Source organism: Tetrao urogallus (assembly GCF_951394365.1).
Source record: "Tetrao urogallus genome assembly, chromosome: 2".
In the NCBI taxonomy this organism is placed as follows: Eukaryota; Metazoa; Chordata; class Aves; order Galliformes; family Phasianidae; genus Tetrao; species Tetrao urogallus.
In genome coordinates, this window is record NC_136814.1 from 33,018,884 (window position 1) to 33,090,972 (window position 72,089).

General features: G+C 39.8%; 3 protein-coding genes across 5 annotated transcripts; 2 read left to right on the forward strand and 1 right to left on the reverse strand.

Annotated features, from left to right (window-relative positions):
- Positions 1 to 1,219: 1,219 nt before the first annotated feature.
- Positions 1,220 to 30,810, reverse strand: SPAST (spastin; the record flags this gene model as incomplete). The annotated part of the gene is made up of 17 exons (XM_079550700.1): positions 30,341 to 30,810; positions 26,342 to 26,428; positions 25,046 to 25,129; positions 19,916 to 20,011; positions 13,828 to 14,015; positions 12,859 to 12,992; positions 12,476 to 12,569; positions 10,942 to 11,016; positions 9,252 to 9,323; positions 8,671 to 8,746; positions 8,015 to 8,106; positions 6,666 to 6,745; positions 5,830 to 5,872; positions 5,124 to 5,203; positions 3,493 to 3,563; positions 2,653 to 2,693; positions 1,220 to 1,342 (listed from the first exon to the last, which is right to left on the reverse strand). Exons 1-17 carry the CDS (start codon positions 30,744 to 30,746, stop codon positions 1,220 to 1,222), a joined length of 1,842 nt encoding a protein of 613 aa, XP_079406826.1. The 5' UTR covers positions 30,747 to 30,810.
- Positions 30,811 to 33,495: 2,685 nt separating this feature from the next.
- On the forward strand, positions 33,496 to 37,211 carry DPY30 (dpy-30 histone methyltransferase complex regulatory subunit; the record flags this gene model as incomplete). Its single annotated transcript, XM_079550532.1, has 4 exons — positions 33,496 to 33,531; positions 33,618 to 33,665; positions 34,754 to 34,896; positions 37,139 to 37,211. The coding sequence occupies 4 exons, from the start codon at positions 33,496 to 33,498 to the stop codon at positions 37,209 to 37,211; spliced, it is 300 nt and encodes a 99-aa protein (XP_079406658.1).
- Positions 37,212 to 43,292: 6,081 nt separating this feature from the next.
- Positions 43,293 to 66,745, forward strand: MEMO1 (mediator of cell motility 1; the record flags this gene model as incomplete). 3 transcript variants are annotated; one of them, XM_079532612.1, is made up of 9 exons in its annotated part: positions 43,293 to 43,353; positions 52,931 to 53,012; positions 54,595 to 54,663; positions 56,645 to 56,757; positions 58,106 to 58,217; positions 58,698 to 58,840; positions 60,016 to 60,092; positions 65,297 to 65,401; positions 66,614 to 66,745. In XM_079532612.1, 9 exons carry the CDS (start codon positions 43,293 to 43,295, stop codon positions 66,743 to 66,745), a joined length of 894 nt encoding a protein of 297 aa, XP_079388738.1. The 3 variants fall into 3 exon arrangements, with proteins under 3 accessions (XP_079388738.1, XP_079388739.1, XP_079388740.1); XM_079532613.1 differs by lacking the exon at positions 54,595 to 54,663; XM_079532614.1 differs by lacking the exons at positions 54,595 to 54,663; positions 56,645 to 56,757; positions 58,106 to 58,217.
- Between the last annotated feature and the right edge of the window lie 5,344 nt (positions 66,746 to 72,089).

Consider the following 72,089-nt stretch of genomic DNA (forward strand, 5'->3'; position numbering starts at 1 on the left):
TTCTGCCTTACAAACATCTCAGTGTTTGATGCAGAATTTGTAAACAAGATGTCAGGCCTTTAGAAGTAAAGGCAGAGATGTTTTATTACAGTATTTAAAGGCTCACATTTTTTTAATAGCTTGTCATTTATATAATAAAAATCCAAGTATTTATACAAAGATGCAGTTTCTTTCAAAAAAAGCAGATCAGTTGAGTGTTTCATACTTTAATATATAAACCAAAACATATGAAAGCTATAAAAACATTAATGTTCGCAATGTATTAAACATGTAGCCTTATGTTTAAAGGTTAAATGTGTCGATTAAAAAAATTACACAATGGAAATTTCACTTTCAATGGCTGGAGCCAGACCAAAATACAAAGTAGAAACACATTTCTGAAACTTGACAATTAGCATCACTTACTCTCTCAAACAGCTGGCCTTCAAGTTGCACACCATAAGCATAAGCTAACATTCTACCAATGGAAGCATTACAAATTGCATTAAGAGAAAATACTGCCAGTAAGTGAACGTCTTAGTCTACTTTTTATTTAGTCATTTCCTTAAAAAAAAAAAAAAAAAAAAAAAACCAGTTTGAACTGCTTTTGTAGTTTTTCTTTTTTGCTGTTCTGCTATCAAAGGTCTTTTCTAGAACTGTTCCATGAACAATGCACTCACATACAACTAAACAAAGACAAATAATAACAGACCAGCTGCATTTTACATTTTAATAGTTGTAATCCCCCAATGCTGTTCTTCATCTTTACACAGGGAATTTGTTTTATTTGGCACATTAAAGGTAAAATAAAAAAAAAGACAAAAGCAGAACCAAAGGTTACAAAAAAATCCAACTATTAGTAGTTATCAGGAAGCCAGACATTAATGTCATGGCAGAATTAAAAACGAAAATAACACACAACATAGGGAAAAGGTCTTCCAATGATCAATATCATCAGAGCCTTCCAACTGAAACAAAATATGCATATTGTTCAAACTACGATCAGATTGGTAGGAATCTTATCCAAAGTCCTATTGTGCTCTTACTTACAGTGTGTAAATCCTCACTAAACGGCAAGGAGGCTTTGATGAATTTATTTCACATTGTATAATTTTTTTCATATTCTCAAGTTTTAACGCAGATACTCAAAGATCTGCCAAGTCCTGTAAACTTTGGCTGCTTTCCAGTAGTCTGTACTCCTGCTCCTTAGGCAGCATTCCGTTCCACTTAAAGTAGTGTTTCACACCGTGGTATCTCCAAAGTCCTTGTTCCAACGAATGTATGCTTCCAGTGTCTGAGGGCTCAAACTACGCTTTATCTTCTTCAAAGACTCAGTGAAATCTGATAATTTAATATTTCTCATCTAAAAGAAAAGCAAAAGACATTAGGATCACAAGCAGTTAAAACGCTTCCGTTTATTCAAAAAGTACTTTGGTATTTAATTCTAACACGCTTCATATAATGATGCAATAGTCTCGTGTCATTTAAGATTATCAGTATTTTCTTTGTTATAATATGTTTGATAATTACGTTAGCTTTGTTACTTGATAGCCTATGAGTGTGTGTTACTGTTCCCTATTCCACTAGGTGGTGCAAGTCAGTGCACATCAGGACACAAGACTGATTAAAGTGTACAATGTGAGATTTTTAAAACATTCAAAGTGCACCTTTGTGCCCCAGGAGAACAAGGCACCAAAGGTCCTCCACGCCCAAAAAAAAGATGAACAACTAATGTATTCAAGATCACAGCAGGCTGTCAGCCAAGGAAATCTTATCTCCTTTCTCTGATTCAAACACATGCCTTCCAGTTTGTTGAGAACATGATTATAAGTGGGCCTTTCCTCATTAGAGATATGTCCAGACACAGTGGTAGGTAGGCAAAGAGTGTGTAAGAGCAGTCACATCATCAAATACGTATTAACACTACAAATGGTGCTGATCCTCCAGGTTTCATTGGGACAAGAGTTTATAGGCTATTGGAAGTAAACTTGCACTTACAGTAAAGTCACACTGATGTTTTCTAGTTCCCAGAAAAAAAAACATTTTCAGCTGACTGTAGCTCTGATATCTAAGGCCGAAATAGCAAGCAATGGGCGTTTCATAGTTTTCCCTACATAACACTGATTTCCAAGTACTTTTGAGTAGACTTTTCAAAGAGCCAATTTCTTCCTTTTCATTTAGGTTTAGAGATTTAAAATTGCTCAGAGGTTCTTCTTAAAATGACTTGTTTTATGTAAAGACAAAAAAAAAAAAAAAAGCATTTTGTACAATACTTCTGGGAAGTTTTGGAGAGAGCAACACTGAAAAAAAATAACAAAAGCCAGGTCTCTAATGTCATCTGAGAGGTATCATGAAGTTCCAGCTCAATATAAGGGAAAAGACAGGATAATCTGCTGAAAATAACAATATTGGAGATCAACTAGGAGAAAAAGAGGCACTCAAACTTGACAACCAAGCCACACAAAGAACCTTTGATATCTCAGGGTAGATGTTTCTTCCCAATCACAGTCTTAAAGAGCCTTCTTAAGTAAGGAAGTAATCACAAAGATGTAACAGCCAAGAAAAAAAACACTTGTTTTTTGTATGATACTAGGCATAAGTAAAGAGACATAAAAAGTTTCTGCTGAGCATGTATTCCATTGAAAAGGGAAAACAATTGCTGGAACAGCATACCTCACTGGCAGACATGTTCTTCACTTGCTCTGGTTTTAATTCTGTGAAAATAAAGAAAGATCACTGAGTTCTGTACAAAAGCCTACTTCTTCTGACAATTAAAACATACTAACATGTACTTTTAATTGGAACACCACAAACAAGATGCGTGCCTATCTGCCACAACATAATCTTCCTTAAGGAAAAGTACATGGTGGTGTTTTTCTCTTCCTTCCCTTTCTTCCCATTGAACATCCATGCTGCTCCCAAAGTGACTCATTACAGATACAGTACAAGACATTAGCAGAACTACATCCTTCCTCGAAAAGGGAAGCATCCAAGTATAACAGCTGCCTTCCACCATTTTATTCTTAGGACCTACAACCTTCTGTACCAGCAGAACATGCACAGCTCTCAGCAAAGAAAAGTACTATCAGCCAAGAATACAGAAATAAATCAGGTAGACACCTAACACTGCATCTCACTGCATACAGTTCTAGTGGGAACTCATCAATTCAGTAGCCCATCTCATTTTACAGTTCTCTTCTCAAAGTACTATTATGGTAGCAACACAGTACAGCAAACTTTTTGCTCTGAAAATCTCTGTACAAAGAATGTAGGTGAGATCAGCAAGGCTGACAATTTTTTTTTTAATGTTTTATTTGGAAGCCAGGATCAGGTGGAAGAAATAATTTCTGTGATCTCTTCTCAACATGGACTCGCATGTGAAGCGATCTGCCAAAGTAAAATTTGTATATATAAATGCATGCACTAATTTAACCACTCTAGATAAACATCTTCAACTTCTTCAAGGGTAGCGCAGTTTTTACAAGTCTAAACATAAAAGCTGTGCAAGCTTACCTCGGATAGGACCCAATGCTGCATCCTTTGCTAATGCAGTTAAATCACTTCCAGAGTATCCATCTGTCATTCTTTAAAAAAAAAAAAAAAAAAAAAAAAAAAGGGAAGAGGAGAGGAAGGGAAGAGGAGGAAAAAGTGCTTCAAAACATCTTGTTTAATTACACATGGTTAAGACATTATTTGATCAGAAGAAATACTATTTTAATGTTGTCCTCCAAATTTAATAAACTAGTAGCGCATTCAGTGTAACTGATTATATGCAATCTCTTCCAGATAAATTTTAGGCACAGATATTCAAATTCTGCCTAAAACGCAAGGAAAAGCAAGATGACAGCAAGCACTTATACCTGTTGATGAAAACAGAAGTCAAGCTTCTATTACGAGAACATCTTACTGCTAGTTTGTCATCATTTAATTCAACTGTCTCATGACCCAGTAAAATGAGAATCCAATACCACACAAAATCTATGATTTGATAATCAATCTTCTGAGTAAAACAATATGCATTTTTAGTTAATATTGGTGCCAAAGGGCAAAAGCAAATATCTCTAAAAGCCCAGTAACAGTATTTGGTTTTGAAAGTGACAGTTTCAGAGTATGCTCCTTATGAAAAGCCTCAGGAACAACTGACCAGTGGATACCAAGGAGTAAATCGATCTACCAATTCAGTAGAGTAACTCCAAGTCTTTAAAGCAGTACATCTTCGTTTAGCAAGTTACAGTGCAGAGTTATTTCTGGTGGAGTGCCTTTCTCCCATATTTGAGACTATACTCTAAAAGTAATTGGCAAGTAACTCGGAATTTGCAGTCTTTTCTTTTCATGCGAGGTAACAGTTTAATATTTTGAAGAATAAACCTCCCCATTGAACTGGGAAGCTGCAGATACTGCTAACATAAGTAAGAAGTTACCTAAAAATGATTTCAATATGAAAACTCACCCAACTGTAGACTTGAAGCTGGCTATAACAAGCAGCCAAAACCAACACAGGTTCATGGACAGAAAGTCGTATCTCACTAACTTAATATCCTTTTATGACAGTTTTGTCCACCTTTATGAATGGAGGGAAAGCCGCAAACAGGATTTTTTTTATCAGAAGTAATAGTTTTTGATACTGGGTCTCACAGTATCCTTCTGGACAAAATGTCTAGCTGTATACCATACAAGTACACAATGCAAGGAATGAATAATAGGCCAACAGGATGTGCTCAAAGGGTTGTGGTAAATAAGGTACCATCAGGCTAGCCAGTCACTAGTGGTGTTCCTTGAGTTTGGTTTTATGGCTTATACTTCTTAATGGTTTGGGGTTTTTTTGCCTGCTTACTTTTTAAATCAATAACCTGGACTACTCAATTTCTGGACACTGGAGTTGAGTGCAGACAATACTAAAATAGGAAGAGCCACTGATTCCTTTCAGAGTAGAGAGACCTTAGAGCCATTTTAATTTAAGGGATACATGAAACTCAACAAGAGCAAATCCTGGATTCAGCACCTGGGACAGCACAATCCTGAATACCTTGAAGGCCAAGGGACTGAAGGACAGACCTGCAGAAATTCTCAGGTTGTTAGTAAACTCAGCATGAATGAGTTTAGTAGATGAGTATATTTACTCAGTATAGTTACAAAATACTTACCTTGCTAGCTGTGCCAACTCTTTTTGGGTCAACGGACTTCCTTGTTTGCTTAGAAGATTCTTTAGCAAAACCAATCTCGTCTGAAAAGATGATACATTTATCATATGTAAAACTGGCTTTTTTCATGGTACACTTAAATTTTATTACAATAACAAAACTGTGTGTTCATTGGGCTAGCTTTTGTGCTTCACTGACTTAAATTTGCCTGTAGTGCTTTTGTGATTAGAGTGTACAAAATAATCTCTTCAGAGAAAGAGACAGGGATTTGCTAATAGTAAGAACAAGGATCACACTGGCTCTAAAGATGCACACAGTACCATGTTAGAATCCTCATCAAAAGTCCTAATCTGCTGCTCAACTGAAAATAACACATTAAGAAAGTTACCTTTATCTTCTGCAATAAACATTCTCTCCTGCCAACCAAACCTGCTCCTGCAAGCCCTAAATCAGACTTGTCCATGCCTGCCAGTATGTAAGCAACATCTCACTAATACTGAGTAACTACTACTAAATTTGCTGGTAGCAAGCATAAAAATGCAACAGCTTAAGGTAGTTGCCAGAATTAAAGCACAGTGTATGGGGCCAGGCTGGGCCAGAAATTAAATCACCAAACTGCAATCATCCAGGGCAAGTTAATTTTTTGAGGCTTCTGTTTTTGATTCAAAGAAAATATACCTCAAAGAAAATCATGGAAACCAGTACTTACTTCCTCATTTGGTAAAGATACATATACCCGTTTGGTGAACCGTCTAGAAAAAAAAAAACACACGTATAAATACACATGCTTTTCTGGTTTTCTATTGCATATGGATCTAACAGCTTGATAGATATCAAGATTTCACTTCCATCATCTAATTCTAGGAAGCAGAACTCTAGGTTTAAAAGAAAAACAACAAAATCAACATGCATGAGCTGCTGGTGTCACCTTACTCCTGCTGAGGTCATGAAACTCCTCCCAAAGAGGAAACACTCAAGAAGTAAAAACATCACTGACTCTCACTAACAACAATGCATTTCTTCACTGTACACAAAAGGTCTTTGGAATTTTTAAAAATGCAATTTATTTGTTCAGACAGTGCTGACACACTTATTTTCCTCAGTCAAGAGTGAATAGACAAGCAAACATGAAAGCTTTTAGCTAAAAAAAAAAAAAAAAAAAAAAGCCTATGGCAAATCTACAGCAAAATCTTCAACTACAGGGAACATCAGAAGTCAAATTTTCACAGAGAGTAAGTACTAGATTTCATTCATCAAATTTCTTCTTCAAGCTCCAAATAAAAAAAGCAGGGTGAGAGATGCAAAAGAGTTACAAAATACTGACTTGATTTTAAGAGGCACTGCTGCTTTAGACAACTCTAACTGTTGTCATGCTTGTGCAGATGTATCCCAAAAGAGAAGAGGCACCTCTGAGAAGCTAAATTTATTCCTGTCAAACAGCTTTGTCTAATTAGTAAAAATTTACAATCAAGAAACTAAGCAGCAAAACCAGCTGTTCATAACAAGCATCCCATGATCACACTCATAAAAGAGACATTCTGATACCTGAGAACAGCATCATCAAGCTCCTGTGGCCTGTTTGTTGCTCCCATCACAAGTATTCTGTCCTCTCCAGAAGACTGTACCTATATAACGTAGACATGCAAGACAGTTTTCAGTATACACATTTCAGTTATAAAAACTTGCCACTGATTCAGTGCACCAACAGGATTTTGCTGTACGTCTTTTTTTTAATGCAGTTAGCTTTCATATTTATCTAAAGAATGCTTTAAATTCAAGGGAAAAAAAAGTTAGCACAAGACAAAGTGTTCAAGTTCATTGCTAAGTGAGCCCAAAACAATCCACCAAAGTATTGTGTAATAAAGCTCCACCTTGATCTCAAGTCTCCCTAACTTGAAAATGACATTTGATTTTCTCCTCCTTATTTTAAAAGAAAACCCTGTTTGAATACACCTGGACAGTAATTTCTGTATCTTATTGCCACATCGTACTATTTGTCCTGATTCATCCCACTCTGGACAAATTTTTCCTAATCTTGTTATGCCTCTCTATACAATTATCTTCTCCTCCTGTACTTCATTATCATTGCTACACAGCTGCAACAGTATTCCACTGCATTATGAGAAAATGAAGTAAGATTTTTCCATACAAATATCAGTGCTGTGTGACAAAAGCATTCTGACGTTCATTTGTGGGCTCCCCTACAACAATGAAATATCCATTTTGTTTTCCTGGATATTACACACACGAGGCTAAATATATTTAACTGCATCTTGTCATCTCTAGGTTATGATACAAACAAAAACCAAACAATAAAAAGCACGCTAACACAAAAATTATTTCTGATTTGTATTTCTATATTTGAGTATTTCTGATTTGTCAGAGCTGTGTATACCAATGATCCAGAATAGACTCTTTGAAATTATCATCCCTCAAATCTCACCTTACACTTTAACAAAGTACACACTTTGGCGAGACAGAATTCTTAAAGAAAAGCAAGAAAACCAACAACAAAAAAACAACCAATGCAACAACTCTACTTAAAACCCACTGAATCCTCTTACTTTGCCAGAAACGCATTTCGCCAAAACATGCAGTTGCAAACAAAGATTGAATGCTGCCTGACCCTGAAATATCACTCTTTCCTGGTAACAATATTTTTCGTTCTCACAGCTCCTTTATTAGTGCCAGACTCAATTTCCTAAAGGACAAGAGTATGTAGGTAAAAAATAAAATAGAATTAACAGCAAGAAAAAAAGAAATAAAACACACACTGTCTGTCAAGGTAAGTCCTAGCAGCCAAATCCTATTCGTGTTTCATCTGCAGCTTGCACTGGCACCATGACATTAGCCAACTCACCTAAAATCATGCAATACTTAGACTAGATACTTACACCATCAAATTCTATTAAGAATTCTGTTTTTAGACGCCTGCTAGCATCATGTTCACCTTCTCGTCTTTCACACAAAAGGCTATCAACTTCATCTAAAAAAGAAATAAAAAAAGGAAATATGCCTTAGTTTAACATACATTAAAGTCTTCATGTTTGCTTAAATTCTTTTACTAACATAGGACTCCAGCAAGGAAGATCAAATATTTTTTCTTCCTTAAGAGACAGACAGATCTTTTATCTTTAACGTGTAAGCTCAAAAGCTTGTTTATTTTTCTAACTAGGTTTACCATGCTGCGTGTTGCTATTTAAACATTTCATACTACACACAAATGAGAAAAAAAATCCTGCTGGATAATAAACTGTACTTCAGAACAAGCAAAACCTGTTTTCATGCTTGAAGTTAAATACCAAAAAGGACTCTCTCTGTAAAGATGTACAGCCTGTTATGGTTTTGATGGCACCAATTCCCACTACTAGCACCTCAGTAACAACAATTAACATGTGCTTGGAATTACTGGTTAGCCAGCAGGTCATAATCAAGACATATGCTCTACACTATAGAATTACCCAAAGTATTCTGACTGGTAATTGAAAATTAAAAAAGTCAATACGTTTAAAAAGAGTAAAAAAAAGGTCAATAACATTTAAGGTCTTACCAATAAAAATTATAGAAGGCTGCAGTTCTCTGGCTACTGCAAATAGAGCACGCACCAATTTCTCACCTTCACCCACCTGAAACAATAACAAACTGTTTTTGGAAGGAATTTAGAAAGCATTTATTACAAGACCCCTAAGATAAAGGCTTACAGGAAAAAATGCTGATGAAGTCACACAATCCACTGGTATGTACTCTATTATTATTACTAGTTCAGTATTACATACAGTCATGTTCTTTCTGTTTTAAAAGAAAGGTTCAAACTTATGATCACAATTAAGACATCAGAGATTTTGGTGTTTAAGTTATAAAAGCTTCCTTTACTTTTTCTAAAGGAGGAGAAAACAAATACCACTCATCTCTGTCAGTCAGTGCCATTCTAAACAGGAAAAATCCAGTGAAATTGTCTTATCACAGGCACAATTTTTTTTTTCCCTTTAACTTGTCAAGTTAAGTCTCTGAAGACTTTATATTCACTATAGGGAACCAGTTCACTAAAGAGTTATCAGAAGTTCTGGTCTTTATAAGCCCCAGTCACAGGCATGTGTTTTCTCATTAATGCAGTTTACAGCTAATACTTACGTATTTTGAAGTTAGGCTTGCAGCACTGATGTTGAAGAAAGTAGCATTTGATTCTGCAGCAACTGCTTTGGCCTAGGGCAGAAAAAAATACATTTTTTAAAATGTCACACTGAAGATGCCTCTTTACTTCTGCAGCTATTACTGATGTTCTCCATAGTGATTTGAAAATCCTTACTCCTTCAGAGGGAATACCATGCAAGTGCTAAAGACAACTTACGCACAAATCAGAACAGAGAAGCAACAGAACCACTACAGAAGTTTCCAGACTTCCTTATACTTCTCTAATCACAATATCTCCACAGCCATCTACAATTTGCTCACCAAAGAGCAGCAGTCCCCTGCTCCTTTTAGCGTATCATAAGTAAGCACTGGACAACAATTTTAACTCATTTAGAGAAGCAATTTAGAGTAGCATGAGTCAAGTCGCATTAAAATTACATTTTTACCATACTCAGAGTACCTTCTTCATTAACAGTATAACCATATTCAAGAAGTTACTATTACTTGGTTTTACAAGCTTTTTGTGTGCGAGTGGGGTGAGAGTGGTATTGCTTTATTCTGTTTGTTTCTTTTAAATTGATTAGCAGTTATGTTCAAATAAGTAGAACAGAAGAGCCCAAGAAAAGTGCCCAGTATTTCCACTAAGGGCTTCAGAGCAGATCCAGCTTCATAATCAGCAAAGGCAGCGTGCATCTGCAGCACGCCACGTGATTAGGGAGGACGTGCCAAGCTCAGCTGCACTGTCACAATGTTCCCTGGCTGATGCACAGCCATCTCTCCAGCTCCCTGAACCCAGCACATCATAAAACAAGAAGGTGCCAGGCAGCTCTCAAGCTATTGTTTCTTACATAGCATGGAAGGCAAAAAACTTGCTACTGGGCTTCCTCCCAGTGCAAAAAACTGTCTGCATTTCTTGTATATTTTGATAGAGAACAGAGTGTTTTAATTGCTGCTGCATACAAACGATTAACCATGTTACTTTTCCTCTCTCAGAAAACAAAACTTGGATTTGCTAGTTTAAGATATTACTTGTGATACTGAAGAGAATTCAGTTGAGAACAGTTCGGCCTTCCCCACAAAATGCATCATTTTGCATTTCCATATTAAGGCAATACTGCAAGGACTTATCCAGGACATTGTATTGTTTGTTACTACAAAACTCATGTTTATTATTAAAACCCCTTTGCTACTATGGATCTGGAAGTACCCACTTAAGGGATATTATTCTACTACCCACTGAGCACAACCATTTCAACCTCACCAACATTCCTCTCCAGTCAGGAACACCCTGGTGTAAGCCACAGTGATCTTAATCCAAGCCCTTCAATGTCAACAAAACTCCCCAGTGTTGCAGTGAGTTTTAAATCTTTGAGAAAGTAAAATATACCAAAGAAGTCCAGGAAATTTAATGCATGTACACACACTGCATTTCTACTGCACATACAGCTGGAGAAGTTCTGGTTCGAGTTCCAACTGCACTGATAGCATAACAGTGACATTACACCCATTAGCTTCCCAGTAAAGCAGAATTTAATTAACTTACACAAAAGATACTGCTTTAAGAATAGTACAAAATAATGCAACATAGAAGGCCACACAGAACCAAGGAAGTTCAGAAAACCTGAATGCCAGCCACCCCAATGGCTACATTTGAAGCCCACCAACCCACGTATGCAGAATTTTTCCTCACCAACATTGTCTTCCCATTTCCTGGTGGGCCAAAGAGCAACAATCCACGTGCAGGAGCTCTAAGTCCTGTAAATAACTTGAAAAATACATAATAATAAGTTTACTTCAAAAAGAAGTTAAGTGTTACAAACAGTAAATATACACTTAGTTAGATCATTACATGGACTCAAGACAGTAATTTCTTTAAACTCTGAATGAAAATTGTTTGTTACACTCCCCCCCCCTTAATTTTATTAAACACCAAAAGATGTTTCATTGTCTCGCCGGCATTAACAGCCATTTAGCTCCTAGAGTAACACACTGCTTTTAACTAACTGTGATGACAAAGAAAAAGCAAGCCATTCAATCTTGGCAGGGTGAAGGGGAAAGACAGGAAAAAAGATGTGATGATGATTTACCTCTGCAAGAAAATGGTTAAAAATTTAGGAATGGCTCACTGGATAGGTCTGGCAGCAACAGTAACAGTGCTACAACTGTACAGATTTTCAGAGAAGTTACATTTCATTACTACCTTGCCCTAATGCACCTCACTACTTGCTCACACAACAGTCAAACTTCACCACAATCATTCCATGTATAGACATACCATGAAATGAACATAAGAGAAACATTCTTTGAGACAGAGCAGCTTATCAAGTCTAAAGCATTAATTTCCATTTAAAATGTGGGTGGGTGCACAAACACATGCACTGTAGGAGAATTAAAGCAGTGTTCCTATTAACTACATATGAAATAACAATTTTTTTTTTTTTTTTTTTTAAAGGAAAACCTAGAGATTTTAGTTTTAACCTGAAAACTATTTAAAATATTACCTACCTGCCACCTACCCTCTCAACACACCATTGATAATCTCCTCCATCTCACTCAGCATTGGATTTTCTTTCCTACACTACAAAACTACTTCAGTTATCATGACAGCAAGCAAATCTACACTTTCCCACAGCAAACGTCTGTTGTTGTTGTCATATTTTAGCAGGTTCAAAAGTTTCAGATCTAGTTCTCTGACTCACTCCTTAATTCTACCTTATAATAATTCCAATAAACAAACAAAATGGATGGTTACAGAGTCACTTGTATGTGCACCATGTCTGAAGACCAGTGTCAATAGACATTCTTTTCCATAATATCCATCATTAGAAATGGCTGCCAGTTTCTGTAGGATGGCCAACCAACATGCATTTCCTCTATTTCATTACAAGAAGCATTTTGTTTGTGTTTAACTCTTTCAGTTCTGGGCTTTGTCCTCTACATCTCCACACATAGCTATAACTATTTGCAACAGTCAGTTTCACTAATTTTCAGGCTCCCACCTCAATCCCTTTATCTTACCTATGTTGACTAACCAAAAGGTGAAAATTCATCACAATATTCTAACACATATGAACATGCAGACATTTCTCCCAGGAAGGCTGTCATCAAATAGCTACGGATAACTATCTTACTCAACACTGACAGGGTATCAGAATCCCCACTTCAAGTGTGAAGCACAATTCATTTCTTTGACTCTGCCACAGTGATAACACCAAATTGCTTACCTCAGGTCTAAGAGAAGGAAGGATAACAATTTCTTGCAAAGCTTGTTTAGCCAGTTCCTGCCCTGCGATATCATCAAATTTGACAGCTGGCCCACTAACAAAGAAACAGAATACTAATTAGTCTAACAATGAGAGATTCTTTTTCAGCTGCAGCTGACTAATTAAATGTATTCGACCATGAAGAACTACTTTGAGGAAATCTACAACTTATACTGCTACACATTTCAAGAAATAGGCATTTTTTTAAATTGTATTCCTTGTTTTGCTAAGGTAACAAGGAAACAACAAACATGTATTACTAGTTCTCATTCTGAGAGCACAAAGATTTTTTGAATGAAAAACTGGCTTTCTGCAGCAAAAAGCCTACTTTTGTTCAAACTTACCTATCAACAATTTCATTCAGGATAAGATTAGCAAGATTACTGTCCACATTCCTAAATATTTTCATGTCTTTCTTCTTTCGAGCAGCAGGGGTAGGCGTAGAAGGCTTATTTGTTCTGCTATTTTTGGGAGCAGCCTAGAGAGGAAGAAGAATATAAAATGCCTTGATACATTTTACACTGTTATAGGTACTAAATATCTACAAACAGTAGTGCTGTCATGCTTAAACATATATGTCATAATATGTTCTACTCTATTATATGGGAGTAGCATGACAAAGTGAGAAAATAAGGAGGGAAAGGCAGGATATATTGCAAAAGAAACACAGCATTTTTCTGCCTTAATAGTACAGAACTTACTTTTGTATTCCAATCACAATTTAGAAATAATTTGCTTTTCAGTCTGGTTGCAATATGGAACCAGAATCTTTAAGGTTCCTTCCAATCCAAGCCATTCTACGATTTAATACAATCAAGTATATATGTTTAGGAGAAGGAAAATGTAGGGATAAAATGTAAGGATAAAATGTAGGAGCTCCCCCCCAGTCTTTTACATACTGCCAGTATAGTTTGTTTTTATGCCAGCTCAGTTTTCCTCAGCATCCCATGCAATTTCATAACAAAGTATTATCATTTGTTATTACAATTTGTTACAACAAAAATCCCCTTGCTCTCCAAGACTCTGGAGACTCTCGCTTTCAAAAATTCACTCTGCAGTCCAGCTTAAGAGGCTTAGCCAAAAGTTTGATGTTTATGATTTAGTTTAGGTGTTGCGTTGTTTTGTTTGTTTTTTGCTTAGTTTTGTTGTGGGTTTTTTTGTTGTTCTTGGTGGGTTTTTTTTCTAATTTGTTTTCCTCAAAACCCTGTTGTAATCATACCACAACACTGCAATAAAAGCAGCAAATGCAGAGTTCATTCTGGATTTTACATTGATCTCCACAGCAAACACCACTATACCTGTTGTCACCATACCTTGTGAGTTGAAGTTGTAGGGTTTGTTGCTGGTCTAGACACAGAAGCACTCGATATCCCACTGTAGCTAGGTGTTCTATGGTGGCCTGAAAGGCCTGTGGATCCAGTTTTTGCAACTGTTTTTGAACGTGGAAGGGAATTACTTGTGTGTGTTAAGGGATCCTTCTTTTTTGGAACTGCTCCACTTTCTATAAAGAAAACCAAACATTTTTAGCAACTGTAACTTCAATAAGAACCCTAATTTAAAGATAGTATTGTTGACATATAATACAGTATTGTATTAGATTAACAGGAGTTTATAAAGAGGTTTAACGCTTTTAAGGAGATATTAGCTGTAGCTTTCTTCTAAAATTAAGTTTCAAATTTTTAGGAGCTCTCAGTATCAACACTACCTTGCCATACTGTAAAAGCTGAAGACATCTAAGTCTTATGTCTCCTATGCAAGGGAAAAGCACCATCAATTTCTTAAGTCAACAGAATATCAGCCAGAATACTTTCCTTCCCTGAAACTTCTATAAACAATCGTTATAAGAAAACATGGAATTTCAAGCCATTAGATTCAGAGCACTCATTCTTTAAGTGATGTTATCAGGCACTGTCTAGCACTTTCCACACACAGAAGCTTTACCAAAACACTTTAAATTGGGAAAACTAAAATACTTATATAAATATAATATATTTAATATAATATATTTATAATATTTTATAAATACTTATAGCTGGAATAAACTCTTAAAACCTTTTGCTTACAACTTTGTTCCACTTCAGGAATCTCAAGGGGTAAATAAATTCTGTGTGGACAGCACTGAAACATTTTCCCATAGTTCAAATTGAATCTTAAAATATTTCAATTCAGTGGTGTAATACCATTTCATCTACACTTGCTCCAATTCACCTCCATGATGGAGCAGAAAGGTCTTGCACCTGGTGACAGATTTAACTTATCTTAACATCTTGGCCACAAGTGATTAAACTCTAAAAAGACATTTCCAGTCTAGAGTAAGCAAATAGCTCTTGATTTCTACATTCTCTCTGTGGGATACAGGATGAAAGAGGGTTCATTGGCTCAGAACTGGCAGGTGTAGAACATCAGACACAGATGTAGACAGACTAAGAGGTGAGAAGCAGGCACAAAGACTGGTCAGGCTAACTGCTGAAAATCCAGGCACAGCATCTGTCTTCTTGTGTGGGGGGAATACAGTACTGGAAGATGCACATGCAAAATACGAGGGAACTTGAAGAATACAGTCAACTGTATCTGTAAGATGCTTCCTGACTAAATCACACAAAGATCCAGATCTGAACTAAGTGAGTTTTCACTTAGTCATTCCTGCACGATAACTTCTGAGTCAAAAGCTGTTCGAGGCATACTTCAAAGCTCAAGTTCAAAAAGCAGCTTATCAATCTGTTAAAAATGCTACTCATTTTAACTTTTCCAATTTAATCAGTAGATGACACAAATTTTATTTTCTGAGCTTCATTTGCACAGCTGGTTTTGAAGTCAATATGGGGCAGTTTCAAGAAGCTACAGTAATTTTTCTCCAGCTCCTTCACTCTAACATGCTGCTCAATCCTCATGTTTTTCCAAAACTTTCCCTATCTATGAAGAGCAATACATACACACTGCAATTTTTAGCATCATACAAATTGCACGGGTAACGATTATTTCAGGAATCTGGAAACACAGGGAGAACAAAACATGGAAAAGAGAAACATTTAGAACAAATCACAATTTGTTACTTCAAACAAGAAAAGGTTTAAGAACACAAATTATTATTTACACTGCTTGTACCTTCAGAAATCAAAACCACTAAACTTACAGACATTCTGTGGTCAGTCCTACTGGGTAACACAAAGTGCTGCAGAAACAGTTCTGAATATAGATCTTCAGTTTCACCTCCACAAGGAGGCTTTGCTTATATATTATCAAGAATTTATTTATAAATTAACTACGAAAACACACTGTATGTAGCCTCTGGACTCAAATTCAAAATAATAGTAAATATTGTAAAAAATCCACTGGCCTAGAAATGTTACATAGTGTTACACAAGCAAAAGTCTTTAAGATGCATAGCTATATGTTTTCTGCAAACACTGCACAGCAAAATATACACAGCAATTGTAAGGAAAAAGTATTCAGATTTGACAATCACAGTGGTCCCCCTAATAATAATTTCTTCAAAGATAATACTCAATTTTTTCAACTACGTACAATCAAGTAATAAAAGACAATCAACAGAAAACTTCAGTGGCTAACAAGAACCTCCATACCCATGCTCCATATCCTGGATGCCAGCACAACTATGCCAATGCAGGATGCTTTCCCAGTAGAGCCACGTTAGTCAAACAGCTGCTAGGCCAAATTATGGTGACAGAAAATCTTATTGCTATTTGTTCTTCTATTTGGGGATCCTCCCTAATAATAATAAAGGTTTTTTTTAAGAATGTAATTTTTGCAACTCAGAGAATATTGCCAATCCATGCTTACGATTAAAGACATGTAAGCAAAGCTTACGAAGTGAAAACAAAATACAAGCTATTTATACAGTACTAATATTATGTTAAGAACCAGAAATATATTGCCTTTGAGAAGGCGTATCTCACTGACTAATAACAGATCAAATGTAAAAATGGTATATTAGAGTTACTCTAATAACAACAATATTGTGCTGTCTTTTGCAAGATCAGTAATCTTCCCCATCTAGCTTGATGTCATGGTTTTACAATTTCTGTTACTAGTATTCCACACTGTAACATCATGCAGAGCAGTGGGAATTGAAGAGTTCATCCTGCAGTTCCATGGATGGTTGACAGTTCTTCTGGGACAGGTAAACAGAAACATACTATAGCTCCCAGAAGACACCACTGCCCCATTTCCATTTTCTGGTCAGTGGGAAAGATAAAACTGACTGCAAGTCACAGGACTCTTTCTGCTCCCTGGCAGATCAGAGGAAGAATTTCGGTTTTCAGAAAACTCTTTTATTTATTTGATTTGTTAGTTTCAATTCCAATTAACTTGTGTTTTCGCTATTATAATTAGTAAACAAAATTTGTTTTTCTCCTCAGACCATTGCTGCTGTTTTTTTCCCTTTCTGTTCCCTTTCCTCCCTTTTTGGGCCAGTGGGGCTCCTGCCCCCCATCACAGACACAGATCTAGAGATAAGACAGTGACCTCTGAGAAACTGAAAAACAACCCTACCACCCAGAATACAAAGAGGAATACACATCTGAACAACAAAAAAAGAGATCCAGCTAAATCTTCTTAAATGTAATTAAAGACCACTATGAGAACAAGAGGGATGGACAAAAAGTTTTGCATGAAGGCTGACACTCTTAAAGACAGGCAACTGCGCAGTCTCCTGCAAGTGGAGGGCTATACACTTCTACAATGAGGTTTTACAAAACTCTCACCATGCACATTTTCCAGAAGAATCTCTAGCTGCTCAGGTAAGTTAGAAAACAAGTGTAACAAATTCACAGACACCTGTGGTAGAATCAAGTTATGTCCATCTAGAATCCATACATACTTAGAAAGAAGCTAGAATCTCAAATCAGTACCAGTTTGGAAATATAAGAAGTGTGCACTATAAACATAAGAAGATAATATCAAGCAGAATTAAGATACAAATGAAGTCTTTAAACACCTTAGGAGTTAAATAGAAAAGAACGTCTTACATCTCAACTCCTTTGCTAAACTGCCCTTTCTTGACATCAAATATGTGATTGACCATGCATCACACCTAATGAAATCCTGCACTCAGAAGAAGCACAGCCTAATTAAGGAAGAGCACAGGTAATGCTTTATGCAGGTACAAAAAACAAAGCTTACATCCAAACCCTGTAGGCTCTGTACCTCTGCTTGTTCAATAATAGCAGCCCTCCTATCTCCAAGTAGCTGGCTGTTTTGCTTTATTCACGTAGTTTAATTCTTTCCAGTACTGCTGTCACTGAAAATACTAACTTCATTCCAATGTGCTAAGAAAGCCCAGAGGCAAGATGATCAACAGACTGACGCAAAATTGATAAGGTAGTTCAAAATGAGTTGCAGTAGCAACACATTCTCTTGAACAAGACTAAGGAGACAGAGCACATACAGTCTACTAGGGAATGGCCACAACAGCTACTAACAGGCTGACTTCTGAGGCTCTTCCAGGGATCTAGAATGGCAGAAGAGGTTCAGTACTTTGGGTAAATCCCTGACTTGTACGTATTCTGAATATGAAATGTATCTTTTACAAGGTAAATGGAGATGGAGCAAGCCTTTAGAAGCCTTGCTCAATATAATCAGTCAGATATTTGGTACCTAACTATTTCAATGGCCTGTTCTTTCCTCCTTCTGTCTCATCTCAGTTGTCACAGAGTTGAGTAAACGCAAGTTTCCCTGTGAGTGAAGTTCTGTCAGAAGGCCTCCACTGCACCCAATCTGACACAGCCTGCAGCTTCTCCAACTCCAGCAGCAGCCTTGGAGGAATGGGAATCTTTTCAAACAGTGGAAGAGACACACAAAACAAAAACAGAAAATGCCCTTCACAGGGCCATTCACAGCTGCTTCTCTGCTCCTTGTAGAACAGTTCCGAACAAGTGTTTCACTCATCCAACTTCCATAAATCACCGTAAGTATGACTCCACATGAGTAAATTCACTGTTATCACTTTCCATATGTTTACCAGCAATGACTGCTGCAGAACAACAATTCTGTTACAGAAATTTCTGTAAATAAAGACACCTGTCACAGACCAGGCAAAATGTTTCTTTCTCTCCAGGAGGCACCAATGCTGTTGTACTAACATTTAATTGACAGAAATAACAGTCTTAACAGGAAAGAAAGCTCAGGCTAACCTTCTTCTCCCGCAACATACAATTTTGAGATGTTGACAAAAAAGGTACAAAAACAAAGGAATGGGTTTTAAGAAAAAAAACTGTTAATACTAAATCAGATGGAACTTGCTATCTACTCTCATGTGGATGCATTCATTCATTCAATCTTCTGCCAGTCAGCTAAAAAATCCAGACGTACTGGATCATTTAAGATAACGTGTTCTCAAATCCTATTGAAGTAAGAAATTATACCTGAGAGCCATTTTTGCTAAATCTTTCTTGACAAATGCCATTTTAACAAAAACACCACATGCTCTAGTCTAGAGGTGCTGAACAAAACAGTTTTACTAATTCAACTCCTCATACATAAGAACGTACAAAGACAAGCTGGAAAAAGACTTCAAAGCCAGAAATGGAATAAAAAAAACAAAACTTATTGTAAACCACATGATTAAGCTTAATTACTCTAAAAACCTGAATACTGTTCCTTAGTAGGCAAGCCTTGTGATTTCTATTGCTTCTCAGCTCACTATTTTACTCAACCTCATCACGGTCTACTGTATAAATTTTAATTTGAGATCATGATTATGACAATCATGATTATGACTGCTGTTTTAACACATTCCTTGAAGACAATTCACAAACCTCATAGCAACTCTATTCTACACGTTTGCTTCCAAGAGCTCAGTATTCCTAGTGCAGTCTTCTGGCAAAGGATAAAACCATCCTTCTATGACAAAAAACACAGCCGTCCCCTCATCTCTCCCCCTTCCTATCTTAACTGCATTTTGCTTTTGCAGATTATAAATCCCTATATTTTAGTTCCTTATAAAAGGAACTTAATGCAAATGTACATTAATTTGTACTATATCCTAACCAAAGAGCTGCTTATATAGGCACAATATATAATCTACATTTATTTTTTATCACTTTCTAAAACAGGTTTAATGCTATTAGGTATATAACATCAAAATTTATTTTCTGAAATGCAGCGTTCGTAAGTAGTCTCAGATTCTAATACTTGATTTAATGAAGAGGATGCAAGGACAGTCATTTTAAAGACAGAACTGCATACTACAAAATAAAACGAATTTGTCACAGACACCGATAGAATGAGATGTATTTACATAGTCTTTAGACAGAAATATGGAATGGGTTTTTAAAAGGGTTGAGGGGCCAGAACATAGCATAGCATATTATTTTCCTTGTAACACACCAAAAACTGGAAAATATCCCCTGAATAGTTAGGTGCTGGTAAAGCCAAACCCACCTGACTGGAGATGTCCATTGCGGCATGCCAGGTTAGTACTGTCATTATAGACCTCCATTTGCGGCTTGGAAATTTGCAAATCTGCCTGCAGCTTCTCTACACAGTAGAAAGAGGGAGAGGGAGAAAAAAGGACAAAACAAACAAACAAAAAAAAAAAAAACACAACAAAAATGAACCAAGAAAACTCATGTATGTTGAACACACAAATGTCAACTTTGGCTTTGTTATATTCAATATCGGGTTAAAAATAAAAGGAGTATTTCTATCTATTCTACACAGTTAGCAAGCTAGTAAGAAAATGCTGTCAGTGCACACGTGACTGAGAACTGCTTAAAAACTAGCCGCTTCTGGCTGAGTTCATTACAGCAATCTTTCCAGTTTAGTGATTGCAGTTACTTGCCAAAAGCGGTGGTCAGGATTAATTTAATTCCATCTACTAAGATTTGTGCTGATAACCCATTTCCGCAAGTCCTCCCCAAGGCCTTACTTTTGACCAACTGCAAGGAGTCTTCAATTTTCTGCATATTAAATGTTTTGCTTAATCAGTAATATCCACCATTTTACAAAATCTTCACTGATTCAAGGAAAACACCACACAGATATCATTAAAACGTCTTCAAGATTTATAATTATGGTTGCCCTGAAAGTCAATAAAATTGTCATGCAAGCTGAGTTCCCTAAGAGTATTAACTTCAGAAATATCCAAATACAAGATTTATAAGATTAAAGATTAAGGAGAAAGAAAAGAACTCCCAGTCACAGTAAAGTATCCAAAGCACAAAGCAAAGAGGTGCAAGGCTACAGCCTGCACTAATCAAGAATCATGTCTCAGGATCATTAATTCAGTGCAGCTCACGAACACTGCTTTTACCACTGCTCTCACTTTACAGCCCCGTTACAAGCCCTCCCACCTCTATCTTGCACTCAACTCTGCCCCTTTTCAAAAAAACAAACAACCATCAGTGAGACTGCAAGGCACACATCACAAAGAAGCTGCAGGAAAACAGGCAGCTAAGCAGAGGATAGAGGTCTTCTGGCAACATATAGGAACTTAATACAAAAGAAGCTGAATTCTACTGAAAACACTCATGCTGGATAGGGGGAGAATCACCATTCAGAGCTTGCAGATCATATAATCAATAAGCAAAATCATTTCCTAAATTTCACTTCATCTATTACAGTTCTTTTCCCACTTTTTTCTTCTTTTACCTGCTCACAGTCACTTACACCCTAGCTTCCCCAAGAAGTATCTTTAATACTATTGAGTGCAAAGATGTGAAGTGTTAACATCCGTAGAATAACATCCAAACTGAATGAGATGCAGTATAGAGTGAAAAGTCAGTAATCGTAGGAAAGTGTGAAAATATAAAGTTCAGATTAGCACATGCACCCAGAGTGTATTATGTTGCAAGCTGAAAGCATTCAGAATTTGGGTAGAGTAAAACCAAGAATGCTGGCTGCGCAAGAACAGCTGCCAACCAGCACATGCATTGAAACTTCATTTCTCAGAAAAGCTCCCTGAGCATGACTGACTGTAAACACAGGAGGCACAGCACAACTGAAGGAGAAGGCAAAATAGTCTATTCCCTTCCCAACGACGCACTCTAAGTGGGAAGCACGTACAAAGTTTTGGGAAACAAAATTAGTATTTAAAGACATGGCAAGATACTAGATAAGCAGTTAAGTTTTGGATAACATTTCTCAGCTTCACAAAACACACACACAAAAAAGCCTCTAGTAAGTATAAAACCAACTGGCTTGGGCAGGAATTCAGGAAGTCCTATTTGCTTCAATACTACAGTTTCAGACTGGGGTTTTACCATACTTATCAATTGCTACACTTCCAGAACAGTTTCATGCCTTCAGGAACTCCAGAATTGCAACAACCACCAAGCAACCCAACTGCTGTCCACCTTCAATTCACACAATTCCTCCCAGCGTGCTACATATTAACATGCCATTTGAATATGGCACATAAAATTATATAATGCAAACACATCACTTTTCTTCAAAGGCAGAATAGCTGCAGAAACCTCCAGAATAAAGAAAAAAAAAATAAACCGAGCTATTAAATGTTATCTCAGGGAATTCAGAGGTCTCTATCACTGTTCATTTTAATGTTTTCTTCCTAGAAATTGGAAAGGCTGACAACAGTTCATAGAATCTCATTATTTCTCCCTAATGGTACAACATTGGCATAAACCTACCAAATAAACACCGCAGCAGCTGTCCTTTTATCTGTGTAGCATTCCAAGTAATGTTTTCTTTTACTGGAAATCACTTATCACATAACACAACCCCAAAGCAAAAGCACCATCATCTCCAAAAAAGCGGGGTTGTCACAAAACGTGTCTGTTAAAGTTCATGTCCATACCTGGCCAGAATTATTACCAGATAGGAGTCTGATGAAAAGTATCTAAATTATGTGCCATATACACCTTCTTTCAACCAAAATAAATTATTCTACACATAGTATCCAGAAATACACTTGTGCAGACAACCTGTCCCCAAACAGAAAATCTCCCCAAAATGGGGGAATACATATTCTTACTAAGCACTTTCAGCATTAGAACTGACTTGCATTGTGCAGACATTGCAGTTACCCATTTTTTGGGACAGAAAAATGACATGTTTTATGTATTGACTGTAGAAAACAAATAACCTCCTGTGACTCTTAAATGTATCAAACATAATGATCCTAACTTGAGTGATCAGCCATCCTGGAGAGACCTGGTCTGTGAAGATTTATCCACTCACCTTAGCAGCCGCACAGCTAACATTCCCTAAACCACAGTGCACCAAATCCCTATCAAAAAAGGGGACATCCACCAACACCAAGTGGTCAAATTTGATAGCCACCTGATGGGCAGACCAATGGCAATACCCAATTCTGCTGGCTAAAAAGACTGAGTCATCTTGAGGTTCTCCAAAGCATACCTGGCACAACTTCAGCTTCCAAACTGTGTCACAATAAAACTTTAAACAGAATTCAATACAGTAATTTACACTCCAGATGCAACAGGGATCAAAACATGTAAGTAGCTACATCCTCTTGTTCAAATGTTAAAAGACCAATGCCATCATCTTCACCTTTCACTGATGACCCAACACTTTGAAAGACAAACACTGAGTACTTCTAAGTGACAGTTAAAACCCAAGTATAGAAAGCAAAAATCGAGTTATATTACTGGCATCACTTTGACTGAATAAAATTTCTGTTTAGCAATCTGCATTTGCGTCTTTGTCTGTCAAACAGAACAAAATATTTGATATTTTTGTCTACTTTAAGCCTGTTTTATCTTGCTAGCTAATGCAATAAAGTACCATTAAGAAATAGAGAAAACTCCTAAGGGCAAGAAAAAAAAAAAGAGTTTACTCCTTGCCCTTCAGAGCTCAATTCATGGACAAATAACCTCACTGAATCCTAACAGCTCCAACAGCCCCAGGTTCAGTTCAGTTGCAAAAGCATCAAAAAGCCATCAGAAAACTTCCAGATATCTGTTACTAAAAGTAACAAGCTACATTTAGAAATAACACATATAATTCAACTCTATATTACCTTAAATTACCACCAAGTCCAAGTATAATGACGTGTAATTTAAAAGAAGTTTTAAAATACTTGAAAGTAGGCTAAATGTTATAACAAATATTCCTTAAATAGATCCATAATGATGAAGCTTGTAGGATGTAATGCAGCTGGAAAACCTCTCAAAACAACATTTTTTCCTTCACAGAGGGCAAATGACTTCACTTGCTCCTTCCCAAGCTTTGCTCTCACACATATTGTTGGAAGCCTGAGCCTGTTTTAGACTGAGACTCATGTTCAGTTTGCACTAAGTTGAAGTACTAAGCTTGGGATAATTTCAAAAATACATATTTGACACCAACTTAGGCAGTAAACACTATTCTACCCATTTACCTCTCAACCTGCACTCTCAATGAAGAATCCAAATATCACGTGATCACACATTATGGTAGAAAAGATGAAGATACCAGCTTGACCTCATCTGAGTATAAGAAAAACACAAAAAAATAACAGCCACTTTCTTGGACATACGAAGGTTCTACAGATAAAAGCCTACAGCAAAGCAAAGAAGCTGGAACCTTGACTACATATTCCCTCCACATTTTGAGGAAAAGGGTTAGAGGACACCTGGAATACGAGGGGAACAAAAAGAATTCACTTCCTCGTGGCTGCCGTAACACCCCCACCAGTCACCATTTACAATGACAGAATCAGAAAGCACAAGCAGAAGAAGGAACATCAGTTTTCCAGCTGCTCTACATGCTCCTAGGAGAGCGAGTTAATGGAACTGGAAACACCACAGTGCAAGATGAAAGCTACAGACATGCAAGTTAAGCCCAAGTTTGGGCTCATTTGTTAGTTCTCCCTAAAAGAACACTAAATATCCTTATTTCTACTTTATTGACTGAACACATTACCAAAATTCTCAGGTTGGAGGATACACCACAGAAATCTGTGCACTTGTAGGCTTTTGACTTTATATCATGCACAGTAAGATGCCATTTCCAACCCTCCCTGTTTACTCTGACCATTAACAGCTTATACAAAAAACTCAATTCTAATAAAGCCAGAATTGTGCTATATCATCCTTCCAAAAAGAAGTGATCTTACCTACTAGACTTAAAATAGAACACTAACAGATAAAGATTACAAGAATAAGTATTTCACAAGCTTATGATCTTCATAATACTCAGGAATTATTACTATAGTACGTACCAATAATCAGAATTTTTTGTGACAGCAAAATTTCAGGAAAAAGTCGCACTTACAGGTGCACTATTAGTGCTGATTGTGATCAGCAACACATCACAAGTTTTACTACAGTTCTTATACAGAAACCCTAAACCAACTCCAACACTGACAACATTTCCCCAGTTTACAAGTTTGGAATGCTAAGCTATAAAGACTTCTCAATAACTTTTTCACCTAGTTTAAGGGCAGGAAATTTCGAACTCAACAGCATTGAAAAACATTACTTAGTTTGGAGATCCTACAGACAATGACTCCTTCACCATAAATATCACAAAGACATTTTGGAAATATGGAATCCATCAAGTTGTGCAAATAACGAGAAACTTTCCAAAGTCATGAATTTTAACTGGTACCTAAAAGCTGCAAGCGATCCTTGGCCATTGCCAAATTTGTCATCATTTTAGACTGCAGACGTCGAGCCCGATCACACTGATCACCTTACAAAGAAAAATCAATGTTAAAACTTGGCAAATTAACTTTTTAAACTGCTAAAATACTGACATCCAGCCATCCTCTTCTTCCTCCCACTCCTTAGCTGCCCCCTCCACTAAGAAATAACTGATGAAGTTTCCTATTCAATCAATATTTTCAAGCTTGTTGCTGCAATATTTCACAATACTGCTCATAGAGAGGTGGATATCTATTCTCTTACATCTCACACTGACCTAATATACACTCCTTTCCACCACATTTTTCTTTAAAAAAAGAGTCAAATAAAATAGGTTTTTAAGAAGCTTGAGAAGTGACTGAGAGGCAAATACAATTTAGAATCACTATTATGATAATATGAAGAGATTTAAATTCAGTTGACTGTGTCCCTTTACATTTCAAAGTACTCAGAGTTACAGATATTTATATTACTACTTATTTTAAATAAGATCTGTTCAAGCTGAACTTTTTTTTAACTACACAATTTAGACTGTATCAAATGCCAATGGTGATGCTGCACAGGTAAAACATCAGCATACACTGTTCACAAACATTTCGGAACACATCTGAGGAACAAACCAGCAGTCTGCTAAAGCAGCCCTGGAGGTTTTTTTGTTTGTTTTTAAATTATTTTGAGGACAGAGATCTTTAGTTAACCTTTCCCTACAACTATTTCTCTGTGTTACATATAGGCTCCTATGCTACAGCTCAAGATGCTTCTATATACACAGATAGCTTACTTCCTTCGTTGGAAGTGCTCAGCTATTTTGACATAAGCTATCTAGAAAGACAATTTTAGACTAATCCAAGTCAGTGAGGCTTTTACTGTTTCTTCCTTGTTTATACTGCAGAGATTACAAAATTCTGAAGAAGTGAGAAAACGAACTAATTCAAGATTGCCAGCTTTGGCAAACCAAATCAAAACACACAAAGGAAATGCCAAAATATTAAGAAATTGAGCATTTGACTCATAACTTTTTTTTTCTTAGATGAACTGATTATTTTGTAATACCTGAAGCAAGAGTTCCATTACAGACAGAACATTAAGGCAGAACAGAGAAATGGACCAGTGCTCACTCACAGCTTAAACAAGAATGAGAAACAGCAAACCATTCCTAGCACCTACCACATTTAGCAATTATATCTCATTTTTGAGGAAGCCATAAAGCAGTACTGATCAATAAAGCAAATCTTTTTCACAAGACTCAAAACTGGCTTACCTTGACCAACAACTAAGACAGCTATTCCTCTTTCCAGTTCTTCAATTCCTTTCTTATACCATTCAACAGCTTGTTCCTTTTGTCCTGCTTAAAAAGGAAGTGAACCCATTATTTTATGTAACGGATTAAAGTTCAGGAATGCTTCCATATAATGCCACAAAACAAGCAAAGTGAAGGAAGATTTATTTGGACAAAATTCTAGGAAACACTTAAAGGGACACTGTCAACTTCATACCTACTTCTAGTTCCAAATGAGCTTCTCTATTAACAACAGGTATCACACCAGCCTCAAATCACTTTTGCCCGTTTTAGAAAATACCTCGACTAGCTTAACGAGATTGCTCTCCCTGTGGGAAGGAAGAGAAAGAAAAAGCCAACACAGAAATAGAACCACAACAGAAATGGTGAAGTGTGGATTTCTTTCCCTTCTGAAACATCAAAACAAGACATGCATGTTAATCTTCCAGGGACACCTAATACCAAAGTAACACTAGAAGTATTGAAATTCAAGAAGAAAAGTAATGAGCCTGAGGTACTACCTACATGATATCAGATACTTCTGGTTCAGTTTTGCCCAGAGCAGTTCATTTGCCATGGGTATATTTGTTTTTTTTTCCACTCTATCATGGAATTGCTGTACTGCGGGTGTACGTCAACGTGTACATGAAGTAAAACACACAGTCTTGAAAAGAACAAGTCCATCCGCATGCCTACACCTTGCCCGTTTTATCCAGCACCATGAAAACAAATGATCTATTGAAAGTAACTCAGATCTGCGTAATCCCTCCCTTCCTATAGATATCCTGTGGTCAAAAGCTATCTTGCTGCATACTGACAGATGCTTTTTTCAAGTTAGCAGTGCCATAACTAAACATACCTTTCCAGCAAGGAATACAGACTTACGTTCTTAGTGCTGATGAGCACTAAGAAGCCCCTAGTGCTAGAAGAACAAGAAATACCTAGAATGAAGTCTTCAGATATTATGACCTTGGTTTCAGAAGAGATAACAAAAGTATTCATAAGTGCCAGCTAGCAGTGAATGTGTTGCCTCTTTATTCAGACCTTTCTATAACTTCAGTCCCAGGTGTATTTTCTACAAAATTTCAGTGCCAGGAAAATATTTCAATACATTTCAAGAGAAAAACCTTAAGATGATTCCTCCTCCCTGTCCAGATTATTATCTTTTATTAACTTTTGGCAGCTTTTCTTGTGCAGCTAACCACATACTTCACCCTCCTTACCAACACAGAAAGCAGGAGCAGCACCTTTCTACAGCTGCATGCATTGCACACCTTGGGAATCATTTCTGCTTGTTTTCCACCAGTCTCACACACCCTGACTGTTAAGAAAAGCTATGAAAGTGAAATAACAAAAGCTGTGTGGCTACCATCTCTCCTGCAGCCTCCTTTCTTTACATTTTTCCTTCTCACCTACAGAAATAGTGTCAACTGCAGTGCAAGCTTAAAGCTGCTTAAAACCATTAGAAAAGAAACATGAAGCGATTCCAGCCACCCTTACTACTGCTTGAGTCACTTTGCTCCTTTGAGGAGCAGTCCCAGGCGTGCCAAGCACATCATTAAATCTCACCTCCACCTTCCAACAGAAGGAAGCTCTGAAAGCAGAGCACCAACCCAGCTGCTTGCAAGGGCAGCACTGCACCCACGCAGAACCACTTACACATTCCCAGGGGCTAAGGCATGAAAAAAGCCACATTCATCAGAAGTCACTGATTCACTGTAATGAGATAGTCTTCTTCACAGTAGCCTGCACTGCTGCGTTTTGATCTGTGACTGAAGTCTTGACAAGACACCCGTTCATTTTGACTGTCACTGAGCAACACTTGCACAGCCTCAAAGATTTCTCCTGCTCACTCCACTCCCCCAGAGATAAAGCTGGAGTGAGAACAGGACAATTAACTCAAACTGGCCAAAGAAATACCGCATACTGTGTAACAACACGCCCAGAAACAAAAACTTAGAGGAAGAATAGGGCAGGTGTATGTGCGTGGGGGGGCTGGCTTGCATCACTCAGAACCTGGCTGGGTATAAGTCTGCCTGTGAGGAGTTACTAAGGGAGTGCCTTTCTGCCATGTGTTCCCCTCCCCCTCACTCCTTGTATTCTCTGCCCACAAGTTCTCACTTCTACCCCTCTTGCTCCCTACCCACCCTTTTCCACTGGCTGGCAGCCACCACACCATTCTTTCTGGGGAGGGGGGAATTGCCCAGAGAAATACAGGGCACTGAGCTGGAGTTTGAAAATGCCAAAACATTAACACTGATTTCCCAAAAAATATACAAGCACAAAAACTATCTGAAGTGATATCATAATTACTGAGCTTCCAGAACAGCAAAAACTCCACATAACTGACACAACATTAACTAATCCAGAAATTCCAACCATTTCATGTACTACACCTAACACAGTTTTTACTGAAAGTTACAAAAAGCTATTTAAATAACAAACAAATTAGAAGGTACAACATACAACAGTGGTATGAGCAAAACAGATGAGCAGTCAATCTGTGCATTAAAGCAATCCGAGCTCCTTCTCAATGATACAGCTAATGCAATTGTGACTGCTGTATTGGCTGTAAAGTATACACCTTGTGCAGCTAACTCAAATATGATAACTCTAAGAATACCTATAAAACAAGTCAATGACAAATGAAGATCTGCAGGTTCCCCCTCCCAGTCAGCAAGCCACCTGTTCCATAGCTGTGTCTTATATCAGCAATTCAGCCTTGGCCACTGCACAGAGCTGCCATCAGCACCACTGAGCTCCTTGCATCTGTTCTGAGCTGACCTCAATGCGCTCACAGTGCTTTCCTTTCCCCAGAGCTTAATGCTGCCACTCCCAAACCCTCAGTGTAACGGAGCTCAGACGGTGTGCTCAGCAGGCCACTTCCAGCAGAGGCCTACTACAAGGGTTTCAGTGTTACTGCTTCTTTAGCATGCTGCACTGACAACCCAGTCAAAAGGGTAGAGTGAGGTCTGTTGACACTCCCCAAGGATTTTAGAACATGCACAACCAGCAGGGCTGCCTCTGGGTGCTGACAGTTGTGCTGCTGCAGTTAAGCCAAACATTCAGGCCGGAGAAGTGAAGGCTCAGCGGATGGAAGTGAAGGCTCACCTGATGGAAGGTGACCTTCTGGTACTAAAAGGAGCTTATAAAGCAGGAGGGGAAATCAACCATTTACGTGGGTAGAAAGGGGTAGAATAAGGGAGAATGGCTTTAAATGAAAACAGGGGAGATTTAGGTTAGATGTCAAAGGGAAAAATCTTTGCTCAGAGGGCAGTGAGGCCCTGGCCAGCTGCCTGGAGAAGCTGCGGGCGCCCCATCCCTGGAGGCACACAGGGCAAGATTAGATGGACCCTGGGCAGCCTGAGCTGGTGGAGGGCAGCTCTGCCATGGCAGATGGCTGGGACTGGTGGGCTTCGAGATCCCTCCCAACCCAAACCATTCTGTGATTCTGTTACTCATGTAGCTAAAATCAAAAACACAAGCAGAACCGTGATTTGGTTGGGTTGTTTTACCCTTCCAGACAAAAACAAGCACAAAAGACAGGTGCAGCACCCTCATATCTGCATTCATCTTCCTGAAGCCCACCTATCAGTTACACTGTGAGAAGTGTTGTTTTGTTTTTGTTTTTCTTTTCAAACCAGAGAAAGCCTGTCAAATGCAGAAATAAAAGCAGACCAGCAGTTGCCCAAGCACGAGCCTTTTCCCAGTGACTCCGAATGGGCCGCTTACGGCGCCTGTTTGTCGGAACGAGTCTTCAACGCGCCCACCGCTCCTCAGCAGTACTTGGAGGGCTGCACCCACCTCGCCGGCCCAGGCGGCCGGGTTAAACCGGGAGCCAGCTCCACCCGCACCCCCACAGCTACGAACCGAAGGCCGTAATTAAGGTTACGGGGCCGCCCTTCCTCAGGGCCACTCCCGACCCGCAGCCCCGCATCGGTCGGGACGCACAGCGGCCGTGGGCACCGTCGCCGCCCCTACCTGTCTCGTCCTCGTCGATGCGCAGCGCCATGGAGATGCACTCGAAGGCCCGTTTGTGGCACGCCCGCACCCGCTCGGCCGCCCCGCCGGGCTCGGGCGCGTCGCCGGCCCTGCTGCTCTTGGCGGCCATGAGTGCGCCGCGGGAGAGACGCTCGCAGAGCCAGGCGACCAGCAGCCCGAGCTGGAAGGCGACGAAGCGGAGCAGGGCGAAGGCAGCGAACAACGGGTACGAGAAGTAGTACAGGTTCCGCTTGTGCGGGGACGCCGCTGCCGCCGCTGCCGCCCCCGCCGGCGGCGCGGGGGGAGCCGGCCCGGACGGCGCGGAGGGGAAGGCCCCGGCGGCGGGAGGCGCGGAGCTGGAGCCGGCTGAGCCCTTCTTCTTCCCTCTGCCTCCCGGAGAATTCATTCACCGCCGTCGCCATAACCCGCTGCCAGCGACTGACAACAACCAGCCATGGCGGCGGCGAGCGACGCCCCTTTCACTCGACCCCGGGGGAGGAGCGCTGACAGCGGTCAGGCGCAGCGCTCCCAGCGCCGCTATTGTTGAGGCGCAGCAGCCGCAGCGACAATAGGAGGCGGGGTCGGCGCCGCGGGGCTCCTGCAGCTCGCGGAGGGTGGCGCGGGGTGGGAGCGGGGCGGGCACAACGCGCTCGGCGCGACGCGGCGCTGCGTGCGGTCCCGCGGGAGACGTAGGCCGGCCGCGATGCACGCTGGGAAATGTAGTCCCGGGGAGGAGTAATGGAGCTGAGCGCGGACATCAAGCACAGATACGTCACTCTGGGAATAAACCTCAACGCCTTGTACTCTCGTTGCGAGGATGAATGCCCCGCTGGTCCAGTCAGCCTTATCAATTATTTATCAACGGCAATATTTATTGCCTGATGGGTCTTTCCCACTGAGACATAACCCCCAGCTGCTTAGTGCCTTTGTTACCTCAAGTCCTCCAAGTGCTTTGGCACAACGAGTCTGGCATCCAGGGCAGACAGCCATAATCGCCACCTTCTGCTTGCGCATCTGCATCTGGCACATGCAATGCCATCGCACATCCTTTCTTCTGCTCCAATCCCAACCCCACCACACCTTACACACATACAGCAGGGAGAGGCAGTGATTCTGCAGCACGACTGACCATCTGTCTACTACACAACAGCACTGTACACAGTAATCTGCACTGTCCCCACAGTATAGAAATACATGAAAAATGAATGAAGTTATTTATTCATTGCTTGTTTATGCCACATACAGGTATTTTTAGTAACGAAATTTGCCCTGGTAATGCATATTTTTTTTTTAATAAATAAATGACTTATTGTATTTTAATAAAGAGTATTAGTTTTTATCAATGTCTAAACTACAGAATGAATTATATAATAATATACAACAAAATACATATTTGTGGCCTAGAATGCTTATTAGATGGAGCTAGTAACCTATCAGCACCCAAAAAATGCAGTAATGTTCATTTTTTTTCTTTGTTAAGAAAAATGATGTGCTTAACAACCTAAAAAAACCCCACTTCTTATTTTGTTAAACTGAAATTATGAGTTGAACTATACATTAACAAGCTGAATTACCTAAAAATTTGACAGAGGTTTTGGAATACCAACAAGCTTCTAGAAACTTCAAGCAGCGTTAATATTACGTAGTACACAAAGAAGTCATGTATAATAAGCCATGTGACAGACTACCCATGTACCATCTCTACTGCCCATCTGTTATGTACACCATCATCCTATTCCTATGCAAAATAATAGGAGAGTCTGTCAGTGAATAAATTATTAACAAACCGAAACAGCTTGAATGGCAAGGGGAAGAGTGTGTGGACAGTGAGTCTCCAACAATCCTGATGACTCAGTCTCTTCAGCTACTGTTATTAAAAACATTGAGAATGTAAACTCTGTAAGGCATCTGACTTTGTCATGGTATGTAGAACTACACACTGCTAAATAGTGCACCTGCTAAGGGAATCATTTTTTAAGCCAAAGCACAGTTCAAGAAGTAGACATGTCAGAAATTGTGATAATGCTTCTAGTGAGAACCTAAAAAACTCAGTTCATTATTATGACTAATATTTCAGTCATCTGTGAGTCCGTTTCATTGCCTTCCTATTTAAAGCTGGCTGTAATATTCATTGGACCTATCCATGAACTACTTTAATTGATAATCTGCCATAATAGTTTTTGTGTGTGTTTTGTAAATAAAAGCTGTAAACAAACAAAGGAAGCCAAGCCAAATGAGAGCAACAGATGGCTTTCTGCTGTTGGCTGAGACAATCCATCTCAGCAAAAGCCCCGAGGAGCACCAGTGAAGACATGAGACCTGCATTGAGGAGTGGGCAATGGCTCCATCAGCTCGTCTGCCTGACGGGACTTTTCTGTGAAAAACCAGAGCTCAGCCTGCAGATCAGGGACTCAAAATACAGGAGTTAGAACACGGCACTTCAGCAGAAGGTTCAGGAACTGGGGCAGGCAAGTCACTGCAGTCGTAGGAATTAGAATGGTGCAACTACCTCAAAACCAAATGCCACTGCATAGAAGGTACCGTCAGGAAACCTTTTCTAGCTGATATAACATTATAGCAAAACTTAATGCTACCCTCAGAGCTGCTCGCCCTGAGGCGGAGCACCTCCCGGCAACCAGGCTGCCCGACCCACCTCCCCTCGTAGCGGGCGCTCAAAGCAACCCGCAGCCCAACGGACCGCCAACAGCAGGGCTGCGGCGGGATAGGCTCCGCCCAAGTGACGTCACTGCTGTGGGCGCTGCCGCCGTTCTCCCGCTTCCCCTCGCACGGACGGCCGAGGTGGGCGGAGCTTCACTCTGCGCAAGCGCAGATTGTCGGAGCGCGGCGGCTGCAGAGCGACTGTTTCACTTACGTCCGAACAATTTACGACACCTGCGCCGGTGGCTGTGGTTGCTACGGGCAAGCTCTGCCGTCCCGTCGCGAAGTAGCGTGCAGCGGAATCTACGCGGGTGAGAGCGGTGCGGTGTAGCAGGAGGGGGTCCCGGGCTACTGGTACTGTAAAGCGGACACGCGAGCGGAAGAGGGAAGGGAAAGAAAACGCTACGCTTGTCTCGTCTCGATCTCAGCCTACTGACCGGTTCGTGTTGTTGCTTTCCAGGATTCCTGTATATCCAGCAAATCCCACGTTGGAAACCATGGAGGCAGAACAGATCATGGAGGGACAGCCGCAGGTACGGCAAGAAACGTTTGGTGTGCGTTGTCGGTACGTGTGTAAAATAAGCGGTTGTGCGTTGCTGACCGTGTGTTCGTTTTACAGGTTCCAGAAAATCCCCATTCTGAATATGGGCTCACTGAAAATGTAGAGGTAAGGCAGACTTTATTACTTTCAAGTGTAGCAGGGGTCACGGTCCTGAGGTTAAATGTTGGGTCTGAACTTACTAGCCAGTGTTCCCAAGAAAGTGAGTTGGGATCTGCACCAGCAGATTGCCTTACACTGTCAGCTGTTAGTGCGTTGTCTTGTGTTGCTTCTGTGGGACAGAATGCTGCTGAAGTAAGTAATGAACGTTTTGATGAGATTCCTTTGAGATGTGTCTTGTGATGGCTGTCTGTGCCAGTAACAGGCCATGCTGCTAAAAGGCAGACAGGCTTTCATTACAGAGAGGAGAATAGGAGTCGATGGCATTTCTGTAAAAGTATCAAAGGGAGGGATTTTTTAATATCCTTGTAAATGGGAACATGGGATCACAGTAATCTAAGCTAGCTGTAATTACTTATGCCGATAGAGCAGACAGAGTCCAGTCTGCCTTTGCCGCGGGTAACAGCGTGGGTTGGAATAATAACTCTAAGATGTTTGTTTACTGCTGTTTGTGAGCTTTCATCTCTGTGTAAGCTGGAAGCTGTATGTGAAGACTTTGCAGAAACTTCTCAAACATCCTGAGTGATCGAGCTCCCTGAAAACTGCCTGCACTCCTCCATTTCCACTGCAGTCATAAGACATGGGTTGTATAGTTGTAGATCTCTGTAGATGGTGTTTAATGTATTTCATATGCTGGCAGCAGTAGTGTGTCTTTTCTTCAACTGGAGTTCATAGTTTCAAGGTGTTTCAGGCATCTGGAACCATTTTGTGTATCTTTTTCTTAAAGTATCCTATACTTTACTGTGGTCTCTAAGTGTTTGGCATTAACAGAGTCCCTTTTGTGTTGGAAGCGGAGGCATGCGGGAACCATTCAGTTGGAGCTGGTCATGTTAAAGTTATACCTTCCTAAGACTGTTTTCTCTGAGCAGAGACTCCTCTGGTTTAAGCTTGTCCAAGGAAAAATGCACTTACATTTTCTTAAAAGATGTAAAGAAGTTATTTTCAGTGAGCTCGCAGAGAAACAGGTACTTTATTTGCCCACATACTTCAAAGTAGATCTAACTGCTATTACCAATATTCATTCACTTTTCCTTCAGAGGATAGTGGAAAATGAGAAGTTAAATGCAGAGAAAACATCGAAGCAAAAGGTGGATCTTCAATCATTACCCACACGTGCCTACTTGGATCAGACTGTTGTACCTATCTTGCTACAGGGACTTGCTGTTCTTGCAAAAGAGAGGTAAGATACTGAAATGTTCCTTCTGTCCTTAGGAAGAAAGTAGGTCTCAAACTTGGGTAGTTTGTCACCTTTGTTGATCTCACACACCAGATATGGTGTTAGCTTGACAGATGTAAGAAAGCCATAACAACAAGTTCATAAAATGCTGTGATTGTAGCAGGATGTGATCCTCACTTAGCTGCATGTGGGATGGTTAAGGTTATTTAATTAATTTCTTGGCTCACGATGTGGCTTACTACTGCAAAGTTTTTGTAGGGAAAAGACTACTTTTCATAAATTTTATCACATAATTTACCTTATAAAAACAAGGGAAGAAGCTGTTCTAATTTTGAACAAAATTTCTATCATATGGGATTATAAAGAGTTCTGCTTGCCATTCAAAAGAAAGAAACAAATGCAAATCAGGCCTGGACATAGCTTCTCCTAAGAAGTTTGAAACACTTTTTAATGGATGAGGTTGACCCTGCAGTGTTAACACGGTAATACAACAAACAATAATAGTTCATCCTTTGAGTAAAGATTGTTCTGTTCTGTTAAGGCACCTCAAATCTCTTATCAGGCAACACAGAAGCATATTCTTTAACAATAATAAAGTGGTTAATCTTGTCCAAATGAATTTCTATCTCAACTATTGGTGAGTCACACTGCATATAAACCATTTCTCAGTTTTGCTGAAATAACATTTCCAAAGCTGGTATGGATGAATGACCTCACTGTACCTATAGCCAGAACAACCATCCGCGGTGCCTTAATCTGAGAAGGAGCTGTGAATTTGAACTGATTGTACAGGCTTCTAGCAAAACAAAAGAGCATGTAGGAAGGTACACCCTGCTCCCGAGGCAGCACTCTGATCTTCAGTTGCCATCGGTGGGAAGTCTGCTGCAGACTGAGTGTCATCTGGGGAGGAATCAGCACTTTAAGTCTCTTGGTGTTAATTGAAGGAATCAACAGACACATGTAAACAGGAATCCAGATGACAGAGTCAGTTTAAATCTCCAAAAAGCTTCTGGCAGTCTGTCACTAATGGCCGTTAATGAGAGTTAAGTTGCTGTGAGACAAAAGGAAAAGTTTTTATGTGAGAGGAACTGGTTGAATGATGCAAGACGTAGAGTGGAAGTAAATGGTGAACTTCTGTGGTGAACAAAGCTCAACACGATAATCATGGAAAGGATTGTTTGTAACAACTTGAAAAAATTAGTGCCAGTTTGTTAATGATACTGAGTTTTACAGAACAGCTTGGGGTTTTTTGTTGTTTTGTTTTGGAGTTGATCAGCCTGTAAATAATAGTACAGGAACTTTATAAATTGAGAATTACCCTTACAAAAATATCTTCTGAGTAAATAAAGAGTTGGAACTTAGTTACAGTTTGTGTGACTTAGAAATTGAAGGGATAAAAACACAATGTCATTATTTAAACCTTTAACATTCTTGTATTTTGAATGTTTTGCATAATTCCAGTTCCCCTGTATTCTGGTACAATGTGAAAAAGTAGAGAAAGGAGTGACAAGGTGGTCATTAAGTATGGAATGCCATCTGTGCAGGGTGTGACTGAATGGACAGTACTGCAGCCTGAGAGAAAATATATTAGAAATATGATTAATGATGAATAGCAAGGAAATGATGGATTGCATTTTCCATCTCTTCTGATGCAATAATGAAATTGAGCTAGGTAGAAAATTCATAATTGGAAAAAAAGGAGGAGACTCTTCATAGGTCACATAATTAAGCCATGTAACTTTTAAGATGGGGTTGAGGACATTAAAGCACATTATTGCTTTATTTGGGCTAAGGGCCCAGGAAATAGTAGTTGCCAGAAACTACGCAAACACTTGTAATGCACAAATGCCACAAGAATCACAAGAAGAAAAAGAAGCAAGAACTGATAAAGTGTTATTTGATGCAGTATGAATTAAAGAAATCGATAAATGCATACAACTTACAATGAGGTACGTACACTGTGAGCATAAATACTGTATACCCTCATTCCAGGTGTGTAACTGTTTTAGCAATTTAATAGCGTGGAACTAATGGCCACCAGGATTCCTTATTTAAAAACTTACTGACCAGGTGTAAACTGGAAACTTCCTGAGTTGGTCTGGGTAGTTGGTTGTCCCTAAGGCAGTGCCTCCAGGTGTTTGAGAGGAGTTACGTTGCTTTTCAGAGAAGGCGATTAGTTCTTCACCTACCCAGTTTCATATAACAAAAATTAATTGCTTTTGATTTACACTTTTTTTTTTTACAGACCGCCAAATCCCATTGAATTTCTAGCAGCGTATCTTTTAAAAAACAAGTCACAATTTGAGGACCGAAATTAACTCCATTATAATGAGGACAATTTGGCTGCTAGACCGAAATGCTTATTTGTCACAACTTGTTTTCTGCTGTAAAAATCCTTTGGAAGTAGTAGTATTGTCTCTCTTCATCACACAATATGCTTTACCTTTTGAGTTATTTAATAAAGAACACTTGACATTTTATTTGTTCATTTATTTTAAACTAGCTAGTCAGAGTCTTTAAAAATAAAATACTGACACTGCACTACTGGATGAAAGGCTGAATACTTCACTGGGGATACGTCACCTGTATGCAAGAAACAAAGGAATACAATTTATTATGGTGGTCATAATGTCTGTAACTTAATTTATTTTGCACCTTCCTTTGCAAGGTATCTAAACACAATGTAAATTAAGAGTAGTTAGAATTTATTTTGTGGATGGATTAAGTAGAGAACTTAATTCAGAACACTGGGAAGTTTTCAGTTTAAAACACAATTAGTTTCACCTGCAGACAATGTCCAACACTTCAGGTGCTTTTATTAATGGTGTGCTGTTAAGCATTTGTTGTTGATCTCTTGTGGCTGGTGTGCTGGATTTAGCTGGATTTAGAAAGTTTAAAGGGACTTTAACAGCTCAGTAGTTCAATTCTCTGTTCTGCTAATCCTAGTTGGTGCATTCTTTCTCTGTCAAGCATCATTCTGATCTAACTCAGTGAAAGACTAAACCTTGTTGGTTTTTTCCCCCCTTAGTTTTGCTAACATCTCTTTTCATTTTCTATTCTTAACATCTTTTTGTGCCTTTCTTGTTTATCCTGTATTCCCCTCACAAGAGGTGAAGGCTACAGGGCTCAGTGTACAATATTAGAAAGGTGTGGCAGAAGAACATTGGGGAAAAAACAAGACAGAATTAACAGAGTAAAAAAGCATTTAAAAATACCATCAAAGACATGAAAATCTGAATATTGTAGCTGGAGAACAGGCTCACTGGGTTACTGACAATGTGTGCATGGGCTAGACAGCTAGACTACACTGGACTCCTTCAGGTAGCTGCACAAAAGCTTGAAAACAGCTCTTGGCTCATCAGGCATCAGTACAAGCTTTCAGGCAAGCTACTCCTCCAGCAGCATGCCAGCTACTCAATTGGCACCACCATGTTTGGTACGTGGTATAACCTGCTGTTGCTTTCCCAATGAGACCAGATAAAGAGAATGAAAAAGCCATGCTCACAAAATAATAATATATTTACTGTAGCTGCTCCATGGGGAAGCTTCCTCCAAGAAAATAAGGTGAAATATTACCAGCAGCAGTGAATGTAGGAGCTCTTAAGGTATTTTATCAACTCACAGAAGGGTGTGACAGGTCAGTAAGAAAGTGCAACCATATTCCTTTACTTGTGAACTGGTCTTCAGCAACTAGGACTACCCACATGGGAAACATCCTGTAACAGGAAGAAGATAGTGAGTTATTATTTATCGGATCATGTCTGATTATTCTAGTTTTCAAAGTGAAGAAAGTAATGATACATTTTTTAAAGCATTTACCTGTTTAAACTCTTCCTGGCAACAAAGAAACAAATATATATATATATATATGAAGAGGTATGACACATGCATCCCATTTTAATTCAGAAAGAAAGGAATATGATTTTAAAAAAAAAACAAAAACACCAATTCTGAAGGCTTCAAGGTAAAATGTATTTAATTTCGAAATACAAACTATATACCAATTATATTATTTTTATAAAATAGGAACTAATTAATAAAATGGAGAATAGATGTAAGGCATTGAAAATGATTAAGATAAAAGCTTAAAGAAATGAAGGAAAACACTAACTTTAGTAACATTGCTAAATAGATGAAAGCCATATCTCTTGAACAACTGTTTTTTCATTTTCTTTGCAGTCCCCTGGGTAACTGAATTAGCACACCCTCGAAAGGGTAATAAAATTCAGCAGAAAATAAAGCAATTTCTGATTAGTAGTACAGCACAATTTCCAAGACGACCATTTCAGATCTAATATACAAAAGTTACCATTCAGTAACCAGAAAAAAAAAAAAATACATTATCCTCTTAAATGATCTGAGATGCTATTACTTTATAGAGGAAGTGGTAACATTTCTCTTAAGAAATATGAAGCTTAGGTGGGGCTGCTTTTATTGCTTTTAACACTAGAAGGAAGGACTGCTAGCAATAACAGGTTCCTCATGTGGTGAATGACAGCTGGGAATGACAGTTTGTAAAGAGAAAAGAATCAGAATATCAATGGCAGGGAGCAAGTTCCTGAGAAGGGTGTAGACTGGAAATGGGCAATGTGGAAAGCAAGATAGGGAAGAACTCAAAATAAAGCACGTGTAAGAGAACAAGAGAAAAAGACAGGGAAACAAAAGAGCTAGAAAATTGGGCCAGCTGAAGTCCTGAGTCACCCAAGCAAAGCATAGCATGTACTTCAGGAAAACCCTGCTGCTGAGTTCACACCAAACTGGAAGTCATTTTTGCCCCAGTCTGCCTTCATGCTTCCAGGTAGGGACAAAACTGCCAGCAGAAATACATATATAGTGAGAGTCTGTGCTTAAGAGAATGCTGGCTTGAGGAATCTGACTATGCATTGACTCAGCCCTGCCCTGCGCATCAGAGAAGGCATGACTGAAATTGAGCTTCACAGGTAAGTGTTCCTGTTACCTCTCCCTGTACGAGTGATGTTCAGAATAATTGTAAACAAAGCAGGAGAAGCTCTCGACCTATGCTCCAACAGCACTCATTGAGTCCAGTTCCTCAGCCTGTGGCTAGAGCATTTCCATTCCTCTGTGTGCTGAGCACCAGGAACCCCAGCACCACCTTCTCCTGTTTATCTGAAGAGCTGCCTGCTTTTATTTCTGCCTCCCTACCAGCCCTTAAAAGAAACAAAGAAACTATTCATGATCAGGAGGCAGTGATTAAAAGTCCATGAAGAAGAACCCACAAATCACTGACTACTGCTTTATGTTACCTGGGATGAGGAATGATGAAAGAAACCAAGCCGTGTCAGCCTTGCCAGTGGAAATTTCTCCCATAGTACTGCAGATGACAGGCTTTGTGAGGAAAAGGTAGAAATTGAGGAGGATGTCCTCCACTTTTACTGGGTTTTGGATTTGTAGTGTTACTTGGTAACAAAGGACAGAGATTCCCCAGCAAATAGGCTCTTGCAAGTGGTGGCATATGCCACAATCTAGGTATCTGAAAAAGCCTTTGTCTTCTATGACCTGTTAACACTGAGCTACAGTCATTCTTTGCATCTACGCTGATAACATATTCGTGCCACGCGGGACTTAATCTATACCAACGTCTATTCAAAGAAATAACTGTCAATGCAAAAAGCAAAGGAGGTTTAAAAAAGGAAGCACAAGGAAAAAAGGGATTCATCCCAAGGGGAATTCAACAACAAAGCTGAAAAATACTGAAGAAATTTATAAAGGCAAGCTGAAGAGAAAAAAGGAAAGAAATCAAAAGTGATACATAAAGAAAGGCAATAAAACAAAAAAAAAAACACCTTACAAAACATATAAGCTTGCTTATAAAACAAACTCAGAATGGTGTGAGAAGTTAATCTTCTTACGAAAATTCTAGAATTCTAATATGACTTTAAGAATAGGGCAGAGAAAGAGCTAGAGGTGTGATAATGATCTATGACCTATTGTATTGGAAAAGCAAATAAGTCGCTTGCTGTGGTCATATGAACGGTGTCACTTAGGACTCTGTGTGGGTGTGCTTGCATGTCTAGAACTAATCAAGGCACTGAGTTACATGGCATTGATACCTCTTATAAATGGTAATCTTATAGCAATGTTTTTATCCATTAAATAGTCTAGACTGTCACTTGGAAGTTCTTATATTTTACTTGCTTTGTGCTTAGGGAGATGAAAGCTCTTCCTCTAAATCATAGAGACAAATACCAGATAATTAAAAAAAAAAAAAAAAGTACAATTAACCTATAATTCCTCTGCTGGATTGTGGGACAACAGTGCATTGAATGCTTTAGCACCAGCATAACCTTTTTTGTAGCATATAATCACAACTCTGATTTTTGCCCCCTTATTGTCTTCTGATGCATTTGGTTTATGTTATTGATAGTCAGTTCAGGAATATTCACAGCATTTAAGTTTGTGTAAAAGATTTGCCATATAATTCCCAGTTAAAAAAAAAAATTAACTGCCAAGATATTTTTGTGTTACAGTAGTTTGGTGGGATAATATTCCTAGTCCAGCCAGCAGTTACAGTCCACGTCAACCTTTGTTTTTAAAATAACAACTGCATACTGAAGGGATCGAGTAGTAATGGCTCCTTGAAAACATAGGGTGTTTGCTGGGACGGTCAGTGCCCATTTCCTCATGACAACCCCTTACAAACACTGTTTTCAGTGCAGGCCCCAGGTGTTACAGCCCCTCATGGCGAGGCTGGTGTTGGGGGAGCAGAGGAGGATCCTCACTGATGGAAACGACGTGAAGCACTCAGCCGCAGCGCTGGTCTTTTTGATCCACCGGATGCACCTCGAGCGGTGCCTGTATCCCCGTGTTTCTTTTGTCCTGCCGTTCAAAAAACCAACAAGTCGTGCGTTCTGCCTGCATTTATAGCTTCGGCTGCGAGATTTTTCAAAGAACAAAATGGCACGGGGAGGAGGAGAATGCATCTCCTGAGCCGACCCAGACATTTTCCACCTCACAGCGCATCAGCGTACCTCTGCACACGGATGGCTGCCGCCCTCCCCTCTCTCCTGGCCGCATCTCATATAGCAGTGGCAAAAAGGACCTCTTCCCTTCCCCCGTTCGTACCGGCCACGCTTCTCTTTCCAATTCGCCTTATTAGCCATTTTGAGCTAAGCCTGGCGTCTCCATAGCAGCAGTCCGTTCACCATTAAAGGGGTGGGGAAGCACTAAGCCGAGAATTAGAGACTTCTACACAGTACTCCCGCAGCCCGTGCTTCGTGCCACAGTGGCGAAGCCGAGCCGTGCACGTACGGACGGGAGCGGGTGGGAAATCGCGCTGCCTCAGAACAGGGAGCTTCGGCCTAAGGAGGTCCTCCGGAGAACTCTGCTCCGTCAGCCTGCGACCGCTGCCGCTGGGATCTGACGTCCCCGATGGAGAAGCCATAAGGGCCGTCCGCAGAAGAATACTGACAGACACTCCGGGGCACCCTCGGCGGAAGCAGCGCGGAGCCCGGCACATCCTCGCTAAGCGCAGAACAAAGCGGCGGCGCACCGAAGTGACCGTCGCGGAGAGCGGGAGCCACCGACGGCCGGCGCGCCGCTCCCGGCACGGGGCAACCCGAGGAACGGGAGCGCGCACGGGCCGGGCCGGCACACGGAGGGTCGCGCGCCCCCAACGGCAGCAGCCGCCGCGAGCCCCGCGCGTGGCCTGGACGGGGTCTGGGGGCGTGGCTGCCCGCGGCACCGCTACCCCCTCCCCCCAGCCCCGGCGCGGCCTTCCCCTCATCTGACCCGCGCTCGTAATCTTCCCTTCCACCACGGAGACACGGCCCCGCCAATCAGCGCGGGCACAAGCGGCAACCACGGCAACGCGGCCGGCCAATCCGCGGGGGGCTCTCACCCCGGGCCCCGCCCCTTTCCGCCTTCCCCCCGGAGGCGCCGCCGCCGCCGCTCCATTCCGGGCTTGTCAAAGCGGGGGGCGGGCGCGGACGGGCCGGGCGCCCAATGGCGGCGAGGCTTTTGCTTTCGTGCCCAATGGGGGAGCGGCGCCCGCGCGGCCTTTAGACCACGGCAGCCGAGCCGGGCCAAACCCAGTCGCGGCCGCGTCCCCCTTCTCTCCGCGTCCCCCACCCGCCGGCGCGGAGTTGGCGGCGGCAGCCTCGAGCTTCGTCCCCGCCTCCCCCCCCGGCGCGTCCCGCGGGGCGAGCGCCTGCGGCCGAGCGCGGCCCCGCGGCACCGGCCCGCGCCGCCCCGCCCGCCGCCCCCGGGCGCCCCCCTCCCGCTCGCCGCCCGTCCGCCCGCCCGGAGGCGCCGCCGGCAGCGCCGCCTCCGCCCGCCGGGCCCGGGCCGCGCCGGGGGAGGAGGGGGAGCAGCGCCGCCGCCGCGGCCGGGCCCGTCCCCCACCGGCTCCCCCGAACACCATAGGCGGCTCCGGTACCAAGATGTCCAACCGGGTGCTCTGCCGGGAGGCCAGCCACGCCGGCAGCTGGTACACTGCCTCAGGTAGCGGCGCCGGGGCGGGGGGTGGGGGCTGAATCAGCACTTTGCGCCGGGGCCGGGGAGCGCGGCGAGCCCCGCCCCGACGGCGCGGCCGGCACGTGGCGGGCGGGGGGCCGAGGCTGGCGGCGTGTCGGCGGCCCCCCCGCTCGTGTCGCCGTGTGCCCCTCCCGGCGCTGTGTCCGGGGCCGAGTGCCCCGGGGTTCCTCCTTGGGGTTTAGAGGGCGCGGAGCGTGTGCTGCAGGGGTCGGTGCCGGGCTGGGGGGTAGGAGGAGGCTTCGTTCTCTGCCTGCGGCCCGACTCGTGGCTGCTCCTCCGAAGCTCCTCTTGTGCTAGCGGTTGTACGGAGCGGGCTGTGTGCCTTTTCTAAAAGCGATATTGGTGCGAAAAGAGCAGAAGGGAGGTGGTGCGTTGGAGGGGGGGAGCTCCCCACCCTCACGTCAGAAGTCAGGAATGGCTCTGTTTCTATGCACGTGTGCATGGCGGTACCCTCTGCTGGGTTTTGGAGCTGTGTGGGAATCCCACTTGCGTTTCCACAGCTGTTACTGAAGTGACATGCAGCAGACAGTCCGCTGTTGGCCCTGGGGATAAAGACCGTTGCAGAAATGTGGGTGAGCGAGAGGTTCTTGTAGAGAACACCTGGGGTGCAGAGATAGGGGAAGGGTGCAGTCAAAGCCCTCTGTGTATTCAGAATCCTAAACTGATACTTATAAAGGACTTCTCCTGGCTGTAATGAAGAGGTTTCCTCTCTCCTTCACAAAGTAATTAATAAGGTATGAGGCAAAAAAAAAACTGGAAAGGAAGTAAAGAAATACACGGGGGAGGTGATACCGGAAGATGCAGGCTGTGAGATAAGGAGCAGGGCTGTCGGCTGTGGCTGTCTGCTTCCAGACAACAATAGAGAATGACTGTCTTCCTTTTGAGCTTCACGTTGGAGGCATAATGGCTGTGTCCATTGCACAACTGGCCTCCAACCTGTGTCTGGAGCGGACAGCTTGAATTTAGTTTTCCAGTTGTTTGGAGAGAAAGGTAGTTGCCCTCTAGCAAGCAAACAGGACTGTGTCAAAGGTATTTTTAAACGTGAGAACATCAGAATGTCAAGACTGGGTGACACCATCACATCTGTTTGTGCTTCTTGTCATTTTGTTTATTAATATGGCAGAAAATGGCTTTGTAATGTGGAATTGCTAAAGGACCTTAGCTATATCTTGTAGCTTTGATTTTGATGCTGGCTTCGTTCCAGGTTGCAAGTAAAACAATATCTACTTTTGCATCATAATTTATTCGTGAGGCATAGCTGCTGTTGGTTTTTTGGTTTTTTTGTTTGCTTTTTTTTCCCTGTGTGAATTCAGCAGGTAGTTCTGTGGGACTACATTTCTGTAGGTCTGTGTGACCAGTTTGGCCAGTAGGACTTGTCTGCAGTGGGACATCCAGAAACTCTCTGGCTGCCTGTGGCTATTAATGGCTGGGGAGGGGTTGGGTAGGGTGGCAGGCACCTCCCTGCAAGAAAACAACCAAACAAGGATATTAAAGGGAATCATGTTCTAACTAGTTGTGCTGATGGTACTTCTGACAAGTTAAATTGTAACTGCTAGTGTGTGGCTTTGGGGTTGGTGGATAATGTTGCATAGACTGCAAGTTTCGGGTGATGTTTTTACCTTTTGGGGGGGTTCTTTTATAAATGAGAGAACTTTATTAATGTTTCTTTCTGTAGAGCTGTTGTGTGCCGTTTACATAGGGTGTGTGAGGCTGCAGGATAGGGGCTACATGTTGTTTGCTGCCTGGGAACTCATTCTTGAATTCTACTTGGGGAGGGTCTATGAAAAGTGAGCAGGAAACAGATGAGGACCAAGAGGGCATTCGTTTACCATAGAATTAGAATAGCGATAGTTCTTTGCATTCCTGTGATTCTGCAGAAATCAAGTCCTTCTACCTACACCCTTTGTGCTTACCATCCAGGCCCAGAAGCGATTTGATGGGTTATATTCAACTGGTTAGCATTTAAGCTTCCCATTTCCTGAAAACTGTTCTATTTCAATAGAGCTGAGCTCCCTTGTGCAGAGCAAGCAGGTACTTTGGGAACCCTCATCTCGCTCCATAGGTAAGATGACTATTAGCCTGCTACATCTGTCCAAAAGGGGCAACAAGAAATGTGGTTCTTGAAGGACACGTTCAAAAATTGATAAGATCTGACAGTCGATGTCTGATCTGGGAAAAAGATTAAGTTAGCTGAGAAGAGGACCCTGAAAGCTGAGGGAGAAGAGGGTGAAGAACAGATCTGAAATGGAAAACAGGATTGTGGCTAAAGGATATCCTTGAAAGGATGCCCTTAAAAGGGTTTACAAGAAATACTGTTCTTTCTCATTGAAGACCAATCGTTTTTGTAGGGCAGCAATTGCTTCAGCTGAAAATAAACCCTCATTCCACTTTGTTTTCTCCAGCTATGGAATATGTACTGCTTGGGTGTTCTGCCTTGGAAAATATAAACATGCGCTACATTCTAGTGAGAATACATCACCTAATTGTGTGATGTTAATAAACTTTTCAGAGCTGTTGAGACTGGCTGCCTGATTATGCACATCTAGGCGTGCCTACACATTAGTGTGTCATATCTAGCTGTAAGTAAACAACTTCGTTGTTGAGAGAGGGAGGGTGATGTCACAGGCAGAAAGCACTGCAACTTCTACTTGTCAATGAAGCTGGGGGATGCTTCATGGTGGTGGTAGTGCTTAACTTCCAAAGTACTCTACATCCATACCGTGCTATTGTAAAAGAACACTTAAAAAGCAACTTCCTTAATAAATTTCTGCAGTTGAGTTCTGGGTGATGATAATTATGATAGAATATCACATATCTTCTAGAATTCTTGGTGTAGGGAAGTTCATGTTTGTCCCACATCAGTCTGAGTAGTATATTAATAAACTTTAGATGTGGACTTGTAGAGCATTTGTCTAATGAGATGTGTTTGGTCAGACAGCTAAGAACAATGTTCTTCCTTCAACTTAGCAGCAGCTCTGAAAAAGGGAAGCTCTGCAAGTAAGCTTTGAAAACGTACTGCTGTGACCAATGCTAAGAGTAGGCTACTGATCTAAGTAACTTTTTTGTCACTTCCAGACTTCTATCTGTATGTTGTTGTTGTTTTTTTTACTGAAAGTCTGAAATAGTATGTGACATGCCATTGCTTCTCTGGCCTAGCAACCTGATGTATGGTGGCTGCTAAAACTGCTTGCGAAAATAAGATACAGGCATACTAATGTAGACAAAATGATGAACCTGTTGCTCTGCTCTAACAGATGCATGTATATTTCTGAAGTATTATCATTCTGTGGTGAAAAATTGTACACTGATTTATTTTTGGAAGAAAATCCTGCTGGGTTAATTCAATTGCTTAGCATTCAGATCTCTTGAGAAATTGATTTTGACCAGCAGGGAAAAGGAGAAGATTAGGGACAACATGAAACAAAAATCACATAATTTTCCATGGCTTGAAACGCAGGACAGATGCTTTCCTAGATAGAATCATAGAGTGGCTTATGTTGGAAAGGATCTCAAGGGTTGTCAGGTTCCAACACCTACCCAAAGCAGCATTGTCAACCACTGGATCAAGTACTAGATAGGTTGCACAGGGCCCCAGCCAACCTGGCCAGTTCTGTGGGACATTGATCCATGCATGCCTGAAATGAGAATAAATATTATTTTTTGTGTATCCAGTTATCTTTCCTTCTTATGTTATGTGTAGCATGCCATTACAGGTGAGATGTCACACGGGGTACTTAACACACTTCATTTACTGGCAGCCAGCCTGCCTTGTCTGGCTCCTGGAAGTGCTGATCGAATACTACAGCACTCCTTAATAGAGTATGTGATAAGTCCTCTTGTCTCAACCTTTCTCCAGTCAGTAGCATCCTGATACAATTGAAACACAAAGGACGTGAGTAAGTTGTTCCAAATCACGTGAGCAAAATCAAATTGACCATGTAGATGACAATACTGCATGAGTTGAAATTTGTCCTGTAAAATGGGTTTGTCATCATGTTAGGTATGCTTTATTTCTGTTCTCTGTGACTAAGCCTTGTGATCAGAAGTATGGCTCTGGTAGCCTGTACCAAATCCTTTGACCTTAATTTCTGTATGCTTTTTAATGCAAATGTAAGTTGGCATAGTAATCACTGCATTGACTTGAAAGGCCATTGCAGTCCTGAGTTACTTTGTGTGATGAGCCAAGTAAATAGTCTATCTCTGCATAGATATTTGAGTGAGGGGTAGAACCTTATGGTTGTCTTGTGTTCATTTCTTATCAATATCAGAAAAAAGTGCGTACATCAGTTACAGCCATTTCTACTCAGCGACTGTCTTCTCGAATGAGTGTCAGGTCTTTGCCAGGCCTTCTGCATGCATTCTGAAGACAAATGTGGCTGCTGGGGTGCCTCCCACTGACTTCTGGAGCCACGGCATCCTGCCTTCACTCAGCACAGAGCCGCTGCTCAGTGCTTTGCTGAGCCTGAGTGTCTGTGGTGGTAGAAGGGGCCAGAAGTGAATGATGCGAGTGGCTTTGTGAACTGTTAGACTGTAAATGCAGGTATGGGAGGGGGCTAAGGGAGTTGGTTGCTGTTTCATCCAAGTTTTTTGGAAGTCCATAATCTGGTGTGCCAGGAAGCCTGGTGTGCTCCCATAATTTGGAGTAACTCACCAAGGCGCATTCATAAACATAATGCAGAAGTAATGCATGTAAGCATCACCATGTTGTTTGTCTGGGGTAAGTGCAGTGGATCCGGGAGAAAAAGAAAACATGAGGGACAGTGAAAGGAGAGGAAATAGTGACCTGATGCTGCTGTACACAGCTCTTTTCACTAATAATGTCTGCAAGATAATTAATTACTGGCCACAAAGTCTTACTGTTGTGACATTAGCTGGCACATTTCAGATGCAGCCAAGCACAACTGTTCTTACCTTAAAATCTGTGAACAACTAGTTGTATTATCTCAAGAATTCAGTATTTGCTTTGCGAGGTTAAAGACTGCATGTAATGTTTCTCCCCTTTTGATCTTCTTTCTTAGAAATTTTATGGGAAAAGTGGATGCGTTGTTGTGTTCCATGATTAATTAGTAAGAGACCCAGCATTAATGTGCAGACTTCACTATTCAACGTTGTGCAGTGCAAAAGTATACTGAAGTAATTTTAAATATGCTTCCCTGGCTATTGTTTCTAGCTGGATCACTTAAACACAGTTGAAGTCAAGGCACTCCAAGTAAAGAAAGTAAAGAAAGTAAAGCTTCACCTTTTATGGTGCAAATAAAATTGAAAAAGAGCTTTATGTTTGGTGTGCTCCTAAAACAGTCCTGCAAGTATCACCTTGTGAATACTTACACAAATTCTGATTACGTTTAGCACCTAAGTGTTTCACATTAGAGTCTAAATCACTTTCTTGGAGCTACAGAACAGAAGGTCGTTTGTTTTGTCTCTGAATGGCCTAGCTGGGGAGGATTGCATAAAGTAGGTGCGTGTTGGCTGATGTTCTTAATGGATGTAGACAGTGTTTGATTATTTATTTCCCAATAGCTTTCGGTGAAGCAAATTAGAACTGGTAGAATACAGGAAAGCTGGCACGTGCCCGTGGGAACTGCCACCAAAGCAGATTTCAGTGTTGTGGCTTCAGTTTTATTTTCCCTCATTCAAACATTACCTGCTGTTTTATGTTCATCTTGCAGTGTGTAAAGTAGGAATTTATGTATCGTAAGTATAATCTTCATTTGTATTTTAATGTTTTCTTTTGCAGTCCTGCAATTCACCTAAGTAAATTTCTGCCTTGCTCTTACGCTGATTTCAGTGTTTCATCAGTATTCAGTATTGGAAAAGTCTATATCACAGCAGCAGAGAATGTGCTTATCAACACAAGCCTTTGAAAGCCATTTCCTATTCCTGACAAATTCCAGTCTTTGTCAGTACAAAGACTGTTTTTTATTCAAGAATTTGGCGTTTGCCGTTTGAAATAAGCACTTTTTTTTTGAGTGGGACCTGTAGTTTTTAAAACAACTGTTACATTTCTGCAGTTGTTACTAAGAAGAGAAACTAGTCAGTCTTCTGCCACGTTCCAAACTGAAGTCTGCCTGACAGTTGGATTGGTTTAGACTCCCATTCGAAGACGCAGGCATAGGAGTTCCTCCAGTTTATCACGGAACTGCTTTGTGGTAGCCCCCAAGGTTTCACTGTTACTGACCTCGGTTCTTCTAACCTGACACAAGACTAGAGACTTAACAAGTATATCTGCTGTAGAATGTATTAGAATTACTTCTGTAGACTTTCCCATCTATAGGTAAAGATAACGAGAAGATCTAAGGAGTAAGGTGCAGTGAAGAAGAGGTTTGGTTCCTGTAGAACAGCGCATGGCTAGATGGGCAAAAGCTGAAAGTAGAAGCGTAAAAGCTGGGGACAGGGTCTGCATTTCCTCATAGTACGTATGCAGTAATTAGCCATGTTCTCAGAACAAATCATGTTATAAACAGTGTTACTGTCACTGTGCTCCACCACTACTTGTACTGCTGCACCTGCTATATATGCATGACTGAGAGATCAGACAGGTGTCCCATGTACTGCTCAGAATTTTGATTGAGCCTTATGCTCTGCCAATGAGAGTGACACCCACTGTAAGGGAGACTTCAAATCACCGGCCTGAAAAGAGAGGTTTTGCACTGGTAATGGTGGTGGCTGTGTCCAGAGCAAGCTTCCAATATATTCTGCTGGCCGTGGCATATGAGCGCTTCAGTCTCATCCAGCAATGTAAGGTTGGCTATGTGGAACATGTGTTGCTTTGCTGCAGCTTACAAAGCCTGCACTGTGAACAGTCTAAATAGGAGTGATGAACCAAAGTGTGTGAGTGCTGCATGTTTGACACATGAGGTAACACCATTTAACCATTATTAACCATTATTTTAATGGAATGATTCCTTTTTGCTCACTGCTTTGGATGATGTTGATTGTAAAAATAAGTGCAGCTTCTAGGCAGGAAACTTGGACCAACTGTGTCTGTAGCTATCTCTGTACATCTGTCTGCTGGAGACTTGGTCTGTACTCACAATTATTCTTAGTTGGTGGAATTTCTGCCAGTTTGCTAAACAAAACAGGATGTGAAATATCCATAGATAATGTCAGCATTCTTTAGTTGCATACTTATATTTATACCTTATTTCAGAGGATTGAAATCCTGTCATAATATTACTCGTTTCAGTGAAGCTCATGGTTTTTGCTTAATCTTTCTTCAGTCAAGGACAGGTCTCATCTTGCAGTATTAATGCTGAAGCATGCTGACTGTTCATAGAATTCAGCAGGCTTTCTGAGGCCTTAAAAAAAAAAAAAACTGTTGCTCTATCTGCCAGCTTTCCCAGGCTGGGCTTTCTACCTGGGACTGAAGAGACAGGAACCCCTCTTCTTTCCCACCCCTGCAGCACAAGGTTAGACAGGCAACACTGTCAGCTGAAGAGTTGACTGTTTCACTTATCTGGGGACTATTTGCAAAAGCTTTTTTCTATTTTAACTCACGTTCACATATGAAGAAAACTTACAGTGCTATTCGTCTCCTATTATATCATCCCATATGGCAGAACATACCTACTGTGATAATGTGGGTTTATTTATATTGTATATATTCATTTCAAATATTTTGACTTTAGCCTTAAGCGCTGTCATGTTTGATAAACTGAAAGAAAAACCTCTCTGAACGCTTTAAGTTGATGCTAACAGTAGCTTTCTGTCCCTGGGTAATGTGCTAACAAGGAAATTACCGTGCTAGAATATCCCCCTTAAAATATTTGTAAGAACAGGGAGCTGCAGGTAATCCTGTCAGTAATGCGAGTTCTCTTGGGGGTACTGAGGTTTATTTGGGTTTTGTTTTACTAAAAGGTTGGATGGGTATGTGTGGGGGGGTTTCTTGTTTGTTTGTTTTTTTTCATTTTCCTTTGCATGCTTCCTTTGGAAAAGGATTTGATTACTTACATTTTCTAATGCAAGTAATTTCAAAAAGATGTATTAGTTGATAGGGAAACTTGCATTAGGTTTGAGTTAATGATCTCCAAAGTCACCATTAAAGGGGGGAGAAAAGGCTGAAAGAAAACCTGTTACTCCATCCTTGAGTAAACACTGATAGAAGTTCCATCCCTTGGGTTACACAGACTTGTTAGTGATTTTATTGCCTGTAGAAAGAGAAGTCTGTACCAGCAGACCGAGCAAACAGGACACCTTACTTCACTATGCTGTAAGAGCAGAAATTTTGGTTTTGGTCCCCTCTGAACAATCATATGGAATGTTAGAAAACTACAAAAAATTCTGCACCTTGTGTTCAAACTGTCCAGTGAGTTACCTGATTTGTCTTAATGAAAGATAAATCGTCTTAACTGCCTTCTTAATCAAAAATAGCTGCTGGAGAAGGAATGAAAGAAGGCCAAACACATTGGCTGGGGGTGAGTCCAAGTCTATCTCAGGCTGCCTGTAAGCTCCTGGCACTTCTGCTATAGAGTTGCACCGAGTCCTTTTTGGAGAGAAGGGTGAAGCTGGGGCTGATTCATGGGTTGGTTAAGACTCTGGTTAGGAGATGTTTCAAGGAGTTCTTTCCTAAAGAGCTTTTTTTAGAAAGTTCTTGCACATGTTTTGGGAGAATTAAGGAAAAAAAACTTTGTGGTTTTTTTTTAATTTTAAAAGTGTGCAGTAGAAGCAGCAGAACTAAATTGGTATGTGGGTATTTTAGACAGATTCATTGCTTTATAAGGTTACAGCATTGCAGCATGCCACTTATGCCACATTAAAGGTGTAGGCTGCATCTGAGGCCCTGGAGGTGATTGTAGATTGAGGGAAAGGAGTTGCAGTAAGTGTTCAGCTTCTACATGTAAGAAAATGGGAATCTTTACAACCACAGAGAAAGTCCTTTCCCCTCCTACCATCCCCTTCTACAAAAGCTGGCATATTGGCAATGTTTTGTGTAGCTGTATGCTGCTCTTGAGAGGGGATGAGATCTGGTCTGTGAAATATGTAGCTAAGTTTATGTCGAGAAGTATATGTACTTGTAGTGTATGATTGGAAGCTGCTGTGGAGTTAGTACTAGCATTTATTTTAAGCTGTCTTCTTTACAGTTCTTCCAGCTTACAACATGCTTTACGTGCTTTGTATTCTATCGTATTACTGTTGGCCATCAATATGTATAGGGCACACCATCTTCCAATATTGTTTTTTCTTGGCATATGTTGTCTTATTACTACTAAATTCTGTGAATACAATTACTGGAAGAATAAATAATCTACTGAGCTCCCTTTTGAGATCAGTGGCCATGCTTTCTAATGATGTGCATCTATCCAGGCAGCATGTGGATGTAGAATAAATTGACTTCAAGGACTGGGAGTTTGGAACTTCTCTAGTGCAAACTTGAACATTACAGGCATGTTGGTTTTTACACTTCCTTTTTCTGGACTGAGACACAGGCCTTGAAGTTTAAGATTATTTTAATTATTGATTATGGAGGTGTTATTTATATATATATGGTTGGGTTTTTTTTGTTTTTTTTTTTTAATGGCTTCAGTATTTCCTTGTATGTTCATAGGACCCCAGCTGAATGCACAACTAGAAGGCTGGCTTTCTCAAGTACAGTCCACAAAGAGACCTGCTAGAGCCATTATTGCACCGTAAGTTTGAAGTCTATTTTTGGTGTATATAATATTTGGTTTGCTAAATACATACTTATTCTGAGTGATTTTTGAAAACTGGGAAAATCTTGACTATAGCTGAAAGGAATGTCATGTGGATGTTTTTTTTTTCCAGATAATATTTAGAAAATGAAGCGGAAGTAGCATAAATCCACGATCATCTTAGTATATGGTCAGTTTTGTTTTGCAGATGGATTGAAGTAATAATCTTTTCCTTGTGATCCACTAAGATAAGAGATGGGGTGGTAGCCTAAGATGACTCTTTCAATGCAGTTATAGCACTGAACAGCCATGCGTACATTTATTTTTGAAGTCAGCGAAGAGAAAACAACTTTGCAAAGCTAAAACTGCACTGAAACATTTTCCAGCAGTCAAAAATGGTTTGCTTTTGTTGGGTGGTTTTTTGTTTTTTTGGGTTTTTTTTTTTTTTTGGTGTGTTTTATTTGTTTTGGTCTACAGGAGAAACAAGCATCATTTAAGTTATTTAGGTAGAACTAAATTTAATGACAATAGTGAAGGCATACATGTAAGAAAGGTATGCTGATTATTCCAATTCCTTGTGAGTAGGAAGGAAATTCTAGAAAATGCACCTTAATTCACTTCCTGTATTTCCTGTTGGATCATAGTGTTAACGTAATGTTAGAAGTATTTCATAATAGTATTGAATCAATGGAAGAAATTGTCCCCAGTCTGCCATGCTCTTTTCTTGCAGGAATATCTGGAGAAAGACTTTCTAGCTGCAGCTTAGATAACGTGAATTCTTTCTCCAGACCCGCTGGAGATACTTCTGTGGCCTTGCTGAACTGTTTCTTTCACCTATGCCTTTGTTTTGACATCTCTAATGTAGAATATGGCTAATAAAATTTTTGTGAAGGACAGAAAAACTCGTGTCAGATGGAACCTTTTGAAGGCTCTGTTAACCTGGCTGATTCACTCTGTCTCCCTTTTCTCTGCCTAGTCTACAGTAGTGTACCCTTTTGAAGTAAAATCCAGGGGTCATTTTGAGGATAACCTGCTCCAGATACTATCTATGTATATACATATGCTGCATTCCACTCCCTTCCTTGTGCCCACTTATTCTGTTGCTGAGGATGGTGTTCATCATTGACCTAATATTTTTATTCTCCTTGCTGTTGTAACACAGTCTGCTTTTGCCAGATTCTTCTACTGTCCTCCATATTGAGTTATACGTATCTGGTTAGGAAGACTTCCTCCAACATTGTATTATTTCCATATCTTATGGCTGCACTCTCAGCATTACTGTGAGCTTCTGACAGTATGCAGTTATACAGTGGATTTACTGTATCTTTTATAAATAATGAAAGGTGCTTTGATTAAGGAGGCCTACTTCATGTTTACTGCTAGCTCTTTTACAAATACATCATGCATGCATTCAGTATTGGAATAGTGCTCTTCAGCTGTTCCATGAGATGGTTTGGGGATTATTCTTGCTATTTCTAGTTTCTAGGGGATAAAGATGCTAATATTTAATAGCAATATAAATATTGTGTGTTTTACAAAAATGTTAAACATAGTTAATACTGTTTAACTTGATTTACAGCCATGCAGGTTATACCTATTGTGGATCTTGTGCAGCCCATGCTTACAAGCAAGTAGATCCTAATATTACGTAAGTATTAAACTCTTTTTTAGAAATCTTACAGTGAGGTCTATGCAGTACTTCTTGCTCTCCTTGTATTTTTGGGTTTGGGTTTTTTTTTTTTTTTTTTGTCTTTCATACATTCATTTTCTACTCTTTAAACCTCACGGTGCTCAAATTGTTTGAATCTTAGAAAAAAAAATAGTGTGATATTGTTGAGGAAGAACATGTAAAGCAGTATTTTCAAAAATGTGGAGATTTATTGGCAGCTACATTTCTAGTAGGGAGATGCTAAAGGTGTTCTTTCAACAAATAATAATTTAAAATTTGCTTTACTACTCAATGTTCCATTGCTTTTCTAAGAGCCTGAGCTATTTTGTATCTTACTGGTCACAGGGTATCTTTGTTTCCATTTTATTTTTTTGTGGGAGATTTTGTTTTCTTTTAAGTATACTGAAGTATTTGATCACAATTCTGCATTGGTTTTTCAGTGCAGGGTTATGGGCTGAATGCTGCCAGGATTCTCTTCTGCTGTGGAGAAGAAGTAACCATTGCATGTATATAATATTTGAAGTCAGTGAAAGTTACTTGTTGTAATAGTTTTAAATGGATTTGTGTTACTAATGGCACAGGCTTAGAAATAAAACCCCCAAATTAAAAAACAAACAAACAAAAAAAAAAAACAAACAAACAAAAAACAAACAAACAAACAAAAAAAAACACCAACAAACTACCCCCACTGTAGTCTGTGTCTTCATCTAAAAATATGAAGAGATTTTATTTTAGTAAAAAATATAGTTCTTGCCTATTTTGACAGCAACATTTGTTCGATGAGAATTTTAAAGTATCTCCAATGTTCACTCACTGTGTGGATCTTGTAATGCCAGTCTAAAAACTGGCTCTATCAATTGCTTATGAGATAAATGTCATACTCCCAAAGACAATGTTAGCATGCACTCTAAACTATTGTAAACAAAGTAAAGATAACTTAGTGTGCCAGAGAACTGGTTTCTCTAAAACTAATTCAAGTTGCATTCCCCAGGTTCAGTGATACAGTGAGTTAATTGAACTTTCTGGATCACTTACTGTTTTATTGCATGGGATGTCTAGAATTCACTAGAGTGTAATTAATCTTTCAACTGAACTATTGCACGTTTAGATTTTTTGGTTTGTATGAGCTCTGTAAACAGGTACAGCGTTTTAGTATTGCTCTTATTTCACATGTAAGAAAGAAGAAATGAAAATCTTTTGATGTCTCCACCACTTTAGTTCAGTGCAGAAATATCATGTGATCCTGATTCCGAACAGCTGAATTTCCTGTAGATTTTTCTGAAGTTCTGTGGCAGGAGAGCTCCTAATAGTAAAGCAAGAGCCAGGAACTGATGACTTCATGAAATATCTTGATGATGGGTGGAAGAATATCAGGGCAATGTCAGCTGAAGCTATAAGTATGTAGATCCAAATCCCTGTTTTTAATGCAACAATTGGACAAATACGCCATTTGAGATTAGCTTAAAGTGGAATTTGGTAAAGCGTGAAGTAAAGGCTCATCAAGTAAACCATTGAACAGCTCTGAATAGATGATAAATCTATAATCCTCATTTGAGAGTGCATACCTGTAATCGTTGACTGTGTATAACTGAAGGTTGAGTTAGATTTTTCAATTCATTCCTTGGACCAAAGGGCTATCATGTATAATTCTGCCTTCAGATGACTCCAGTCAGTTGCTAGGTGATTAGTGTTGGTATATAATCTGTTTAAAAGGTTTAAAGCTACATGAAGCATTACTGCACTGGTCTTATGATTGTTTCTGAGTAACTGAGTGAGGTTGGATCAAGGATTGATCCGTGGTCTGATTCATAATAGAATAAAACTCTGCTGTTAACCACCAGGTAACTGCTGAAAGTATCACTTCATACGTCAGCCTTTTTATTGAACTTGTCACTCGAAACCAAGTCTCTGTACAATTGCTGTTGTCTAAATTCTGGGCCTTTTTTGTTGATCGTTGTAGCCGAAAAATTTTCATTCTTGGGCCTTCCCATCACGTGCCCCTTTCCCGATGTGCACTTTCCAGTGTGGACATTTATAGAACGCCTCTGTACGATCTCCGAATTGACCAAAAGAGTAAGTGTGTGATAAGGCTTACTTGCTGTTGACTGCTGGGGCTTTAGAATTAGCTGTGACAGTGCAGTGCTGAGGACCCTTGTGGTGCTGGGCACATCATTGCTTTTGTGTGGCATACAAATGTGAAACTTTTTACTCCAATGAAAGCTAACTTCTTGATGATCCTGGTGGTTGCAGGCACTAATATAGTAAGATCATTGCCTTTTGCTCCTGCGTGTGAACAATTCTCAGTCTTTATTTAAATAATCTTTATCAGTATGAGTTTGTGCTTCTTGACAAATCTTAAAAAGCAATCACAAAATTAACAAGTGTTGCATTAAATTAATAGCCCCTCCACACGCGTGCTCCAGCATTCTCTGAAGTATCCTATCTGCAAAAAACACAGTGCTTTAGTTGGCTTGAGTGTATTTCTGATAAAAGAACAAAAAACTACCTTTATTTGGATGCTCTATTGCATGTGACTGTTATTTTTTACACTGGTGCGGTGCCTACAGGACTTAGTGTTAGTCCATGAAAGACTGGTCTTTGACAGTAAGTTTAAAGATGCAGTGAAGATGGCTGTGATATTCTGAGTTGTGTATGTTTCAAAGTATATCTAAACTATACAGTATCTAATTAGCAATCTAGTGGTATTTAGCCAATTTTATGTTGCTATCTCATTATCACTGATTAACCAAGCTAGTTCAGGCTTCCTGTGTGGTGCCTGCAAAAACTTCCTTAGGTGCCAAATATTTCAGGTTTTGCATTTCTGTAATGGAGGATGAGGCAGTGCTCTACATCAGGTGACCCACCAGGTAGAGTTTTCAAATGCAGAGATCACTGTTTGCATACCACCAAGTTTGCTTAGGAGAATGAAAATTAACTTATAGGGGTGGGTTACTTAATCAGATTTTGCTTTCTCTAGACCTCATAATTCAGTAGCTGTAGTAGTAATATATCCAGCAATGGCTCAGCTGGTCAACTTTAAAAAAAAAAAAAAAAAAAAAAAAAAAAAAAAATGATGGTGTAGTTTAGGAAAATCAGAGTTGAAAGTCTAGGCAGTGCATGTATATTTCTTATGTTCTACTGTGCTATGAAGCTTCATTATTAGATCTTGTACCATAACTGAAAATCTCAATACTAACAAGGTGACTTGATTTAACACGCCTTTATTCTGTGAATTAAATAGTTTATGACTTGAACATAACTTCAATCTTAAATTGATGTAGAAATCAAATGCTTTATGTTGACAGCTCTTGGAGACAAGTAATTTGATTTACTAGGCTTATTTCTGATAATGGTGCACTATATTTTGCTTTATTGTTTGTGTGTGGGGAAGAATGATATAAATATTTTTGATTCATTTCAGTTTATGGAGAACTGTGGAAGACCGGAATGTTTGAGCGAATGTCTTTACAGACAGATGAAGATGAACACAGTATTGAAATGCATTTGCCTTATACTGCTAAAGCCATGGAAAGGTACTAGGGTTAATTACTTCTCATACAAGAGGTCCATGATGTGCATTAAAATGCAGTTGAGACATTTAAAGTACAGAAGGAAGAGGTAATATTCTTCGTAGGGGTTTTCCTACCATAGTTCCCCATCTTTCAATGAAAACCTTGGGGAGGAGGGGTCAGAGACAAGTATTATTTGCTTGGAAAAATAGTCTACATTTGGACAGTACTTGTACACAGAGATTTTCTTTTTGTTCATTGGTTTCAATGTGTCTTTTCATTTTCTTAGTGTTTCCATTTTGCAGCAAAAATGCTGTTTTGGGGAGGGGTTTATATTCTGAAACTGAAGTGGTTTCAGGTTTTAAAGCAACTTAGGAGTGTGATCCTTATCACGTGTACTATAGCTCTAAAACATCCTTTTAAAACATTCTGCAAATTGTTAGCAAGTCCTAAAACACCTTCAGATGTCATTTAAATTACAGCCTTTTTTCTTTTGCTTACAAGCCATAAGGATGAGTTTACTATTATTCCTGTGTTGGTCGGAGCACTGAGTGAGGCAAAAGAGCAGGAATTTGGAAAACTCTTCAGTAAATACCTAGCTGATCCTAGTAACCTCTTTGTGGTTTCTTCTGACTTTTGCCATTGGGGTAAGTTTCACATCTCTCCATGATAGCAGTATGATCAATATTTTGTATTTACTTCTTAAAAAATGTCTTTCATGAAACACAATTTGACATTTCAACTTTTGGTAAATGTATATTTGAAACTTAAAAAAAAAAAAAAAAAAAAAGTTGGAGCAATAGACAAAAATGAAGTGATAGTATATTTTTCAGTGTAGCAAAGAAGTGGTGAAGAAATACGAGTTTATAAATATCTTTTCACTTGCAATGAAATATCTGAAGTTTCTTCCTTTTTTTTTTTTTTTTTTTTTACTCTTAAACATCTCAAAGGATATTGCAAAACTAACTAGTTTACAATTCACTGGACATGACAACATCCCTTTGGAAATAAGTTTTGTGTATTTTATTGCTGGGTAAGTTAGCAAATGGAATACTTATGCCAACTCAGCAGAGTTATCCCTGTTCATGGTGGCAGAACTAGATAGATTCCAGAAGCCTTGACATCTGTCATTCTGCTTTAATGCTTTGTTTTCCCTTTACTGTAACAATTGCTGGAAAGGGGAACTGCTTCACAAAGATGTTTTATGTTACACAGCAGACCTTCTTCCCTTTTATTCATGGTCATCTTCAGTCACCTTATATAACCAAGTTCATGTTTTACTCATCTTTGAACTGTGGAATAGGTGGAGCTGTAGAAGAGTGACCTGTGTTCAGCTGTGGCCAATGAGCCATCTAGAACTGTTTAATTGGATTATCATGAGCTTTTTCTTGTAACCTTATTTACAGTGGATATTATTGTGTGAGCAGTAGTAGCTTGACTCCAGGGTTGACCTTTTGTCTGAAGAGGAATAGCAAAAAGAAATGTTACTTTACATGTAAACTTATAGAAATTGAGTCCAAGGCATTAACAGGCCACTACTAAGTGATACTGCAGTGTCAGTTCTACAGAGCAGGTTTGGTTTTGGTTTTGGTTGTTTTTTTTTTTTTTTTCAAGTACAGCTGCCCTTCTCTTAAGTTCTTTTGCTTGGCTTCTGGGCTGCTTCTGTGGTAGCCCTAAAATTTTCTCAGTGCAGCTAAAAGGTGTAAAGCAAATGAAGAGTACTACTTACAGATATTACAGTTTCAATTAATTTGTAAGTACTAGGGAGTGTTTTAGCTACAAATTTTCCCTTTTTTATTTTATACATGATTTTTGTTTCAAGGTCAGAGGTTCCGTTACAGTTACTATGATGAATCCCAAGGAGAAATTTATAGATCCATTGAGCACCTAGATAAAATGGTAAGTTTTCAGATTTGGTGGAACTAACAAGTTTCTCCTGTACTTTACATTACTTTGAACACGTCGGAAACTTCTCTAACAAAGTGTTACAGGTTGGCTGTTTTATTGTATGTATACGTTTCCTTTGCTTACCAGAGAAAGAACTTAACTGTGTTTTTTTTTTTTACTAATATCTTCTGTTTTACTGAGTGTGCACGGTACATTGTGGGTGTAATCTAATAAGCATATTTTATGAGAATACATGCATGTTTACCTACTTACAGTTTCCCCCAGTGAATTCCTGTCCATGCACCTTCTTATGCCTATGAAAAACAGCAAAAATTATTAAATATTGTGGTAGTACAGACTTGATAGCTGCATATTGAAACAGCTTTGTGATCTTCATGATTGTATTAAAGGTTTCAGCATCATCCGTTATGAAGAGGAAAGGCTGTAGGGGATTGTGCTCTTGAGGTAAACACAAGTCCCTGTTTCTTGGGGGAGCAGTCTTACCTCTCTTCTATTCTGTAACGGTTGATTGGGGAAAAATGCTAGACCATACTATGTTCTAGGTTTGGCAAATGGTTGGAATGTACGTGAAATACACAAGAGACTGTAATACCAATTTTGTTACATTTTTACATGTATGTACATGTTTACAATGTAACAATTTTGTTACATTTACATTTTCTTTGCAATCATAGGAGCCAAATATTTCCTTTTAAATAGGAAAAAAAAAAAAATGTGTTAACCCTCAAAATAATATTTAACTCACAGAGTAGAAGTAATTTTCCTGGGAACACAGCTTCAGAATTCAACTAAAAATATTGGATCGTTTCTGCGACTTCTGTAAATCTTTTGGAAGAGGCAGCTATTGTTATTTAAGGAGCATTTATTCATTATCTCTTTTCCTCCTGTCTGAAATGAGTAAAATAAGAAATATGTTGGAGAGAGCTCTGGAGTTTTTTTCTTTGTGTATCCATATTGACATCTTTGGTTTTCGCCAATCATTGCTGGAATAGAAGCAGTAAATTTGCCTTCACTCAATGCCATTTTTACTAATTCCTATTGTCAGTTGAGAGGTTTCTCTGTGTAGAGTCCCAGCACTTGCAGCTCTGCATATTTTTGTAGGAGAAAAAGTGCGTTAGCAAACATAGTTTCCTCTTGCTTGTTTCTGTGAAGAAGGCTGGACTGTGGAATTTAATTACTTTTGATGAATATGCTGCTTTGGGCTGTTTCTTTTTGTAGTTATTCAGCCAAAAAGAAATGACATTTTTGAAGCTCTGGTGAAATTGTTGTCTACTGTACACAGTGTAGTGACTTGAAAAGTACTGTCTTCGTCTTAATTCTAACTGGAAAACTAACCATGCTTTGTGGCAGTATGCTTTCTTGCCTGTTGGTTCATATCGTGCATATGTGAAACATAATTCCATTGTAAGACTCCATGTTCTAACTTGATACAGAGCGATGTTTTTAGTGATTTTAGGGAATTTCTTTCTAGCAAGAGGACATTAAGCACAGCGCCACGAAGATTTGCCTGTTATATTCTTCCAGCTTTTTGGATGACTCTATTCAATTTCATATGCCCCATTCAGTTCCTTTTTTGTTTGTTTGTTTATCTCAAGTATTGAATTTTTTAATGTCACTTGGTGTGCTACAGAGACTACGGTTATAACTTCTGGGCCTCTCCATAGAGAAAATAGCATAAAGTTAGAGACAAAGCTGTTTTAAAACCAGAGGAGATGTTACCCTTTGTGATTGCTGATCCAATAAAATTATTGCTAGCTAAGGGCAATAATTTACAATTATTTACTAGCCAGCAAAGCAGCAGACTTTTCCAGACTTTGTAAGCAGGAAAGTATTCTGTGTTGAGATAAAAATGACTTTTCTTTAGAAATAGCCTTATGGAAGAACTGTGATCTTAGTTGGACTTCGTCTTAGGTATATGTGTGTGACTTTTTCCTAGCTAGTGTATAAACAACCCTCACCATTCCAGGCACTAGAGCTTTCCCAACCTCTTAATCACTGTGAGAAATTTCATTTACTGTGGTTCTGTTAAAGACTTGAGACTCGAGCATAGAAGATACAGAGTTGTAAATATTGCTGGGCAAATGTCAGTTTCTCCACAGCAACTCTTAATGTGCCCCTTCTGTTGCCTTGCAGTGTGATCACTGACAGGGGCACCACACCTCCTCTTTAACAGGGGTACCTTCAGGGAGAAGCCTCAAATGGACAGTTGTAATTAAGCAGCGGATGTACAGCACTGTCTTTGTATGTTATAACCTGGTACTTGCCTGCTTCTTAAATAAGAGCAGAGGAATATTCTGCAGTGCATCATTGAAGAGTAATTATTCTTTGGTTGTGGCTGACCAGAGATTTCAGACTACGCATTCCAACCTTCTTTGCCAGGTTGCTCACTTTGTATCTATTTGTGAAGCCTTGAATCTCACTTGAGTCAGCAGGATTCTGTTCCTCTGAATACTGGAAGGGGAGCTGTTCAGGAGCAGCCAGCTGTCTTTGTGGAAAAGCAGTGCACAGCATGGCTGGCTTTTGAGGTGGTTTTTACCGACCACTCCGGTGTGCTAGTACCTTCCAGAGAGCTCCAACCTGAGAAGTCTTTTTAGCTTAGGTGTAATGCAAGACTATGACTTCCTGCCTGACTGCCTGCCTCTTCAGTCTCTGCTGTGCCCAGCCATTAATTTTTATGTTGATCTCCTAGTCTGGGTGACTCTGGTGTACAAGGCGAGCTGGACTGACTAGTGTTGAGACCAAGTTTCTGCTTCCCTAAGTGTGATAATGGTGGTTAAGTGTGTTTAATTACATTGTATACACCATGCTAGGTAATTGTAGATGCCATTTATCATGCCTGGTTAACTGATATATGCTGTAATATCTATGTGATAACCTGTAAAGCTTTGTGATAGTTCACATTTTTGTCATATATTTTTAATTCAGCTGAGCTGAGTTTAGAACAGTTATTCCAAATGCTGAAAGTTTCTGACTAGCTTCATACTTATTTCTAGAACAAACAAAGCACCACCTGATGGAAGTATTTCTTTTGTTCCTCAAAGTCATTTTAGATGAAGAGCCAAGCTTGGTTCTGCCACAGTTCTTAAATTTGGAAGTTTGGAATGTCCAGTGGTGCTGAATGCTGATAGGATAGTGGTTACTGCCAATCTCCAACGGATTGTATCAACTCAGCAACGTATGGAGCTCTGTTAATATTTGCTGGGATGAACTGTGTAGCTCTAAATGCTTGCAGAGCTGATTTGTGCATGGAAATAAGCTTATGAGGCATTCTTATAAATCCTCATTCATTCACTTGAGACATGCTCAAATGCCCGTGCACAGTATGTTCTAGTGATTTATGGCTATAAAGTGAGCTTCTTAGGCGAGCAGCCTTTCTTTTAAAGTCATGAAATGGTTCGTTAATGGATGAAATATGTTCTTCTGAGCTCATTCAGTATCTGGTTCTGCTATCTTTAGTATATTCACATGTACAATTCAGCAATAAATGCATGATTTGAGTACGTGCTTCTTAAACTTCTTAGAAATGCAGCAGTATCCGTAATCATTGCTACTTAGAGAGGAGCTGCCTTTGTTTTTGGCGTTCATTTAAGTTCTGTAGATCTAGAGTGTGAGTAACAGCTGATTACCAGCCAGGGGTCTGAACACCTTCTCTGTGACACTAGAAGAACTGGGCTCTTGCCAGCAGTTAGTCAGTATAGCTTGGTTTTATTTTTCTGTAAAGTTAATCTTTTTATGAAATCATCTTATGTCTGTTTTTAATTAAAATTACACGTAAGTGATGGTTATGGTTGCTGTCTTCTAATCCTCCCCTGATGCTCGTGGGAATCTCCAGCTCCTTCGTTCTCGGCTGAGATCCAGTCTGAATAATTAGTATATCTGCCAGATCAGCCAACACCCTTACGGAGTATTAAAGAGGTTTCACTCCTGACGTGGAGACTTCAGACAGACTTCTTCCTGCATCATGATTTCTGCTTTTATCACTTATGCTTCACAAAATCAGGGGAAGTGGTTGGGAAACAGAAACAGAAGAAATCTTTGGAGAAATTATCTCTGTTCTTCCTATTTAATGTAGCTTTCTAACATAAAATTCCCATTGTTCCCATGCAAAGTGTATGCTTTTCTTCTGGTCTCTGAGAAAAACCTTCCTGCTTCTTCAGCTGCAATTAAGAAGCACAGCTATGTGTCCTACTGATTAGTAAGTGTCTGGGGCTCATTGGCCTGGTGAACAGAATTAATAATTTTCAGAGGGAGGAAAAGCAGCAGAAGATGGACACTGGTGTAGCCAAACAAAACTGTGGTGAAACCCAGACAGCAGCGGTGTTTGACCTGCTTTGAACTGTTTTCATCATGTATGATTCGCTGTTTGGCGATAGGAAAAGAGTAGGTTGTGTGTGTAGTTGCAAGATTCCATTTGCTTTTGAGAATGCCAATATTTGCACACGTGGGAGGTTTTGTTTTCCTTGCAAGTGTTAGCTTTCCTATAGACCCCATGTCATCGTGGGTCTCATTGTGGTTGGAAAGGAATGTATTAATGTGATGGCCCTGTGGAATATGGAAGCATGGTCTCCTGGCTCTTAGGGTGCTGTGGTGTCCCAACTTGCCAGTGCTTTAGACGTATTCTGGATCTGATTTTTATGCTCTAAGCAGATGGCACTCCTGTGCCCAGATCAACTGCCTTGTTTGTGTGCTTGATATGTTTAGGAAACATCAGTCTGTGTGCTTGATTTGCACACGTATAATTTGTCTAGAGCTTTTTGACATCCAGAAGTCCCAGGGAAGTGCTCTGTCTTAGAAGATTTAACAGAGAAAACAGATGGAGGAGAAACTTGTTCCTGCTTTGCTTTTTTAGTAACTGTGCCTGCTTATTGCAGTACAAAATCATATGAAAGCAGGGATCCTTGGAGGTGGGACTCAACTAGTCTACGAGAGGAGACTTTTAATGTGAACTTCATTGATACCTGTAAGGAGAGTATCACAGATCATTGGGTCATTGACAGATTTGGAAGAGTTCCTGCCTTTGTAATTTAAGGGCTGGTGGCAAGAAGGCTGCAAGCTAGACCCTCACATGCTGAGACGCCCTCAATAGAAAGTAGAGCACCTGAGGAGTAAAAATCCTCTGTGTTCATAAGTAGGTGATTACACAGATACCTGCTTATGAATGTGTAAAATAATCATTGCTGTCAATTCTTTTTCAGGGTATGAACATTATAGAGCAGCTAGATCCTGTATCTTTTAGCAATTACTTGAAGAAATACCATAATACAATATGTGGAAGACATCCTATTGGCGTATTATTAAATGTAAGTAACTTCTGATCTATTAAGATGTGTAACGTTTAGCAACATGTTTGCATTTGTTTTACACGTAATATTGCTGAAGTATTCCTTAGCTCTAAAATGGCAAGTCCTGAATTAATTTGATTTTTCCAAGCATTCTCAATTCGGTCTCTAATTTCCTTGTCTTGCTCGTAGACAAATATTCTTACAAAGCCTGAGGCTTTCAGTTGCCTGAGGGAGATGAGGTACTATGATCCTTTTGAATTTCAATGAAAGTTATTCACTTTCTCTTGGCACTTTAAAATAAAATCCATCTCTGTGAAGAAGTATGTTCTTATTCTTCTGAGTCAGTACTTACAAATGCACTTTATGTGTATATTCTTCTTCAGTACTGCATTTAGCTAGCTATTGTGAATGCCTTGTGATGTGTGACAACATTGTTTGCAAATATGATGCAAAGGCACTTCTGTAAGAATGAGTGCAGTGCACCGTTAACTCATAAATTTATGGCAATTAGAGTTCAGCCTAACTGGTATTTTATACTTCTTTGCTTTGATGCAGTGCAGGCATAAACCTGCCTTAACTTATTAGTTTAAATGGGTCACAGCTGCTTTACTGATGGAGTGCTGTGGATTTATCATAATGCTTGAGTGAATCTCGCTGTATTTTTTTTTAATACAATTTAAATCTAAAATATAAGGCATGCTAACATTTTTACAAGGGGAAGATATAATTCCCTGGAAATGTCGTCTGTGTAGAACATCTAGAAGAGCCTTTTAAAGTGCGGTCTATAGAAGTTCATATGAACAACATCAATACTTGGAGATGCGAGTATAAAAATTCAGTATTATGGCTTAACTGCAGAAATATTTAACTCAGCCTCAAATAATGATGAGTTTTGCAATGGGACTGGGCTAAACTCTGTTAGCTTGCTTTTGCCAGTTGTCACAAAATGTATTTCAGGTGTTTTCTTTTTCTTCAATGGAAAAAATACTAAAAACTGTTAATTTTTTTTTTTGTATTTCTGTATAAATTCCTCATAGAGGTGTAAGTGGTTTGCAAAGGATCTATTTTGAAAGGTTGTTTGGTATTGCTGTATAGAGCTGCATGGATGTATGTAGTACACTGGGGGGCAAAGAGCCCTCAAGGGGCTGGGGAAAGAACTGAGGTCTGATCCTTTTTTTTTTTTTTTTTTTTTTTTTTTTTTTTTTTTTTTTTTTTCCTTCCTCTCTCCAGGCTATCAATGAGCTCCAGAAGAATGGAATGAATATGAGCTTTTCATTTTTGAATTACGCTCAATCAAGCCAGTGTCGAAACTGGCAAGACAGCTCAGTGAGTTACGCAGCTGGAGCACTTATGGTTCACTGAACTGCTGAATGCTCAGGGATGGCACCTGCACACATTCTGTATACGGGGTCCCAGCCTAGCCCTTACAAAGATACAGTCCCTGGTCTTTGGGTATACTGAAACCTCAAACTAATAGAACTTCTTTTCTAGTAGGTGTAGTCCTTCCTTAGTTTCAACTCATTTAAAAATGCTTTCTTGTTTAGGACGATGGAAGGAAGAGTGGTATCAAAACATTGTGTGATTTTTAGGAAAGATAATAGCTGTGAAGGCATGGGTGGCAGACAGTCCTTACAAATGCGACATGTAAAGCATTTACCATATCCTAAATTTGCACTCTTTGCAGACCTGTGCACATGTACTCAGCTTTCAGAATAGTTTTGCAAGTTGTAAATGGGGAAAAAAAGGAGTGGAAGCTTTTTAATAAAAGGAAAAAAGGAAAACAACGCATTTATAAATGATCCTGTATTAGAATATAATAAAACTCCAGTATAGTCAGTTACTACCCGTGATGTACAACAGATATCTTCTATTTTAGTTGCTAATAAAGGGCTACACAAACCAAAATAGTCTGATTTAAACTTATTGCTTTGTGTTCTGTATGTGGCTGCTTGTCATTAACATCCTTTATCCTCAGTTCTTTGCTTGAAATTCAGCCATTCTGTAAAATACTTTAGAATTACTTTAGTAATATATATAATAGTATATAGTAATATATATAAAATACTTCAGTATTTTATATTCAACATTTGTTATGCTTATTTCATTTACAGATTTTTTTATCTTAAATCTGCACTGAGTTCAGCTGTGCAAAAGAATTTTTAAAAACTTGTGTGTTTTAATTGTTTTACAGAATTGTAAGAGATCTTTTAATATGTGATACAAATTTGTATCAGAAATGCTTTTAATGACTTCTTTTCTTGGTTTGGTTATCATAGGGGGATGAATGCAGTATTTTTATTTTAAGTGACTTAAACTGAAAGCAAGCAGCTTAAAATGATAGTTTTTTAGAGTATCTGTGAAGCATTCATAGGCCACAGAAGCCATACGGTGGTACTCTCAAGCAATTATTCCTCAAGGATTTAACTGGGAGGGGAAGGTAAGGTTTCTCTCCTCTGTCCTGCACCCTCCTCTCCTCCTTTTTTTTTCTCTGAGGGTTGAGTTCCTTCATGTTCGTTAAACAACAAGGTATCTTATGAGTTCTTGAACTTTCTTCCAAAATAATGATATAATTGTTTGAATTGTTATTATTCCTGAAGGTTTTCTTTCATTCTAATAAGAAATGCAAAATAGAATGGCAGTTCTGGCTCATTATCTAAATGGAGATTTCATTCACTGATATTTGACTTGTTGTCAAGCAAACTCCTGTTATGTTCAGCTTTCCTGGGTAATGGAGGGAAATTTAAGAATTCAATTTAGATTATCTTGGAAAGCTGTGGGAATTGCTGCATGCAGTCTTCACCTGAAACATAGCAAATGTCCTGAGTTTTTGGAAGTGGGGGAGGGGGATCAAAAACCTCACAGGCAGCAACAAAAAATAACCTTTGCAATATTCCTTCTGCGAACATGCCTTGCTTGCACCACTTCTATTTTCCTTATCGGAGTTGACCACCATTTTAATAACAACAGATGAATGCTCCATTTACAGAATGAACTACTCTGCAGATGTTCAGAATCCATCACAAATGCTGAACTTCCTTGCTTTGTTCTTTTAGTTGCCTTATTGCTCTGCCTTGTTCTTGAAAATTCTCAGCAGCAGACAGGTCAAACAATTTTCAGACTGCTTTTGACACAGCAGCAAGGAGGCTGTGCAAGTAAAACTGAGTTGGTAGTCAGTCTTTATAAATACATGTCTGACTGTGCCTTATTAAAAAAAGTAATTTCAGAAGGTTTTTTTTGTTTTTAATCTTTGTTCAATATGAGTTTTAATTAGGACTCAGGTTTCTTTCAGTCTTAATGCCAAATCCTTAACATCATTACTGAAGCACATAGTTAACTGGAACAGTTAAGCATGTACTTTCTCCCTAAGGTAAACCTAGTAGTAGCTTCTCAATACAAATGCCTAAGTTGCATCTTAGTTCTGTAAGATATTGTTAATAAAAACAAAACATATCTGGAAGAGCTTCAAGGAAACCGGTCAGCCATTTTGCTCAGTGCAATGTTTTGAAGTATCTTACAGTGAAAGCACTTCACATGTAAACTGTGTAATGTATTTCAAAATAAAGTTTCTAATTAAAATGGGACTTTCTTTGCCTACTAATACCAGCACTGACAGTTCAGAAGCCCACTCAGAGGCATTTAAACTTTGTGAAGTATGCTCTAACTGGAAAAAGATTTATATCTTTTCCAGTATTAACTGTTTGTGAAATCAAATGTATCAATCTGATTTCAAAGGACCCAAAAAACTGAGTTCTGACTTCTGGTGGGGTTGGAGGGAGCTGACTTGACCTCTCAAGTTTCCTGGTGTGTCTGTTTAAAATGTCAGAAGGAAAAGCAACTAAAAATAACAACAAACTGCTGAGAAGAACTTGCCTGAAGACTGCAGTTTCCGCTGTTAGCTTTACTGCACGCGTTGTTTTCACTCAAATCCACACTTAAGCATAGCATTTTGAGACAAAGATGGTCTGCTTTATGCAGTAGTGTATGTCCACAGACCACCTCGTCATTTCTGTGGAGGCCGCTCTTTGCACAGGATTACCAGGATTTGACCACTCTTCTGCTGCAATGATTACATCCAGGGAAGTGATTCATGATTTCAAATTTTGGCATGCTGGAAACGTATTTGATTCATGAAAGCATTGATCGACGTTGATCAAAATACTCATTCTTCTGTTTTCATGCTGTTTACAGTAGAGCTTTATGGACTTGTTTTAAAATATTGTCTTTAGAAGGTGTTTTAAAACACTGTCTACTTAATTCCTGATTCTTCAGCTCCACATTGTTGGCATTGAAACGGAGCAGTACTTCTTCCCCAGCCTACATTTTGGTGTAGATGTACAGTGTGTTAAGGGCAGTGAGGGCAGCAAGAGCCTGCTGCTGTCTGATGTTGGCACATGCAGTCTCCTGGTCCCTTGATACATGTCTTCAGTGGTTGGTGCAAGGTTCTTCTCATTTCATAATGTGTTTTTTCTACTTGTTGCCAGAAGAAAAATTTTTTTCCTGCATCAAGAGAAGCTGTGCCTCTGATATGTGCTCTGTGTCAGAAATTGCCCAAACTACTCATGGAATGCTCATGGAGAATTTGTCTGGAGTCCCTTGCACAGAGACCTTCCCTACTTCTGTGAAAAATGTGCTGAAGTTGAACCTTCAGCTGGCCTGTGATAGGATCTCATCGTGATGGAGCACTGGATCCAGTTTACTGTTCCTTAGATATGTGGGATGTTTTTTGCTTGGGCATACAGTACAGCAAGGTGGCCTCTTCAATAGGTGGTTGCAAAACTTTATAGCTTGGAACTGGTGTGTAGGAATGAGCTGGCTGTAGTCTGTCAGTAATGCAAACTCAGTGGCATTCTAATTAACTGTAGAGCTTTTTCTTCTCTCAACATTTCTCTTTATTATTTCTCTTATTTGATTTTATCAAATTCTGAAAAGAATTTGTCCCTGCACACAACTGGCATTTCCAGATTCCTGGGGTTGTTTGAGGTTATCTTACTCCAGCATGAGTTGCAAACTTAGTATTTGCCTCTTCCTTGCATGTCTGGGTATGCGTTTGGTCTAAGCACTCCCTAGTGCAAGGTTCACGATGCCTCTCCTGTTACACCTCTTGGAATGAAAATGCCATAGTAATGATAGAGCTAAATTTAGAGAGATGTCTATCAGGTTACTTGCTTTTTTTTTTTTTTTTTTTTTTTTAAGACTTGTATCTTTTTGAGAATGACAAGAGAATGAATAGAATAAGCAGCAATGGGAAGAAAATAAGTGCTGTTTCCTTCTTAGTGCCATCAGCTGGTTTACAGTCAGGTCTGGGAGCCGATGTGCTACAAGTACTGCCTGCCTTGCTGCAGCAGTGGGCAGTCTGTTAATGCTGCTTCAGAGGGCAGGAGTGTTCCGGGGGCATTTTTGTCAAGTTGTGCTCATGTTGGTGAAACTCAAGGGTGACAGTCCTACACTGATACCTTCAGATTACAGGTAAGTAAAGGGGCCTCTGCCTTCGTGTGAAGATGGCAATGGAAACCCCTCACTGCCTCCAGGTCACTGAGGTGATGGTGGCTGCATTTGGTGGATTTAAGAGACAAAAATAATTGTTTCAGGCCTGTTATCTCTGTTGCTACTGGTAGCAAATATGTATTCCCAATGAGCAGTTCTGTCTGCATTTTTCATTGCTCATGGAAGGAAAATTATGCAATTCCTATCTTCAAACAAACAAATCCCAATACCAAGTTAGCTGGAGCATGAAATCTGCTGTGAGCAAAGCCAATAGCAACCTTACAGACTTCACTTGTACAGTATCTGCGCTGTTTATAGCAAAGACCTATGAGAAAAGAAAATAAAACACTGTTAAAATAGGAATTCTCCCAATCTAAAATCAGTTTTTTTCTGTGATGAATTTCAAATCAATGAAAAATGGCTTTGCTGAGCTCCGCAAAGAGCTGAGAACAACAGTACTCTTCCTTGGGTTAAAAGCACTCATCATATTTTTCTACTGAGCTCTTGCAGCACAGAGGGGGATGCTGACCTGATTGCTTTCCGTTTGTCTCCATAGGTAATTACAAAGGCTTAGACAGTGAGCCCTGAAGCTTAGCTGAGGTGAGTTGCTGTTGAAGTCTTGTGACTCTAATGACGACGTACTTTCCTTCACAATTACAACTCAGGGAGACAATCCTGCCAAAGATAGCAACTGTAAAGGGGACAGCTGGAAGATGCTTACCAGTGTTGTGATACTTTCAGGGGGAAGTGACGCAGTGGGAGAAATGTTCTCAATGGGGCTGAAAGCTGAGTGCTGCGTTCAAGTAGTTCTGAATTAAATGTATGTGATTAGTGCCCAGTGCTGATTTGTGCTCAGTGTTTTCTCTGTCAGGAGAGTTACTTGGGATGCAGAGTGGAACAGTGGACTACATGTGGCCCATGCATTTCTGATCCATCTCCACTATCTGAAGTGCCGGGATTGTGTGAGAAAATAATTCTAATTAAGTGGAAAGCACATACTGCAACAGACACAAACGTACTTTATGGAAATATCCGGACTATTATTGTGTTCACTTAAATATGTATTTATGTAAAACATAAAGGATGTAAGCAGCTGTATGGAGGGGTGTGTGCCTAACTGCTGCCGTCCTGCAGAATGCTGGGCGAGGGTGGTGCATAGGCTGCTCTGCAGGCCTGCAGGTGGAGCTGCTCTAGGGAAGTGGGTGCTCCTCTGTCCAGGCTC